At 45.9% G+C, this 72,089-nt stretch overlaps 2 protein-coding genes and 1 pseudogene across 2 annotated transcripts; all 3 read left to right on the top strand.

Moving 5' to 3' along the window:
* Positions 1-18,012: 18,012 nt before the first annotated feature.
* On the top strand, positions 18,013-22,544 carry LOC125528750 (auxin-responsive protein IAA19). Its single transcript, XM_048693193.2, has 5 exons — positions 18,013-18,496; positions 19,277-19,506; positions 20,126-20,267; positions 21,264-21,325; positions 22,187-22,544. Exons 1-5 carry the CDS (start codon positions 18,156-18,158, stop codon positions 22,195-22,197), a joined length of 786 nt encoding a protein of 261 aa, XP_048549150.1. The 5' UTR covers positions 18,013-18,155; the 3' UTR covers positions 22,198-22,544.
* A 138-nt stretch (positions 22,545-22,682) lies between these two features.
* LOC125514121 (uncharacterized) lies at positions 22,683-65,654 on the top strand. Its single transcript, XM_087539078.1, has 8 exons — positions 22,683-23,259; positions 23,612-23,708; positions 24,413-25,201; positions 40,325-41,389; positions 43,228-44,397; positions 56,729-59,218; positions 60,033-60,301; positions 65,171-65,654. The coding sequence occupies exons 4-8, from the start codon at positions 41,084-41,086 to the stop codon at positions 65,277-65,279; spliced, it is 4,344 nt and encodes a 1,447-aa protein (XP_087395204.1). The 5' UTR covers positions 22,683-23,259; positions 23,612-23,708; positions 24,413-25,201; positions 40,325-41,083; the 3' UTR covers positions 65,280-65,654.
* On the top strand, positions 34,446-40,316 carry LOC147992589 (uncharacterized; annotated as a pseudogene).
* Positions 65,655-72,089: the final 6,435 nt, after the last annotated feature.

Raw genomic sequence — 72,089 nt, 5'->3', positions numbered from 1 at the left:
ACAGCACGGGCCATTTATCTACAATCATAAACAAGCAAGATACTATCAGGTACTAAGTTCATGATAAATTTAGGTTCAATTAATCATATTACTTAAAGAACTCCCACTTAGATAGATATCCCTCTAATCCTCCAAGTGATTACGTGATCCAAATCAACTAAACCATGTCCGATCATCACGTGAGATGGAGTAGTTTCATTGGTGAACATCACTATGTTGATCATATCTACTATATGATTCATGCTCGACCTTTCGGTCTCCGTGTTCCGAGGCCATATCTGTATATGCTTGGCTCGTCAAGTATAACCTGAGTATTCCGCGTGTGCAACTGTTTTGCACCCGTTGTATTTGAACGTAGAGCCTATCACACCCGATCATCACGTGGTGTCTCAGCACGAAGAACTTTCGCAACGGTGCATACTCAGGGAGAACACTTCTTGATAATTTAGTGAGAGATCATCTTATAATGCTACCGTCAATCAAAGCAAGATAAGATGCATAAAAGATAAACATCACATGCAATCAATATAAGTGATATGATATGGCCATCATCATCTTGTGCTTGTGATCTCCATCTTCGAAGCACCGTCATGATCACTATCGTCACCGGCGCGACACTTTGATCTCCATCGTAGCATCGTTGTCGTCTCGCCAATCTTATGCTTCCACGACTATCGCTACCGCTTAGTGATAAAGTAAAGCATTACAGCGCGATTGCATTGCATACAATAAAGCGACAACCATATGGCTCCTGCCAGTTGCCGATAACTCGGTTACAAAACATGATCATCTCATACAATAAAATTTAGCATCATGTCTTGACCATATCACATCACAACATGCCCTGCAAAAACAAGTTAGACGTCCTCTACTTTGTTGTTGCATGTTTTACGTGGCTGCTACGGGCTTAAGCAAGAACCAATCTTACCTACGCATCAAAAACCACAACGATAGTTTGTCAAGTTGGTGCTGTTTTAACCTTCGCAAGGACCGGGCGTAGCCACACTCAGTTCAACTAAAGTTGGAGAAACTGTCACCCGCAAGCCACCTATGTGCAAAGCACGTCGGGAGAACCGGTCTCGCGTAAGCGTACGCGTAATGTCGGTCCGGGCCGCTTCGTCCAACAATACCGCCGAACCAAAGTATGACATGCTGGTAAGCAGTATGACTTATATCGCCCACAACTCACTTGTGTTCTACTCGTGCATATAACATCAACATATAAAACCTAGGCTCGGATGCCACTGATGGGTTTTGTAGTAATTTCAAAAAAATTCCTACGCTCACACAAGATCATAGTGATGCATAGCAACGAGAGGGGGAGAATGTGACCTACATACCCTGGTAGATCGACAACGGAAGCGTTTGGTTGATGTAGTCGTACGTCTCCATGGCCCGACCGATCAAGCACCGAAACTACGGCACCTCCGAGTTCTAGCACACGTTCAGCTCGATGACGATCCCCGGACTCCGATCCAGCAAAGTGTCGGGGAAGAGTTCCGTCAGCACGACGGCGTGGTGACGATCTTGATGTACTACTGCAGCAGGGCTTCGCCTAAGCACCGCTACAATATTATCGAGGACTATGGTGGAAGGGGGCACCGCACACGGCTAAGAATATGATCACGTGGATCAACTTGTGTTTCTCTGGGGTGCCCCTGCCTCCGTATATAAAGGCTCAAGGGGGGGTGCGGCCGGCCTAGGAGAGGCGCGCCAGGAGGAGTCCTACTCCCTCTGGGAGTAGGATTCCCCCCCCCCAATCCTAGTTGGAATAGGATTCGCGGAGGGGGGAAAAGAGAGGGGGGGGCCGGCCCCCTCTCTGAAGGAAATATGCCCTAGAGGCAATAATAAAGTTATTATTTATTTCCTTATATCATGATAAATGTTTATTATTCATGCTAGAATTGTATTAACCGGAAACATAATACTTGTGTGAATACATAGACAAACAAAGTGTCACTAGTATGCCTCTACTTGACTAGCTCGTTAATCGAAGATGGTTATGTTTCCTAACCATGAACAATGAGTTGTTATTTGATTAACGGGATCACATCATTAAGTGAATGATCTGATTGACATGACCCATTCCATTAGCTTAGCACCCGATCGTTTAGTATGTTGCTATTGCTTTCTTCATGACTTATACATGTTCCTATAACTATGAGATTATGCAACTCCCGTTTACCGGAGGAACACTTTGGGCGCTACCAAACATCACAACATAACTGGGTGATTATAAAGGAGTACTGCAGGTGTCTCCAAAGGTACATGTTGGGTTGGCGTATTTCGAGATTAGGTTTTGTCACTCCGATTGTCGGAGAGGTATCTCTGGGCCCTCTCGGTAATGCACATCACTTAAGCCTTGCAAGCATTGCAACTAATGAGTTAGTTGCGGGATGATGTATCACAAAACGAGTAAAGAGACTTGCCGGTAACGAGATTGAACTAGGTATTGGATACCGACGATCGAATCTCGGGCAAGTAACATACCGATGACAAAGGGAACAGCGTATGTTGTTATGTGGTCTGACCGATAAAGATCTTCGTAGAATATGTAGGAGCCAATATGGGCATCCAGGTCCCGCTATTGGTTATTGACCGAAGACGTGTCTCGGTCATGTCTACATTGTTCTCGAACCCGTAGGGTCCGCACGCTTAAGGTTTCGATGACAGTTATATTATCAGTTTATGAGTTTTTGATGTACCGAAGGAGTTTGGAGTACCGGATGAGATCGGGGACATGATGAGGAGTCTCGAAATGGTCGAGACGTAAAGATTGATATATTGGACGACTATATTCGGACATCGGAAAGGTTCCGAGTGATTCGGGTATTTTTCGGAGTACCGGGTAGTTACGGGAGAAGCAATGGGCCTTGATGGGCTTTAGTGGGAAGAGGAGAAAGGGCCAAGGGGCTGCTGCACCCCCCCTCCCCTCTAGCCCGAATTGGACTAGGGAAAAGGGGGCCGGCCACCTCTCCTTCTCCTCCACTTCCTTCTCCCTTCCTCCCCTCTTGGTGGACTCCTACTAGGACTTGGAGTCCTAGTAGGACTCCACATCCTGGCCGCACCAAGCCTTGGCCGGCCTCCTCCTTCTCCATCCTTTATATACTGAGGCAAGGGGCACCCCATAGACACAAGTTGATCCACGTGATCATATTCTTAGCCGTGTGCGGCGCCCCCTGCCACCATAGTCCTCGATAATATTGTAGCGGTGCTTAGGCGAAGCCCTGCGACATTAGTACATCAAGATTGTCACGATGCCGTCGTGCTGACGGAACTCTTCCCCGACACTTTGCTAGATCGGAGACTGGGGATCGTGATCGAGCTGAACGTGTGCTAAAACTCGGAGGTGCCGTAGTTTCGGTGCTTGATCGGTCGGGCCGTGAAGACGTACGACTACATCAACCAAACGCTTCCGTTGTCGATCTACTAGGTATGTAGATCATACTCTCCCCTCTCGTTGCTATGCATCACATGATCTAGCGTGTGCGTAGGAAATTTTTTGAAATTACTACGTTCCCCAACAGTGGCATCCGAGCCTAGGTTATATATGTTGATGTTATATGCACGAGTAGAACACAAGTGAGTTGTGGGCGATATAAGTCATACTGCTTACCAGCATGTCATACTTTGGTTCGGCGGTATTGTTGGATGAAGCGGCCCGGACCGACATTACGCGTACGCTTACGCGAGACCGGTTCTCCCGACGTGCTTTGCACATAGGTGGCTTGCGGGTGACAGTTTCTCCAACTTTAGTTGAACCGAGTGTGGCTACGCCCGGTCCTTGCGAAGGTTAAAACAGCACCAACTTGACAAACTATCGTTGTGGTTTTGATGCGTAGGTAAGATTGGTTCTTGCTTAAGCCCGTAGCAGCCACATAAAACTTGCAACAACAAAGTAGAGGACGTCTAACTTGTTTTTGCAGGGCATGTTGTGATGTGATATGGTCAAAACGTGATGAGATATAAGTTGTTGTATGAGATGATCATGTTCTGATAAAGTTATCGGCAACTGGCAAAAGCCTTATGGTTGTCTCTTTATTGCATAAGATGCAAGCGCCAAATAATTGCTTTACTTTATCGCTATGCGATAGCAATAGTTGCAAGAGCAATAGTTGGCGAGACGACCGCGTGACGACACATTGATATAGATCAAGATGATGGAGATCATGGTGTCATGCCGGTGACGATAGAGATCATAACAGTACTTTGGAGATGGAGATAAAAGGCGCAAGATGATGATGGCCATATCATGTCACATATTTTGATTGCATATGATGTTTATCTTTTATACATCTTATTTTGCTTAGTTTGACGGTAGCATTTTAAGATGATCTCTCACTAATTATCAAGAAGTGTTCTCCCTGAGTATGCACCGTTGTGAAAGTTCTTCGTGCTGAGACACCACGTGATGATCGGGTGTGATAGGCTCTACGTTCAAATACAACGGGTGCAAAACAGTTGCACACGCGGAATACTCAGGTTATACTTGACGAGCCAAGCATATACAGATATGGCCTCGGAACACGGAGACCGAAAGGTCGAGCGTGAATCATATAGTAGATATGATCAACATAGTGATGTTCACCAATGAAACTACTCCATCTCACGTGATGATCGGACATGGTTTAGTTGATTTGGATCACGTGATCACTTAGAGGATTAGAGGGATGTCTATCTAAGTGGGAGTTCTTAAGTAATATGATTAAATTGAACTTAAATTTATCATGAACTTAGTCCTGGTAGTATTTTGCAAATCATGTTGTAGATCAATAGCTCGCCTTGTTGCTTCCCTGTGTTTATTTTGATATGTTCCTAGAGAAAATTGTGTTGAAAGATGTTAGTAGCAAAGATGCAGATTGGATCCGTGATCTGAGGTTTATCCTCATTGCTGCACAGAAGAATTATGTCCTTGATGCACCGCTAGGTGACAGACCTATTGCAGGAGCAGATGCAGACGTTATGAACGTTTGGCTAGCTCAATATGATGACTACTTGATAGTTTAGTGCACCATGCTTAATGGATTAGAATCGGGACTTCAAAGACGTTTTGAACGTCATGGACCATATGAGATGTTCCAGGAGTTGAAGTTAATATTTCAAGCAAATACCCGAGTTGAGAGATATGAAGTCTCCAACAAGTTCTATAGCTAAAAGATGGAGGAGAATCGCTCAATTAGTGAGCATGTGCTCAGATTGTCTGAGTACTACAATCGCTTGAATCAAGTGGGAGTTAATCTTCCAGATAAGATAGTGATTGACAGAATTCTCTAGTCACCATCACCAAGTTAGTAGAACTTCGTGATGAACTATAATATGCAAGGGATGACAAAAATAATTCCCAAGCTCTTCGTGATGCTGAAATCGACGAAGGTAGAAATCAAGAAAAACATCAAGTGTTGATGGTTAACAAGACCACTAGTTTCAAGAAAAGGGCAAAGGGAAGAAGGGGAACTTCAAGAAGAACGGCAAGCAAGTTGCTGCTCAAGTGAAGAAGCCCAAGTTTGGTCCTAAGCTTGAGACTAAGTGTTTCTACTGCAAAGGGACTGGTCACTGGAAGCGGAACTACCCCAAGTGATTGGCAGATAAGAAGGATGGCAAAGTGAACATAAGTATATTTGATATACATGTTATTGATGTGTACTTTACTAGTGTTTATAGCAACCCCTCAGTATTTGATACTAGTTCAGTTGCTAAGATTAGTAACTCGAAACGGGAGTTGCAGAATAAACAGAGACTAGTTAAGGGTGAAGTGACGATGTGTGTTGGAAGTAGTTCCAAGATTGATATGATCATCATCGCACACTCCCCTATACTTTCGGGATTAGTGTTGAACCTGAATAAGTGTTATTTGGTGTTTGCGTTGAGCATGAATATGATTTGATCATGTTTATTGTAATACAGTTATTCATTTAAGTAAGAGAATAAATTGTGGTTCTGTTTACATGAATAAAACCTTATATGGTTACACACCCAATGAAAATAGTTCATTGGATCTCGATCGTAGTGATACACATAATCATAATATTGAAACCAAAAGATGCAAAGTTAATAATGATAGTGCAACTTATTTGTAGCACTGCCGTTTAGGTCATATTGGTGTAAAGCGCATGAAGAAACTCCATGCTGATGGGATTTTGGAATCACTTGATTATGAATCACTTGATGCTTGCGAACCATGCCTCATGGGCAAGATGACTAAGACTCCGTTCTCCGGAGCAAGCAACTGACTTATTGGAAATAATACATACTGATGTATGCGGTCCGATGAGTGTTAAGGCTCACGGCAAGTATCGTTATTTTCTGAACTTCACAGATGATTTGAGCAGATATGGGTATATCTACTTGATGAAACATAAGTATGAAACATTTGAAAAGTTCAAAGAATTTCAGAGTGAAGTGGAAAATCATCGTGACAAGAAAATAAAGTTTCTACGATCTGATCGCGGAGACAAATATTTGAGTTACGAGTTTGGTCTTCAATTAAAACAATGTGGAACAGTTTCACAAACTCATGCCACATGGAACACCATAGCATAATGGTGTGTCCGAACGTCATAACCGTACTTTATTGGATATAGTGCAATCTATGATGTCTCTTACCGATCTACCACTATCGTTTTGGGGTTATGCATTAGAGACAGCTGCATTCACGTTAAATAGGGCACCATCTAAGTCCGTTGAGATGACACAATCTGAACTTTGGTTTGGCAAGAAACCAAAGTTGTCGTTTCTTAAAGTTTGGGACTGCGATGCTTATGTGAAAAAGTTTCAACATGATAAGCTCGAACCCAAATCGGAGAAGTATGTCTTCATAGGATACCCAAAGGAGACTGTTGGGTACACCTTCTATCACAAATCCGAAGGCAAGACTTTTTGTTGCTAAATTCAGAGTTTTTCTAGAGAAGGAGTTTCTCTCGAAAGAAGTGAGTGGGAGGAAAGTAGAACTTGATGAGGTAACTGTACCTGCTCCCTTATTGGAAAGTAGTTCATTACAGAAATCTGTTCCTGTGACTACTACACCAATTAGTGAGGAAGCTAATGATGATGATCATGTAACTTCAGATCAAGTTACTACCGAATCTCGTAGGTAAACCAGAATGAGATCCGCACCAGAGTGGTACGGTAATCCTGTTCTGGAAGTCATGTTACTAGACCATGACGAACTTGCGAACTATGAGGAAGCGATGATGAGCCCAGATTCCGCAAAATGGCTTGAGGCCATGAAATCTGAGATGGGATCCATGTATGAGAACAAAGTATGGACTTTGGTTGACTTGCCCGATGATCGGCAAGCAATTGAGAATAAATGGATCTTCAAGAGGAAGATGGACGCTGATAGTAGTGTTACTATCTACAAAGCTAGAATTGTCGCAAAAGGTTTTCGACAAGTTCAAGGTGTTGACTACGATGAGATTTTTTTCACTCGTATATATGCTTAAGTCTGTCCGAATCATGTTAGCAATTGCCGCATTTTATGAAATCTGGCAAATGGATAAACAAAATTGCATTCCTTAATGGATTTCTTAAAGAAGAGTTGTATATGATGCAACCAGAAGGTTTTGTCAATCCTAAAGGTGTTAACAAAATATGCAAGCTCCAACGATCCATCTATGGACTGGTGCAAGCATCTCGGAGTTGGAATATACGCTTTGATAAGTTGATCAAAGCATATAGTTTTATACAGACTTACGGTGAAGCCTGTATTTACAAGAAAGTGAGTGGGAGCACTACAATAAATGGAGTCGTCGCAATGGCAACGGAGGCCATGGCAACCGACTCATCACCTTCATCATCGTCATCATCCTCATTGTACTCTTCTTGTACCACCAATGCCTTGGGAGGAGTCTTCTTGGTGAAGTTGCTCTTGTTGGGGAATGACTTGGCCTTGTCCTTTCGGATGAGCTTGCCACCATTGTCTTCCCTCTTCTCATACGGGCACTCCGCAACAAAATGACTCACGTTGCCACAATTGTAGCAAGTCCTTACACATTGCTTGCTCTTTGTGCCACTTGAGTTGTTCTTGTTAAAGTTTGGCCTCGAGTTTTTCTTGCTCCAAAATTGCCTTGAGGCTAGTGCCATGTGTTCATGATATGCATACTTTGTATCCTCGGGGTTGCTCTCCTCTTCTTCCTCTTCTTCTTCTTCAACGGATAGCTTGGCCTTCAATGCAAGGTTGGGCTTCTTTTCCCTTTGAGAACGAAGCACCGCATTATCGGCGGTCTTGTCCAAAATGTTCATGGCCACAAACTCATCCAACACTTCGCTTGAGGTCAAAGTGTGGAAGTCCAGTCTTTGACGAATGACGGAGGACATGGCCTTGTGGTAGGGCATCATTGCCTTGAGGAATTTATGCTTGATCCAATTGTCATCCGTGTCCTTGCTCCCGTGATCTCGGAGTGAGACCGCGAGTTTGGTTACTCTCCGATAAAGCTCACGAGGTTCTTCATCTTCTTTCATTGCAAACTCATCGGCCTCATCTTGCACCACTTCATAGTTGGAGCGTTGAATGCTTGCGCTTCCCCGATAGAGGGAGACAACACAAAGCCATGCATCTTTGGCCAAGGCGAAGGGCCGAAGATGAGGTAGGTCTTCGGGTGGGATTGCATATTGAATGATGAAGAGAGCATTCTCATTGAATTGATTATCCGCGGCTTCACGAGGAGTGAAGTTGCTTGGATCATGCGGATAGAAACCTTCTTCAATGATTCTCCAAATATTAGTGTTCACATGATTTAAATGACGTTTAAAGCAGTAAACCCAAGAATCAAAGTCCTCATTTTTCACAATCTTAGGGGGAGGACCGGCATGATTCAAATGAGTGGAAGGAACCGATCCACCATAAACAAGTGGTGGTTCCACATGAGCAAAGATGTCGGTGCCATTTTTACCACTAGAAGAAGGAGCCTTTTCACTACTAGCTTTCCCCTTGTCGGAGATAGCATCCGTCACCTTGTCGGTGGGATCACCCACTTTCAACGGTGCGGTGGATAGTTTAAGCCCCTCAAGGAATTTAGTAAACATGCTTTCAACCTCGGTCGTCATAGAGGTTTTCAATGTCTCCAAGGCCACATTGAACTCCTCACGAGAGACCGAGGTTCCCCCATCGCCCGTAGACGAGGTCGGATTCACACCGGAGTGTTCCTCCACACCGTCTACGGTATCAACCATACTCTTTGGACGATAAAGTCCTTAATAAAGAGACGATGCTCTGGTACCAATTGAAAGGATCGATATGGTTGACTAAAGGGGGGGTGAATAGGCAACTAACAATTTTTAGCTTTTCTTTAACAATTTAAACTTTGCATCAAAGTAGGTTGTCTAGATATGCAACTAGGTGAGCAACCTATATGATGCAACAAGGATAGGAACACAAGCAAGCAAGTGATATGATACAAATAAGCTTGCACAAGTAAAGGCACGAGATAACCAAGAGTGGAGACGGTGGAGACGAGGATGTGTTGCCGAAGTTCCTTCCCTTTGAGAGGAAGTACGTCTGCGTTGGAGCGGTGTGGAGGCACAATGCTCCCCAAGAAGCCACTAGGGCCACCGTATTCTCCTCACGCCCTCACATAATGCGAGATGCCGTGATTCCACTATTGGTGCCCTTGGAGGCGGCGACCAAACCTTTACAAACAAGGTTGGGGCAATCTCCACAACTCAATTGGAGGCTCTCAACGACACCACGAAGCTTCACCACAATGGACTATGGCTTCGCGGTGACCTCAACCATCTAGGATGCTCAAACACCCAAGAGTAACAAGATCCGCAAGGGATTAGTGGGGGGAATCAAATTTCTCTTGGTGGAAGTGTGGATCGAGGCCTTCTCAACCACTCCCGAGCAAATCAACAAGTTTGATTGGCTAGGGAGTGAGATCGGGCGAAAATGGAGCTTAAAGCAACAATGGAGCTTAGGGTTGGAAGAGATAAGTCAACGGGGAAGAAGGGGACCCCTTATATAGTGAGGGACAAAGATCCAACCGTTATCCACCTACCAGCCCGCGGCCAGCGGTACTACCGCTCCAGACCAGCAGTACTACCGCAGGGCCGCGCAGTACTACCGCTTGCTGCCAAGCGGTACTACCGCACGGTCATGCGGTACTACCGTACAGGCCCGCGGTACTGCCGCAACCCCAGCAACCGCAAGGTTAGAACTGAAACACAGGAGCTGAGGGCGGAACTTTCGCAAGCGCGGTACTACCGCGCCCCCATACGGTACTACCGCAAGGCAGGAATCCCCTAGCCAGGGGGAAGGAAACATCCGTGCCTACTTTCGCAAAGAAACGGAAGAAGCAAAAACCCGACACAGTAGTACTGCAGAGGTGCGGTACTACTGCCTGACAACATAGCACGGTACTACCGCGGAGCGAAAGCGGTACTACCGTGGTAGGCGCGGATGTAAAAAATTACATCCGCCCCTACTACCGCGAGGAAGCGGTACTAGCCCGGTGGCCAACGGTAGTGCAGTTCCAGAGGAGCGGTACTACCGTGGGCACCTGCGGTACTACCGCGCCGCAGCACGGTACTACCGCTGGTGCCAACGGTACTACCGCTCACTTGGGAGCGGTACTACCGCGAGCCAACGCAGCAGCCAGAAACAAAGCGGTGAGAAAGCGGAGGATGCTCCAAGGGAAAGGAGGGGACAAGAAGGAGACGTGTACGTGATGATTCCACCCAAACCTTTCCGACGCTGACCCCCTCTTAATAGTACGGCTTTCCTACGACTCAAATCCACCAAAAAGAAACGTAGAAAAGACGCCGTCTTCAACAGTCTTCGAGGGGCACCCAACCGTCTTGTGCCTAGCGATGAAATGTCTGGGATACTCAAGGCACACGATTAGTCCGCAAACGCGTTGTCATCAATCATCAAAACACCTTAGGGATAAATATGCCCCTAGAGAAACAAAAGGGGAAAATTCATTGATGATAAAAGAAAGAAATTGGCCAAATTAAAGACAAGAAACAATAAAAAAAATACATCCTTGTTCATAGACCATCTACCGACGAATACGAGTATTAGAGCAAGCCGAAGGAGCGCCACCATCATCGCCCCTCCCTCACCAGAGTCGGTCAAACCTAAGAAAACAAGAGGAGGGCTCTATGGAAACATGTTTAGCGTTATGTTTACCTTTTTTTAATTTCATTAGCGGTGAGAAAATCAAGATTGCTCTATAAGGACATATTTTGTCAAATTGTTAGATAGAGATAGTTTGCACAACTGAAAAATAGTGATTACCACTTCAAATCTGGTCAACAGATTGAATGGTGGTAACATTAGTCTCTTTTCTAAAACCAAGTATATTTAGTTGATTAATGTCTAATGTACTCCCTCGGATCCAAATTTTGACGCACACTTAATACAACTTTAGTACAGATTTGTACTAAGTATGCGTCAATTAATATGGATCGCAGGGAGTACATATATTAGCGATGAGGTAGCAAATTCAACATTCAGATATTGCTTTAGAAAGGTTAGGACCATCTAAAAGGAGTATATCTTAAAGATAAATGTCCTGAACTAAAAGATATGTGTAAATTAAGTTATTTTTATAGTGCTATATTTGGCTTAGCAAAGTTCGGGTATATTTCCGAATCTGATGTAGTGGCTATAGAATGGTAATATTTTTTGAAATAGTTTAACTATGTATGAGATTAATTAAAAAAAAGTAAGACAACAAAGTATATGATGTCCTCACATTTGCGAGGGCACTTTGCTGTAAATAAAGACTATGTGCACTGGTCGAACCAAAACGAGTCTGTATGTTTGGCGCGTAGCTTTCACGTACGCCTTGGACACTGGCAGGTACATTGACTTGAATCGGCCATGACGCATTAGGTCGAAATCACTGTTTTGACCCTCTTTTAAAAGTTTAGTACGATTTGACCTCATCATTTTTTTTGACAATCGATTTGACCTCATCTTCAAAGTGTCTCATTTCTTTCGAGACATTCTTGAAAGTGTCAACAATTCTGGCGTTTGCGTTGCTATGGTGTTTGCTCCTGGCCCAAACAATTTGGGCCACGGCGTTTTCCTGTGGCCCAAACACCGTGGCCCGCGGCGTTTTGTCCCATACATAGATGCAAGGCCCATGGAGAAACGCGGGACCAAACGTCACAGTCCGTGGCATTTCCCGTGTAACGTGAACGCCAGGGATGTTGGCATGACCACGAGAGGTCAGATCCGATTATTTTTTTCTTCTAGACGGGTTCAGACCATGATTATCTTCTCGTTTACGGTCAAAGCAACAGTGATTTTGGTCACCCACTTGGCACAAATATCACTGTGCACTGCGCGTCTCCGCAGCCAGACCCCGGCTGCCCGCACCGCACGCCGTTGCCACGCACGGAACCACGGCACGGCACGCGGCGACAGACAGTCGATAGCAGGAGAGCCGGGGCACGGCCCTGCCCTGCCGTCCCTCCAGTTTGTTCCTCTGTCCTCGCCGCAACGGACAGCGCGCGCCGATCCGTCGACCTCACTCCGCGATGCCTGCCGCCACCGCCAGTGGGTGGGCGCGCAGGCCAGGCCGGCCGGGGCCGGGGTGCGGGCGTTGGAAAGGAACATGGCGGGGCAGGGCAGGTGCAGGGGTGGATCGTCGTCATCATGGCTGCCGCTGCACGGGCCCCGTCCGGTCAGTCCTTCTCGGTTGCCGGCCGTCCGGCAGGCGCGCCGGGTCTCTGGCTCCTGGGGAACGGAGACACACCGACCCATCGATCGATCCACCGAGCTTTTCACCTGGAAACCCTCGCGCCTAATTACTCATGCGGCCAAAATCATCAGCACGGACGAGTGGAGCAGCGATACTCGATCGGCCAGCGTGCACGGTTCCGTTGACGGCCTTGTGTGATCGACGACCGTGCGCGGCGAGTTATCTATCCAAGTCACCTTAAAGTCTGAACATATAATGGGGAACAATCAAATTAAACCTTATAAAATAGAAAAACTAAAATTCTGAGATAAGTTTTATAAACCGGAAAGATGAGTAGAATGCACCCGCTAGCGAGGTATAGTACGTAGCGTACTACGTCGGCATAGGCTGCCGCGCTTGGTGGTGCACAATTATGCTGGCAGCCGGAGCGGCAGCGAGCAGTGGATGAACAGAGCAGGCGCAGTGGAGTGGAGGTAGCTGGAGCGGCGCGCCAGGGGGAGTTAATGCGGTGCTCTCGAGCGCGCCCGTCGCACGGCCATGATGCCCGGCGAAGCGACCGAGCGGGGCGGTGATGATGCGCGCGTGGACGGACGGCCTCGGGGTGACAGACACACAGCAGCAGAGTATTAACGCACGCACGCTGGCTAGCTAGCCTTGCCGCTTCTAGTGGCCGGCCGTCGTAGATCGAGCGGGAGGGTTGCAGGTGATGCTGCCGCCGGCCCGCCGCCCGCATGCGCTGTCGCCTGGCCACCGCGCGCTCCATCAATTCCGAGCAGAGCTACCGGTGTGTGTTCCACATCGAGAATATGCGATGCGATCGCATTACTTGACCTTCGTCCCGTGTTTGGTGGTAACAGACTGTGGTAGTGGTACCAAGTGGTGGTTCGGTTCATCGATCGGCCAAAAACGGAGCTGTTCATGCCTGCGTACGTGGAACTATGCCCTCGGTTGCACAGACAAGTTCGGTAGCCAGCCGCACTGTGCCAAGAATGCGAAATGCCCGTGGAAAACGTAGCCAGCGTGTGTATACCGGCCATCATTCTGGCTGGTGCACCCACCACCACAGTTGCAGCAATTGATGTACGGACGCGGTGCATCAGCAGCAGAAAATTCGTGACAATCGCCATGCAATCCGGGTCAATACCCGGCCAAAGCCGGCGGCCTCTCGCCTCGCCTCCGGCTAGACGGACGGAAACAAAGTCCAGAGCGGCATGGCAAGGCGACGCGCCGGTGGGAGCATGGCGCGAACACGGCATGCCCACACCAGACCGGATCGTGCACGGGGACGCGCGGCATGGGGCGGTGATCTCGTCCATACGCCCACTACTCCGCACAAGTGCGCGCGCTGCGAGTGACCGGCCAGCGACATACGTACATGGTGCACAAAAACTCGTGATAGTGAATACTATATTTGTTATGATTTAATTAATCTTGGCATTAGTTTTTTAAAAGTGATACTGCCTCCATCCTAATTTATTGGTCTTCTTTGTAATTTATGTCAAATTTTGATCACAAAATTAACAAACAAAATATTAGTACATGTTACTAAAATTTACATCGTTGTGTTCGTATTCAAACCTAGTTTCCAATAATATTTTTTAGACATGCATTAACATTTTATTAGTTAAAAAATAATATCAAAATTAGGCACAAAATACGAAAGGGGCCAATAAACCAGTACGGAGGTAGTACGTCGATCGTCCTGAAGCAATGAAGCACGTGTGCGGTTACCCTACTGAAGAGATGCGCCTCTGTCTCTGTCTTTGTCTCTGTCTCTTCATGTGACTTGTAACCATCGCGTTTGTGCCATGGGTCCTTCAGGGATATATATATGTACATCATCATTATCATTACCAACAAACATCAATTGTTACTGTTCATTTTTACAGTGTTTCTTTACACGTTATCACACCGGTATCTCTATCGAGAGCGCTAGGCCACGAAACTCGCTGGAGAAAGTTGGAACGAACATGGCTGCCATATCTAAAAAAGAGTTTGTTGAACTTGTCGTCGATGGTTCTAACTATTTGTCATGTGCAATCAAAATCAATTTGATGACCAAGGGACTCAATTCCACGATAACCACACTTGCCCCAAGAGACTTCATCTATATAGACATAAGAAGGTGTTCATCATTGCACTTCATTCAACATCATCTTCACCCTGACCTAAAGACAGTGTCTGATGGAAGAGTGCCATCTGACACTCTGAAAACTCTTTAAAGGAGAGATATGATCAACAAAGGGCGATCGTGTTGCCCGAAGCGCAACGGGAATGGGCACTAATCCGATTCCAAGACTTTAAGTCTATAGTTGCGTGCAATTCTATTGTTCATAAGATCAACTTTAAGTTGAGATCCTGCAATAGTGATATTTGGATTCAAAACTTAAAAAATATCGTCCTGTTTGAACTCTTGTGAAAGTGTGTGATTGTCAATGGTGAGAAGATCCGTTATATCTACGGAAATATCAACGCCCACATGTGTGGGCGTTTGCATCTCGCCCACACGCGTAGATACATGTCCGTTTGTGAGCGCATGAATCTTGGCATGTTTTAGTGCCACGTAGGACTGGCCTGATGTGTGGGCGTTCAGCCGGTCGCCCACCCGGCAGTTTCACCACATAGGAAGGGCTGGTGTGTGGGCGTTCAGCAGTTCGCCCACATGCCACTTTGCACGCACACACAAGGGCTAGTGTGTGGGCATTTGGCATCTTGCCCACACGCCCTTCTTCTCTCCCACACCCAAGCTGCTAGTTACCATGTGTTTTTGCACTGCACATGGCAACTGCCTCTAGTATGCTTTTATAAACAGGTGGCAACTCTCTTTTTTTATCCGAGTTTGCCATGTGTTTTGCAGGGTACACGGCAACTGCCTAGTGTGCACGTAAGCAGATGGCAACTCTCTTTTACCGAGTTGCCATATGTTTTTGCATGGTACATGGCAACTGCCCTAACGTGTACGTAAGCAGATGGCAACTCTTCCTTTTTACATGGCAACTGCCCTAGCATGCTTGTGAGCACATGGCAACTCTCTCAACTGCCTAGTGTTAGTATGTGGCAACTCATAAAGTTATGAAATCATGGCAACTACATTAGATCAGACCATACATGACAACTGCAGTTGAGCAACCATGCCAACTGCAGTTGTCCGACATGGCAACCGTTGTTCAGCGACATGGCAACTGCAATTAAACGAATATGGACGAGGGTCTGGATCATGGCAACTGCGGGCGCGGTGACCGTCACGCGTGGCGTGCGGGACCAGAAGGTACGAGGCCTAACATACGGGCGTGTGGGCGTTATCAACTTCGCCCACACGCACGCGTGTGAGAGGGATCGGGAGGGAAAAAAAGATACGTGTGAGCGCTAATTGTTTTGCCCACACGTAGGTGTGTGGGCTGTTCCTCTTATACACCACACAAAATGTGTGGGCAGACTCCCTAACACCCACACGTGTGACACTTATTGGCGTTCTATATCTATGCGTAATGAAGGATAAACCAGAGTGCATATGCATCAACAGGAAAGTACTCCTACTAGTTTGGTGGCAGCAAGCAGTAGACAATTTCCCTTGCGAATACCACCACTACCAACGGCTATTTCAATCCATTGATCGGCCAAAAAAGGGAAATTGGCTACGTAAGCGGGAGCATATTTTCGGCTGCACCTGCAACAGTGGAGTTTGTTTGTTGGAGCAAAGAAAAGAAGGCGAAATGCATGCCCGTGGAAAACGCAGCATACGCTACGGAGTACACGCTCGGTCGGCATTATTCCGGTGGGTGCACCAACCGCCACCGCAGCAGCGATCACTCAAGGCGCATGCACGGTCCCGGCGCACCCGCAGAAACTTCACGACGAACCGCCACGCGACCGACGCGGCGCACCCTCGTCCCTGCACGCGCGCGCGGGCCGCCCATGCGCTGAGCGGACGCGCATGGAGCGGGGTGGCATGGCGCCAGAGCGGGATCGCGCTCGGGAACGGGCGTCCACTACCGCCAGTCCATTATTGCGGGCGACGCCGGTGATGAGCGCTGACCGCGACGACGACGCGGCACGGGTGACTCGTCGTCGTCAGCGTGGGAGTGGTGGAGCACGGCACGGCGACGGGGGCACGGGAGGGTGGTGGTGGTGGGTCTGGGAAGACGGAGGAGAGCGACGCGTGCGCGGCGCTGTCGGGTGGACTCGCGGGCCGGGTGTCTGCCGGTCGGTCCGTCCTTTGCCGTGCCGTGCCCCTGCGCTCCGGCCGGCCAGCGCGCCGTACGTGGCCGCCACCCCCCGCCATTACTTTTATCCCTCCGTCCGCCCCGCTCCGTTTCCCACGACGCGAGACAAGTGCGGCGTACGCCCACCCACCGGGAGGGAACAAGGGCCAGCAGCCATGGCCATGGATGATGGATCGAGTCGAGTACAGTCGCAGGGAATAATTATGGCCGAGACCAGCATCGAGCCAGGGAGTAAAAGAAAGAAATGCTTCCGTTCGTACTACTACTACGTGCAGGTGGGACCAAGCTTTGCAGGGCCCAGTCGCTGCGCGGGGGTGAAGGTGAAGTGAGGTGAAGCAAGCGAGCGTGCGTACGAAGACGAAGAGTGGCTGGCGCAGCGGCAGGTGTAGTATACGGATGATGATTATAAAACGCAAAAGGGTAATCCTCCTCGAGATCCTGTCGCTGCAAAGGAAAACCGGCTTTACTAATCACATCCGTATACTACACGAGTGTACTGTAGTACTTTCCCCGTTCCGAATTACTTGTCATATGTATGAATGTATTTAGATGTATTTTAGTTTTAGATACATTTGTTTCTGCGACGAGTAATTTGGAACGGAGGAAGGAGTACTAATAACCGCAGGCCGGCGTGTGCTTTTGGTCAACAAGGGTCGAGGCTGTCAGTTTCAAATCCTCATGTTTCACCTCCGACGGCACGGCAGTACGCACTCTTCTTCCGCAAGCGTGCAGCGCAGTGCCTCCGGTGAAGCGCTCCACGGCCATAGAAAAGAAAATGTTACAAGTACGTCTAACTTTTTTTTTTCTTTTTGGCGAAACAAGTAGAGTACTACGTCTAATTCTATCCAATTTCTACTAGCAAATGAAGCACGTCTAACTAGAGTAGAGTTGCACCACTCAGCACACATTTTTATATACTCCTACTAGTAGATATTATACACTGAAGCAGACACCCACACACACACACGGTCGCCGCGGCCGCACAGCGGATGATGCACACGTTTTCCTACCCATGTCCCCACCGCGAGCGAGCGAGCAAGAGCGAATAGGCAGGCTACGCGCACCCCCCGACGGACCCAACCCAACCCGACCCGGCCCGAGGAAAGGGGAGCAGAATAAAGAGCCGCCGGCCCGGTCGGCCACCACCACCACTCCCACTCTGCTTCTTTATCACGCCCCACCTCCCCTTCCCTCTCCGAGGCCAGCAAACAAAAAGAGCTCCTTTCCTCCTCTCCTCCCCCTTCCCTTCCTCCTCGCCCTTCACCTGCCTCCTTCCCTCCCAATGCCGCCGCCCAATCTCCAAGCGCGCGACTACATCGGCCTCGGCCCCGCCGCGCCCTCCGCCTCCTCCTGCTCCTCCTCCGCCTCGGGCGACGCCGGCCCGCACCTCGCCCTCCGCCTCGGCCTGCCCGGCCGCGACCACCCGGAGGCCGCCGTCGACGCCGCGCTCACGCTAGGGCCGGCTCCAGCTACTGCTCCGGTCCCTCACAGGGGCGGCGCCAAGCGCGGGTTCGCCGACTCGCTCGACCGCTCCCCTGCCGCTGCTGCCGGGGCTGCCGGGGAGGAAGACAAGCACAAGGGCGAAGCCGCCGCCGCCGGAGCCGGAGCTCCTCCAGCCGCCAAGTAAGTTTTCTTTTACTATTTCGAGCTCCAGCTTGAGCTTGGCTCCTTTGTTGCTGCGGTTTTAGCTAGCTCGTTGGATATGTGCATCTGCTACATTTCATTTCGGCAGTTTGGTTTAATTTTGGATTGCTTCATAAGCAGCAGCAGCAGCAGCAGCAGTGTCCAATAATAGTGACACCTCGCTTGATTTGCTTGCCGAAATGTCAGTGCAAGATTTAAGCAACCAGCACGAGAGGATGTTCCCTGCTAAAACTGGCCACTCAACAGGTTTCTGTTATCCTGTGACCAGCCGGGTTTGTTGCTTATCTTAATTTGGTCCGATCTGGTCTGGCACTCAGTGTTATGCACTATGTATGTATGGCGCAAGTAATAGTGATGCTTCTCTTATTTTCGTGCTCAAGTGACCGGTTTTAAAAACCTACTACTCTGAATCTGAAAGTACCCGGGCTATTACATTCTAACCTAAGAAGACCGACCCTCGTTTTTGTTGCTCAGACATGCGCCTAAGGAGGAATTACCACCAAAGTGAGCCAAGTGACTTGTGAGTTAAACGCATAATAGCACGTCCCCTGCTAAAACTGTCACTTAACCGGGCTCTGTAAGCCTGTAACCACCCGGGCGTTGCTTATCTTAAAATAACTGAGTTGTACGTGTTTGATAAGGGGAAGGGGGGAGTGCCCAATGATCCGAATGTTGGTTGCATGTTTAAAAGTTAAACCATGTGTTTCGGTTGATGTTTTGTTTGATCTGGTCTAATACCAAGTGTTATGCACTCTGTAGGGCACAAGTTGTTGGATGGCCGCCTGTTCGGAGCTACCGTAAGAACACGCTAGCCGCCAATGCCACAAAGACCAAGGCCGAGAACGAAGGTAGAAGCGAGGCAGGGTGCTGCTATGTCAAGGTCAGCATGGATGGAGCCCCGTACCTAAGGAAAGTCGATCTTAAGACTTACTCCAGCTATGACAACCTTTCCCTGGAGCTGGAGAAGATGTTCAGCTGCTTCATCACTGGTGGGTGTTGCTCTTTTCATTTAATCCATCTCCTTTCTTGTTTCTTCTAGATGCAAGTTACTATTATTAAGTAGGTTAATCTCTAGCCTGAGCAAATAGGAGGGTAGGAATGACATTTCCAGATGGATTTTCTGGTTGCTGAAGATCTTGAGAAGATAAAAGATGCATGAATACTTGCGAATCCCACTAGCTGAACTATGGTTTCCAAGCCTAGTCAATGACCAGTAACTAGTTACTAACTAGGTTAACTTAACATCATTTTCAGAAGGGAGAATTTTTTTTTAGAGAAGTAGATTGCAAATTGAGTGCTATAGACTGGTCTTCCCTAAATGACAGGAACTAACACAAAAGCAAAGCAGTAGCATATGCCATTAACAACATTCCTTACGTATTAGGAGCAAAGGAAGCAAATTTTGGTAACCTGGGTTCAGTTAACTCTGAAGATATGCAATGTTCACAGTATTTTTCATTCTGCCTCAATAAGTATCATTTCTAGCCTTACTTCTGGAACTTTTCTTTTTGACTGTGAACTGTAGGGCAACTACAGGTGTTTTCTATTTCTCTAAATTAGATGTGTGTTTCAAGGAAGCATGTTTATATTTAAAATCGGGCATTGCAGGCAAAAGCAGTTCCTGCAAAACATCGACGAGAGACAGGCTCACTGATGGTTCTAGGGCTGATGCTCTTCAGGACCAAGAGTATGTACTTACCTATGAAGACAAGGATGCTGACTGGATGCTTGTTGGTGATCTTCCTTGGGAGTAAGTTCCTGAATTTTGTGGTTTGTGAGATCCATGCACTTTAACATGCTTTTATGATGGCTTATTGTTGTATTCTTCTCTTACATGCACCTCAACTTAGTATGCTTTTATGATGTCTTACTATGGTATTCTTCTCGCACATACAGTATTGCTTTTGCTGTTGTCTGTTTATGTAACTTTGATAGAACTTTGGAGATCTTGAGAAGTTGATAATAGAGTCATGAACTTGCTATTCTTTATGTAACTTTTGTAGAACTTTGGAGATCTTGATAAGTTGATAGTAGAGTCATGAACTTGCTATTCTTTATGTAACTTTTGTAGAACTTTGGAGATCTTGATAGTAGAGTCATGAACTTTATAGAATTTTCAACATGGTAGCCTAGACTTTTACCACGAGTGGTTTACCCTTTACACTGGCCTTTTGGAGATGATATCTGGAGGTAGCCAAAAATTTGCAGCACAAACTCTGCACTAGATGGAAGTTTGAGATGCCCCCATGGGTAAAATTTGCTATTTGGGTAATCAAGTCTTCCTATTTCTCCCAGAAGCTTTGCTTGCCCTCCTATATTGCCTCCGGCCTTTGCGTCATGGATGGACACTGCTCTTCTGTGAATCAGTGTTCTGTTTGGCTAACATGTGGATAGGTTAGGTATACTGTGAACAATTGATCATTTGAGGAAACTGTATGAATAGAGAATTACATGCATCCTAGTAGACAGGCTTATTTTCCTAGCATCCTAGTAGACATGCATCCTAGTACAGATTGATTTTGTGAAAAAACATCTTTTGGGAATTGAGGTATCCATTTATTAAGAGATGATGCACAATGCATATACACTGTTTTGGCCTTTTACTCCCTCACCTTTATCTGTGTATCTTTCTGTATGCTATTTATTTTTTTCCCTATGCACAACCTATGCCGTATAAATTGTTTGAATGACTGGTCATGCATTTTTAGCTATTTATGTATGCTTACTATCATTCAATCATTTGCAGCTTGTTTACCACTACTTGTCGGAAACTGAGAATCATGAGAGGCTCTGATGCTGCTGGAATGGGTATGTATGTTCACACACATACTATCATGTCTCTTACATTTCTCCATTTTTGCTTTTGAAGATTTTGTTAGAATTGTTTTTACTTCCATGTGAAATTTGTGGCTCCATTCTTTGTCATGGTTTTAGTATATCTTTAGTTTCATGGTGTGCTGGTATTCCTGATTACTAAACCAGTCCTTATCGTGGACTCGTGGTGATTTCACGTGAAAGAAAAGGCTCTAAAATACCATTTTGAACAGACTTACAATCTGACCATGATGTTGTTCTTAAAAAGATATATCCGGCAGAAAAAACACTGATCTTTAATCATATGTGAAATCCTATGAAATACTAGTTATAATTTGTATCTGGTAATTTATATTACACTTCTTGACCAACATAAAGTAGTACCTGTATGCAATGTTCATTTTAATAGATCACTTCACTTGTGATGGGCTGGAATCGGACCAGCCACATATCAGCCAGAAACTTAAAACAGAGTTAAGGCAAAAATCTGGATATACTGCAGAGGTTCATGGTTTAATTTGTCAAATCATGGATCAAGTCCCTTGATAAGTTAGATCTGGATAGCTTAAAAACTAAATTCGTTTGCCACTTCTGTTCTTTTCGAAGAGGAGGATTACCCCCGGCCTCTGCATCAATCGATGCACACTGCCATCGTTCGCCATTTCTGTGAACTGAAATAAAAGTGCCTTGAGGCATCATCCTCCATATCATACAATTAGAGGGTACCGATTAGGCGACTACTCTCTAGTTCTCTCTTTTAGCCGCCGTATCTTTTTGTTCCCGTCTGCATATCGTTCGACAGTTATCTGTTTTATTATCGATCTGATCTGAAGTGTATATACCATCTACTTGCAGCCCCAAGATAGCTGGAACCGACCGGCCAGAACAAACAGGAGGCGTCCGTCCGTCCTGGTCTCTCCTCCTCCTGAAGTCTTCTGTCTGAATCACGCAAGTGTGGAATTTTGAGTTAACGCTGCAAGGCGCCGCTGAAGGGTGCGAAGGTTGTCTCAACTTTCTGAAAGTGTCTGCGCTGCTGGTAGTTTTATCTGTCTACGTGTGTAGTGGAATATGTGCGTCCTACTGTAAAACAATCCGTTTTTGGCCTCGTCGTTGTAGATGTCCTTTTGGTTCATGAAAGATCGCCGCCTGTATGATGATGCTTTCGCCTATGCTCTTACATATATATTTGAAGTCAAGTCGTATTTTATGAAAATTGGCGCAAATGGATCCATCTTGTGCTGTGCACGGAAGCAAATCTAATTTAGTTACCGTGAGAAGTTACTATGATAATATTCCTCGAGCATTTTTGGCTCTAACTGGCTGCTAGAGCCAAACAGTATTAACCTCCAAAGCGTGTGGCAAAAGAATAGGTGTGCTTGGATACGAATTTGTTTGGTTGATTATCCTGTTCTTCTTCAGCAAGAGAAGGACCCAAAGCTGCGTTATAGTATATCTGTGTACTTGACGGGCTCACCAGAAAAGAAAGACGGAGACTAAAAAATCCTGGAAAAATCATTCATCAGAAGAAAAAGTACTAGAAAATGTTACAAAAGACAGAGACATCTAGCTATTGATTTGGTTGATCCCTCAATCAAACGACAAACAACCACCATCGGATCTTCTGTTGACCTAACAACCCCGACAAATCAAATCTTCTCAGCGCCACCTCCTTCCCTACCGTACGCCGCCCCGGTTCCTCTCCTAACCTAACCTAACCTAACACCAAGATATGGCCGCTGCGCCCTTGCGCCACTGCCTCCACAACGTCCCACCAGCCTCACGGCCTTGCTCCAATCTTGATATTCCATGGAGGCAACGGGAAGGGAGAGGCAATAATCTAGGCTCCAGCCTTCTCTGCTAGGCGGCTCCCAGGGCAGCGGTTGCAGCGACCGGCAGATGTTGGATTCCGTCGGATCCTCAAGTCGCCCGTAAGTATAGCACTGCAAGCGAATTTCTACCCCCTCCGTCGAAAACCCGTAATTTCCAACTGACATCAAATTAACGCCAAACTACGCAAATAACCAGTTTATGCACCGGCACAGATTTCCATGTTCTTTTGCCACATGGAAAGGCAAAAAAATGTGCCTGCAAGGAGAAAACACATGGACAACAAGGAAATGTCAATTTGTGGCTAGAGTATTGATGGACTTTCTTGGTCCTCAAATTTTGTTCACCGATGTTTATTTAGATTAAACTAGCCCCTTTTGTTCCATTGCAAATCGTATTGAATTGTTGTGCCTTATTGTACACTGATATGTTACCTTCTTGCCGTGTATACAGAGGCTGAGAGAATGAGTACGATATGGAGATGGGGTGAGGGACGGACGGGCAAGAGAACAGATCGAGAGGAGCCAGCCGCCAGAGGAGGCGGCTCAAGGTCTGTTTGGTGATGTTTCCGTAGAGGTGTAACTGACAGCATTTTCGGTGTTTCTGACACTGAACAATTCCATGTGTATTTCATCATTACTGCTCCAACAAACTGATTGACTTCCCATGTCTAATTACAGTACTACCAAATTGACCTGTTTTCTTCCTTAGGTTCTGCATATGCCAAAACAGGGGTAGGCAGCTTATTTTGCACAGGGTGGTTAAGGGCTCAAGGCAAAGTGTCTTTTAGTTGCTGGCACACTTTTATACAGATATTTTTCGATATTTTAGTACTGTATTCAACGAAGACTTGATCAAAATGATAATGAGACAACATACGCAGGCCTTTTGTCGCTTTGATGCTACGATCCTGCAGCTTCAGATAGGGCTGCTATTGCTGTTTAATTATATAGGTTGCACCAATGGTAGTGATTGTTTCAGAACAAGAAAGAATTCTAGGATGAGCACCTTTATACATTCCTTATTACTATGGCCAATACATTACATGTCTTTTGTGGTTTTACAAACTTGTACAGAATGATTTCTACATCATACATTGCGCCACTCCAAGAAAAGACTCCCTTGCTGTGCCGATTTAACGACTCAAGAGTTGTTTGACTAAACTGCATATACCATTTATGGAAATTGTTATGCCCAGTTCGATGCTCTGCCTCATTATTCTTTTACTTTCTAATTCTTTACATTTTGTTGCAGAATAACATATTGGATGACAAATTTCTTTAGCATCTCCATCTGACTTCAAGAAAGTGCTTATTGAAACCTGAAACATATAGAAGTAACCAACCGAGATTATGCCAACTTCTTTTAAGTGGAAGATCTGTATAGCTTCTATTGAGGGTGCGTGTCAGATAAATCATTGCACAAAGCATCAAGGTACAGATTAGACTACCTTCTGTACAAATATCAACCACTTTTCCATTTTATTTTTCAGGCTGACATTATGGCTGCAAGATTTATCTCCCTTGGAGTATTGAACTTAAAAACATGACAATGACATGTTCTTGTAACGTCACAATGATGACATGTTAGTGATAGAGTACTGCTTAAATGTCCCACGACATCTTCATGTCTCACTGATTAATATTTACAATTACATAATTTTATATTGATAGGATAACAAAGTAGAACTTCTTTCAAATCGTAGTATACATCAAAATATTTGGTGATGAAAAACAGAATATTCAGAGATAAGGAAGAGATACGTGTAGCTTTATATGTAATTTCTCGCTTCACCTACTTTTCAATCAAGCTGGTGCAACTACTACTCATAGCTGTCCTGACAATTGACTGAGTTTCTGTATGTGTGACGAGGGGTTGATATTGTGGCCTCTTGCGTTCTGATGATTACCAGGTTCAAAAAGAACAAAGGATATTGACACACTACTCGTGTTTGAGTTTGATATCGTGATCTCTTGCGGTATGAAAATTATTTGGTTTGAAGATATCATAAGATACACTCCTGGGAGGGTTTCATAAAGACGGGTATGTGTACTTCCAAATTTAGCTAGATCAATTTTCATTATCTTCTACTGTGCCCTGTGTTCTATGCTTGTAAGTTTCTTGCAGAATTTGATTTTAGGTTCATGTATTTTGAACGTACCATGATGAAGATAATCAAACAACACGCTTTTTTCAACTCAAATTATGGATTAACTTCGATATATGACAGAAAGTAGTATTTTGGTTCCCTTCCGAAATAATGAATTCAGAGGCGTTAAAATCTCAAAGTACTTACTCTACAATTGAGTCGATAAAAGGCTTCACTCTCAGGCCATTGTTAGAAATCATCCCAATTTACATTGATGAAGGTCAACCCTCTACTTTTAGTACATTGAAATCTATACCTACTAATAAAGCAAGGTGTGTTTCGCCAATTTTCATCCATTCACAGCCAAAAATATTTTTTTTCTGTCCGAGGTGGTACTAAATTATTATGCGTTCGTCTGCTAGAAAAAAAGTTTTTTCCAGAATTTCGTAGTGGGCCACAGTGCGAAGCCAACCCACTTATTTTTCTGCCCACACAACTGGGAAAATTCTATTTTCCGTACAAGGCGATAAATAGTCGGAGCTTCGCATAGGACAACCAATAATGGACTTGCCCATTTTTCTTTTTTTCTGTGTTTTACTTCTATTTTCATTCTCCTCCCCCTATCTCTTTTTTCCCGTCCAAGTTTATTTTTCTTATAGAATTTATTTCATAAATTCAAAAGTCTCAAAAAATATTCAGAATTTCAACAAAAATCAAGTTATAGAAAATATTCAGAATCTCAATAAAAAAATATCAAATTATAGAAAATGTTCAGAATTCCATTTTTTTTTGCTATTTCGAAAAATATTCGAAACTTGAAAAAGTTTCCCATTTTTTCAAAAACTTCTATTGTTTTTCAAAATTGTTCAAGATTTCAGAAAAGAAAATGGCATTTTAGAAAATGCTACAAATTCGAAAAATATTCTTGTTTTAGTGAAATTTTCATAATTCAAAATAATGTTGAAAGATACACATTTTCGAAAAATGTTATGAATTTTCAACACATGGTCTCATTCTAAAAAATGTTCATGTTTTTATAAAAAAAAGTTGGTGTTTTCAAAAAATGTTTGTGAATTTTAAAAGATGTTCCTGTTTCAATTTTTTTTTCTGAAAGTGTGCATAATTTTAAAAAAACTGTTCAGGATTTTAAAAATGGTTCATGTTTCCTATAATATTCAGAAACTTCATACCTTAACATTCCCTCGATCGAAAGGAAAAATAGATTGAATAATTCATGGGCTTTGTCTGGCGTACGAACGTAACAAAACTCTTAAATGCCCTCGATCCGTGAATGGAAAAATAGCGGATTGATTACTTCACACCCGGCGAAACTGAGGCTAAATGTTTTTTTTTCACGTGCACACACGGTTTTGCTTGCACATATAATTCTCACTAACTTTAAATGCACACTATTTTTTCTCCGTTGTAACGTACGAGCATATGTGCTAGTATTTCCAAATAAGGATTATATTCCTCACTTTATGGTGAAATAGTTGCATCGATAGTATGCCACTTATTTTTGTATAATTCATTCGTCCTATCTCAAGATCCCATTCTACACATTGATGTAAGCATCTGCCCTACGTTGCCATGTCATTCGCTTCTTGTCCTAATGTTTTGCCCTCTCTTCACCAAGCACGCCTGGCCCCTCATGGAGCCCGACTTCGTCCAACTGGCCGGTGATTTCTTTCATCACCATGCGGACCTCTTTGGATTCAACCGGTCCTTCATTGTGCTTCTCCCTTAGTCTGATTTCCCTACGTTGGCAAAGAACTTCAGACACATCTCTTCGAAACTAAGCCTTGACCTAGTGACTCCAAACTCCTCTTTGGTTCATCCAGAACATATGAGGTTTCTCAAAGGGAGGTGCATATCTGAAAATTTCATCTTTGCGGCTGAGTTGGTTCAATGCTGCTAGAAGTGCGCATGCCCGCCGCCGTGCTCAATCTTGATTTCCAGAGAGCTTTCTACTCCATCTCATAGTTGGCTTTTGACCGTGCTCGATGCAAAAGGTTTCCATCCCCAACGACATTGTTGGTGTTGAGTTTTCTTTTGAGGAATATCGCCGGTTATTGATCAAGTATAATCAAGAGAGAGTGCCTCCCAAATACAATCCGGGGTTACATGAAAAATAGAGTCGCTAGAGGGCTCACAAGATCTAACTAGAATATGTGCCGCGACATTCGACAAACGATTTACATGACTAAAGCAAACAAACGAGAAGAACTACGCCAACTCCTTGATATCAACAGTGATGAGCCCCATCGGCGAGTGATCAACCGTCGAAGCATTGGCGTGAACTTCATGCACTAGCAACGCAACCAAAAGTCCGAATTGATGAAAAGGGCTAGTCAATCCACATATACACTTCAACAATTGGATCTTAGACCACATCACATCTAGCCGCTCCGCCATCATCCTCAATGTCATCCCGGCGAGTGGATCTCATGCAAACATGTGGTTCAGTAGGGTGACCCCTTGTCACCATTCCTCTCTGTAGCGACCCGACCCGGTAAGGATTGAAGTCTCCGTGCTTACCGTGCTAGTCCCTGGATTGACTTGCTAGCACGCACAGTACTTTGTGAAATAACAGAAATAACACACATCTCTTTATTACATCGATAGTTCAGGGGCAATAAAATTTATTACGAGGATATAGCATAAGACCAAATAAACCAAATATTGCGGAAGCATAGAAGTAAATGAGTCCATCAACTCCATGGGCAAAAGCTGAGTGTAGAACATCGACCTAGAGCACCTTAATCCTCTTTGGATATATCTGCAACGTGATAAGTTACAACCTTATAGGTCGGTACATTGAATGTACTGGTAAGTCACGTCATAAGAGTATTATAATCCTACTTGTACATGCAATTTGGTTGGTGGAAAGCTCTAAGTTAAATTTTGCATAAAGCTAATTTTTTCCTAGTACAAAAGATATTATTCTACCACTACAAAATAGCAAAATAGCATATGATTGAGATGGTACCCCCATCACAATCTATTCCCAAAGCTTAATTAAACCCAAATGATTAAGTTAAGGGTGATGAGATATCCCGGCATTTCCACTACTAGACGCTCAAGATGTCCATAACCGGGGACACGACTAATCGATTAGGTTGACACTCTACAAAGGTTGCGCACTTTTCCCCACAAGACTCGACCACCTCCATGATCGAAAGATCGAGACATATTCTTTCGAAAGTATTCCCCCTTAACCCATGAATAGGTCAGTGCACATACATATTCTACATCAGCTAGCGTATCCCGGAAGGGGTCACACTATCTACTCAACTAAGCCAGAGCCTATAATGGCTTATGGCTGCACACGTAAATTTCTAGACATGAAAACACGTTTGATCCCTTTGATCCTGAGCGTATGGACCACTAGTGTGCACTCACATGGATTCCCCATGAATGCTCACACTGCACTTCGCCACCATTCAAACCAATTCCGCCCAGGTGGTTCATTAATTATCTTAGGTCCTGTTTACTACACTGTCACTCATACTTTATCATGAATCACTCCCCAATCCACGTCTACATTTCCGAAGAAATATGATGTACAACGGTGGCGACAATGTTGTAAGGTTCAGACCTACCTCAATGAAATATTGGGTGTAAAGCATAGCCATCCGACATCAATTTCTATCATGCAATCCTACTACAGAGGACTAAGTGCATATAAAAACATGATCAAGATGTAAACTTGCCTTGGTACTGCTGATTTAACTCTAGAGAATGATAGTACATGGCTTCGCACTTCAGACAATCTATTGTCAAAGTAAAAAAACATACATAAGCAATCGCATTAAAAAAACATACATAAGCAATCATTTCCGAGAATCAAAATAACATGCAAACATGCAAAGACTCGGAAAATCCAAATGAAAATTCAACACACTTAACTTGAATGAAAATTTCTAAGTGCAAAAACAACATGTGACATATGGTCCGGAATGTGATGTGAACTAAAGTGCATACAAGGCATATTAGTAAAACTATCATGGACACATCCTAATTGTGTAAAATAATTGTGACAATGGTCCAAGTTATAGGATTTGGCTACGGTGACAAGCAAAAAGAATTAATTCAAACGGGGCTAAGGTTTAGGAGATATGGCAGAACCCATCTTTACAAACTTTTGATGGGTTCTGCCATATCTCCTAAACCTTAGCCCCGTTTGAATTGATTCTTTTTGCATTTTGAAATTATCAAAAGTTTGTAAAGATGGGTTCTGCCATATCTCCTAAACCTTAGCCCCGTTTGAATTGATTCTTTTTGCATTTTGTCACCGTAGCCAAATCCTATAACTTGGACCATTGTCACAATTTTTTCACACAATTAGGATCTGTCCATGATAGTTTTACTACTATGCCTTGTGTGCACTTTAGTTCACATCACATTTCAAACCATATGTCACATGTTGCTTTTGCACTTAGAAATTTTCTTGCAAGTTAAGTGTGTTGGATTTTCATTTGGATTTTCCGAGTCTTTGCATGTTGCATGTTATTTTGATTCTCGAAAATGATTGCTTATGTATGTTTATTTACTTTGACAATAGATTGTCCGGAGTGCGAAGACGAGTACTATCATTCTCTAGAGTTGAACCAGTAGTACCAAGCAAGTTTACATCTTGATCATGTTTTCATTACCTATGTTTTTTGGGTTTTTATCACTTATGCCATCGGTTGTGTCCCACTACTCAGTTTTGCCACTAGGAATTTCAACTGCTCAAAAATGCCATCGCTTTGTTAGACACATGCTCAAAAATGCCACTGGGCATCATTATTGTGATCTCAAATCTCTTTTGCCATGTCATAATGACATAAATATCTATGGACCAACATGTCAGCTCTCCCTCTATCTCACTACAATAAAGTGTGGGGTCCACTTGATCCCAACGGCATTCTTATTTTCCTGTAAAATTATTCGCTTGGTTACTCCTGACAAGTGGGGCCACACTTATCATTGTGAGATAAAGAGAACTGACATGTGGGTCCAGGTTTATTTTTGTCATATAACATGGTCAACGGGTTTGACGTGAAAATAACAACGTCTAATGGCTTTTTGAGCAAACATCTAATGAAACAATGGCATTTTTGAGATATCTAATGGCATTTTTGAGCAAGCATCTCACGGTTCAATGGCATTTTTGAGTATGTGTAACTTCTAATGACAAAACTGAGTAGTGAGACACAACTAGTGGCATAAATGATTAAAAAACCCATGTTTTTATATGCACTTAGTCCTTTGCGGTAGGATTGCATGATAGGAATTTATACCGGATGGCTATGCTTTACACCCAGTAGTTCATTGAGGTAGGTCTAAACCTTACAACATTGTCGTCACCGTTGTATATCATATTGCTTTGGTAATGTAGATGTGGATTGGGGAGTTATTCATGATAAAGTATGAGTGACAGTGTAGTAAACATGACCTAAGATAATTAATGAACCACTTGGGTGGAATTGGTTTGAATGGTGGCAAAGTACGTGGGAGCATTCATGGGGAATCCATGGGAGTGCACACTAGTGGTCCGTCCGCTCAGGATCAAAGGGATCAAACGTGTTTTCATGTGTAGAAGCTTACGTGTGCAACCACAAGCCATTATGGGCTCTGGCTTAGTTGAGTAGATAGTGACCTCTTCCGGGATAGGCTAGCTGATGTAGAATATGTAGGTGTACCGGCCTATTCGTGGGTGAAGGGGGAATACTTTCGAAAGACTATGTCTCGATCTTTCAATCATGGAGGTGGTCGAGTCTTGCGGGGAAAAGTGTGCAACCTCTATAGAGTGTCAACGTAATTGATTAGCTGTGTCCCTGGTTATGGACATCTTGAGCATCTAGTAGTGCAAATGCCGGGAGATCTCATCATCCTTAACTTAATCATTTAGGTTTAATTAAACTTTTGGGAATAGATTGTGATGGGGGTACCATCTCAGTCATATGCAATTTTGTAGTGGTAGAATAATATCTTTTGTACTAGGAAAAAACTAGCTTTATGCAAAATTAAACTTAGAGTTTTCCACCAGCCAAATTGCATATACATATAGTTTCATTATACTCTTATGATGTAACTTACCAGTACATTAAATGTACTGACCTATATGGTTGCAACTTATCACGTTGCAAATAAATCCGACGAGGATTAATGTGCGATAGGTTGATGTTCTACACCCAGCTTTTGCTCGTGGAGTTGATGGACTCATTTACTTCTATGCTTATGCAGTATTTGGTTTATTTGGCCTTATGCCATATCCTTGTAATAAATTGTATTGCTCCTGGACTATCGATGTAATAAAAAGATGTGTGCATGTTATTTCTGTTATTTCATCGAGTACTGTGTGTGCTAGCAAGTCGATCCAGAGACTAGCACGGTAAGCACAGAGACTTCAATCCTTACCAGGTTGGGTCACTACACTCTTCATCCTGGTCGTTGACATTCTTCAGCGTCTTGTGATGGCCATTGGTGCCAACGAAAGGCTCCAACACCCCTCATGCCCATCCTTCCGTATCCCGTGCTCCAGTATGCTGATGACATGATGTCCCTTTTGCGGGATTACACACTCAAGTTATTAGGCTCAAGGCTTTGCTTTACTCCTTCGCTCAAAGCGTTAGCCTGGCACTGAACTTCGATAAATGTATGTTTCTGCATATAAATGTGCAACATCCCATCTGCCTTGATCGGCAAGAGATGGACCGGAACTCATATAGGTACCAGAGCAAGCATGCGCTGGGAGGGGTGGTGAAGAAAGCCTCGCATAGCTACCCAAAAACTGCCAGATCTAAGATTGACCTGGGGTCATGTTATGCATAACATCTCATACACATCCAAAATCGCAAACATGAAGCCAAAAATGGGGAAGCCAAGCCCGCAGAGGACGTGCTTGTTTGGAAACATAGTGGAAAACCAAAAAAATTCACACTACGAGTACCCAGGAACAATATGAAGATGCATATGGGTTTGGATCAACGATCGTTACCGACTCCAGGAGTCTAGCGAAAGTAGACGAGTCGGTGTAGATCGTACTTGGAGTCCCTCAAATATCGATGAAGATCCCATGAACCGCCCTCGAACGGAAGACCAAAAGCATGACCTCTCTACTTGGTTACAAGCGTACGGTCTTCATGATCCGGCAGCGCTTCGCCGTCCAGAGCTAATCATCGCCAGAGAATTAGAGGGAGGAGATTAAAACCACATGGGGCTTCTAATTATGAGGATTAGAGGTGGCTAGGGCTAACTCTAATTAGTCAACTAGGAACAATAAGAACTAGAACTAGATCAACTAGAGAAGGCTCCAAAACTTATGTTCACTATTGGGCACCAAACCACCACTATATATAGGTTAGAGGGGAGAAGGAGGGCTGCCACCCTCCTTGGGGCATCCAACCAATGGGAGGAGGAGTTGGACTCCTCCCCCACTCCTATTCGGCCTCCTTCCTTAGGGAAGGGGCGCCTCTCCCCACTTGGGCCCTTGTGGCCCAAGTTGCTTTCCACCTATTGGTCTTTTAAGGCCCGTTGATATTTAAATTAAATATAAAATGTTTACTTCTAGACTATTATATATATATGTATGTATATAATTTAACATCCCAAAAACATTTTCCACCTATATATAATTAATCGGTAATACCCGGTATTACCTGATATTCATCTAAACCCTTCCGGTGACCCTGAAACGCTTTCGGAACCTCTTGAAACTATTCTGGATATTAATGAAACAATTCCAAAAATATATTCTCATTACTCTCGTACCACTAACACTCAGTAGATCGTGATTACCTTAAGCTTGTGACCCCATAGGTTCGGTAAATCATAGACATGAACGAAACCCCTTCGTTTAATGACCGATAGCGGAACCGTGGGCATCCATATTGGTCCCTATGATTACACGAATGATATCCGAGTGAACTTTTGGTTTTCATATGATGTTCCCTTTACTTCGGGATACTTTACAAAATCCGGTGTGCATCGGTATCCCCCTGAGTCATCACCATGCTCACTATAACTCTCGTTATCGGTTTTGTTCTTCTTTCTCGTTAACGTGTTCCTGCATCCCCGTGACGTAGTCACCCGTGTCTGGCCAGTCGTTGATGGATGACATCACACCGAGAGGGCCCTAAGAATATCTCTCCATCACCAGAGGAGCAAATCCCACTCTCGAGCTATCTAATCACTTGTCAAACTTTGCAGTGAGCCTGAAAGTTGTCGTTATGATCACCTTGTTACAGATGACGTTTGAGCAACCTCAAAGCCCACCGTCTGGTAGGAAGTGACCGAGACACTCTCATGATCTGAGGAACTAAAACACATGCTAACGCTCCGTGTTATAATAGATGATTTCAAACGATATAATCACAAAGTATAACAGACATGTATTGGGTTGATTCAATATGACCGTTCTTCTAACGTCATACCCTCAATGTTGTTTTAGGACTATCGTTACACTTAACGATATCCTAAGATCCAGAAAACGTGATCACCAACAACACTTGAGCCAGTCTTAGAGGCGAGACTCGGAACCTATTGTTTACCGTTTATCATTTCACACGTGCATATGAGTTTTCCACTGAATCGCATATTTCAGGATCGTAGCAGTTATAACATGATATATAAACTCTTAATTATGAATAATAGAAATATATAATACAATATTATTGCCTATAGGGCATATTTCCAATAGTGCTTGACCAGAAATACCGTTTGATACTGGGATGAATGGGGAACCGTGAGCCCCTCCACCAAAAAGATAGGGTAATTTTGTGTAAGAATCTTAGAGCGAACAAGATTGTCTAGTCGTTCCTGCGAAACCAAAGATTCTGGCCATTGCAGTGCACCGGAGTTCCATATAAGCCCAAAATTGAGCGGCTAGCGGGTTCTTTCCCTTCCCGCTCTGACCTAGCGACCGTATTCTTCTTTGGGGCCATCCATAAAGTGCACCTACCTCACAAGAGCAATGTGGGAGGAGAAGGATGCCTAGAGGCTAAGAAAACAAAAGGGACATATACTGCCTTCACCACAGTTAGAAGAGAAACTTCATAGGCAAGACGAGACCATCTGGGGAGACGAAAAGGATCGACCATTAAAGGATCCGAAGGGGCATCATGGCCCGTAATTCATTGGAGGAAACATAATGTTTAGGAGGAGGGTCATTAAGCGACTTAACTACAAATAGTGATGGAGGGGGGGGGGGGACTTGTCGGCGACGAGCCGATTTTGGGCCCCACCTTGTAGTCTCGAGGCCCAATCGAGTCAAGGAGACTTTTTTCTGGTTTCACCAGTGGTCCTAGGCCCAAAAGATAGGTGACTAAACTAACAGCCTCCAGGGATCATCAGAAAATGAAAAAACCAAGACATGTCGAGTCGGGAGATCATGGAAGAGGCAGGTGAGGCCACAAGCCATAAACATTGAATTTATTCATACCAATCTTAATCTCAATTGTAGGCTCAATAATATCTTCTTGTTTAGCAGGTAGCTTACCGAATAGCTTCTTTCTTTCATCGTCCAACTCATGTACCATAGCGGCAACATGATCAACAATGACATTATATGCTTCATCATTTGATACTTCAGGTAGTGGGTGTTCCATTACTATCATCTTTACGAAGTCTGCAACTGTATATGTATACTCTAGCACATGGCTCTTATCAAGCTCTTCTACATTTTCTTCGCTACTTCTCATCATCTTGACATCCTCAAACGGGTTAGGCTAGAATCAAAGTTTGACTCTGCAATTTTAGCAACGAGTGCCTCCATGCCATTTGTTCTTCCATCTAAAGCCTGCACATCGTTAGTGAGTCCAACAATTTTACCGGTCAATTGACCAAGTAAGCTATCATGATTCTTTAGGCTATATTTAAGGAATTTCTATTTTCATGCCCCTCGTTGCTTAATTCTGCTCAGTTTTTCCCCACCCAACAAACATCTCTCACTTTCCCCTCCTCTACTCGGCCCACACTCAACAATGCCCGAAACGGAGCCTTGTCATCGGGTCAAACTAGTTGATTGTTACCTGGCTCAGATACTGACGTGTGGGATCCCCAGGGCCCACCTGTCCGTGTCTGGTTTATTGGGAAAAAGTGTAGCATCTACTGCCGCCGGTGGGAGTCGAACTCGAGAACCACCGTTGAATATGCATCATACGAGCCATCTAAGCTGTGTGCGTGTGTGCTTGGCAGAGCCTCGGCCTTTTGATCTGGCATTGTCTACGTGACAGAAGGGCCCATGATTTAGCGACCCAGGAAAGATAGATTGTGGTGGTGTCAAATAAAGAGATTAAGAGATTCAGAGATAGCACATTCAGATAAACTTAACAAAACATTCATAGATTTGTTCCCTTTGTTCAACGCTAACAGAGTGAACTGACATTACATTATCCCTTGGTACTAATAGGGGCTACATAAGATGGACGGCCGGCGCCGATAGCGACAATAGATGGATGACTACTTGTCTTCACCATCCGAAAGGATGATGGTACCGTCGTCGGTGTGGTCTTTATCATCAGAGGAGGATACGGCGACATTGTTCGGTCCATCCTCTTCCACCTCGATGGCGGTCGCTGCATGCAGAGTGGCCGCCCTCCTTTGCTCTTGAGCTGCGACCTCTTCTTCAGCCGCCCTATGAGCGACAGCCTCTGTCTGAGCCGTAGATAGAGACTTAGCTAGCATCGCCTCGTCGAGATGCTACTACGCCACGCGCAGGGCCTTCTCGGCCTAGGCACTGAGCACGGCAGCATCGTACGCTGGAGCCGGTATCTGTCCCTCGGCCTCCTCCTCCTTGGTGTTGACGTCGAGGTGCATCGCCTCGAAGACCACGTCTGCCTCAGTGTCCTCCTCATTCTCCCTGTGGTTATGGGACAACTCAGACGGCGTGGGCTCGAGCTCGGAGTAGTTGGTGTGGTCGGAAGTGCCGGATGAACAGCGGCCTGAGGCGGCCAACAAAGCGCCTACTTGGAGCCTGTGCCGGAGTTGAAGCCCGCTCCCACACCGGTGCCGGGCACCAGCGCCCTCGGGCAACGACTTCCTATAGGGATCCAGGTGGTGAAAAGCGTCCTCACCATGGCTACTGAACTGGATTTCACAGTGCGTGGAAGAAATGGAGTGGAGTGGAGCGGCAGTGGAACGACGCCCAACGACGGTATTTAAGCAGTGCCGGGAGTGGGATACAGTCATACATGTGGTCATGGGAGAGATTGTTCTGGTGGTAGATCGATTTGGCGGGAATGCACGGTGGCAGGAAGGAGCGGTGGACGCGGTGGTGGTGGCAATGGGGCACCGCCGCGTGACTCATCCGTACGCGCGGCGGCGAATCAGAGAAAACGGTGATTTTTGCAAAACACCCCCTGGTTGACCGAACATATAGAACCAGAGCCTAAAGAGACCGTTTACTTTTGCAAAAGACCCCCAGGTTGACAGAAATCACTTTTTTGTGAAGGAAGTATGTGAATTAAGTTCTAAAATTGGGTCTTTGTATTTTTCATGCAAATTAGACCACATTGGATGCCCACTGCACTTAGACATTTCACTTCGAGTCAAACTTTTTGATCGGGAGATTTCATTTCCCAGCAGCTCATCTCAAATGCCGCAGATGCTATATCGGGCAATAGCGGCACTAAGCCATTTAGCGGGGATTACTACATGTGCATTTTCAGTTGGAAAACAGAGGATTTTCGGTACATATTCAGACATAAATTGAGGGCAGGCCTAGCGCAATGGTGAAGTCCTCCCCGCTTATGTCAAGAGGTCCTGAGTTTGAACCGGCCTCTCTGCATTGCACTTCGCAAGGAGACTAGGTTCCTATAATCCCTTCTCAGACTCTACCTTGTGTGGGAGCTTCTGTGCATTAGGTATGTCTTTATTCATACATAAATTCAAAAGAGTATCACTTGTCACCTAAAACAACTGAGGCTGCGCCAGGGACACCAATAGAGGTCTCAAGTTCGCAAAAGGAAATCAAACAAGTTACAAGGCTTCACTAGGGATGAGCTCCCGCGTCGGGTGAGCGCCCCCGGCGGCGGCGCCTCGGTCTCCCATCTCCGGCTAGCTGTGCAGCTACCCAGGCCAGATCCGGAGTCCCCTGCTCGCCCTCTCTCTTCTGCCAGGCTCGGCTCGGCTCGGGGTCATGCGTTAGGAAGGGATGGCACTCTCGCGTCCGCGCAAGTGGCGGCTGGGCGCGCGCCGCCGTCGCCCGGATCTCCGGCCTCCGTCCTCCGTTGCGGCCGCCGTGACCGGATCCGGGTGCCCCGCGGAGATCTCTCCCACGGCTGTCTCGGCGGCGTCCCGTCTCTCGGTTCGCTCGGCAATGCTGCTCGCCCGGGCCTCCGCGGCGGCCACCACTCCATCGGCGTCTCCGGCTGCTGCACCCGTCATCCTTCTGCCGTCTGCATCGTGCGCTCAGGCTGCAGGCACTACCCCGTCCGCAGGTGTTCTCCCTCGACCGCGGCCTCTGCCCCCAGCTTCCAGGTTCAGGAGGGAGGACGGGGGTGTGAAGGCTGCGTGCACGCCCTGTTCGGTGCCTGTGTCGACAACTGCTTCGGCCCCGACGCCTGGCTCCCCTGTTCTTGCCGGTGCCGCCTCGGATGTGTTGCTGCCGGCCCCAGTTGCCTCGGCCAATGGGGACGACGTGGGCTGTGAAGAGGAAATGGCCATGACGCTGCCACCACCGGCGATGTTGTGGGCCTCTGCTGCTGACGACGATGACGATGAAGTTGACGAAGAGGAGTTGGCTCCCCAGACACCGCCGGCTGCCACCAATGCCCTCGACTCTGGAGGGATGTGCGTGGGGCATGATGCAGACACAAATGTGGGTTGGCAGGAGGTGCTGCCGCGGCGTGGCCCACGTCGTACGAATTCGTCGCCTTCCTCGACAATGGCTCCTCGTCCCATCCCCGCTTGGCTTCGCGGTAGATGTTACAGATGCTACGCTCATGGTCATCGCGCGGCTGTTTGCAAAGAGCCATTGCGGTGCTCCCGTTGTTTGGAGAACGGTCATCGTGCGCGTGGATGTTGCAACCGATGGCGTCCTCTAAGCTCTCTGCCAGGGAACTGATGTGCCGCTCTTGTCGCAGCTCGATGTCGTGCATCGTCCTGCTCTTGCTTCATCTGAGGGTCCGATGACATCCGCACTCCCATCGAAGACTGCGTTGCTGCAAGGTTGTCTGGCACGTGTTGAGAGCTTTTTAGAACGAGCGGAGGCTGCTCTGAGTAGACTCTCCCTTGCGCCGGCTATGTTGCAGACCTCTCTGACGTTGCACTCTCCTTGTGCGGCCGGTGTTTGCTCCGTAGCAGATAGGGGGGTGGAGTTATATGGCTCCTTCTCCCCTCGTGTTGGAGACAATTCATCCTTGATGCCTACCTCCCATCCTATGTTGTCTTCCACTGAGAGCGAGTCCATTGCCGTGCTTGTGGCTCCAGTGCTGCAGGTCATGCCCGAGCTTAGGGAGCTATGTCTGAATTTGTCAGTGGAACATATGAAGGTGGACACACCAACGACCTCAGGCGAGGGACAAGATCCACCTTTGTCAAGTGAACAGCTGAAGGTTCCTACGGTTGATGATGCGAAAGGGAAGGCGTCTGTGATGTCATGATGGATTGTGCTCAGTTCTCGTGCTATCGACATGGCCTTGGTATTTTGAGTCATCATTGTCGTTTCTTGCTCGGGGTTCCGTTGCATTGTAGAAGTGTTGAGGGTTGTGCTTGTTGAGTGTTGGGAGTACTTGGCGGCCGTCTACGTGGTCGTGGTGTTTCGTGTTGAGTGAGTTTGTTTGTATCGGTTTTCGCCCGGTTTTCCGTAAATTAATTAGGCAATTCTCTTCTTCTTAATTAATCGATGAGGCAATTTTTTTGCCTCCGTTTCGAAAAAAAAAGCATGGCGGCATGGTGAAGATCGACATGGCGATGTACTTGCCAGTGCTTTTTTTGAAGTTATGTACTTGCTAGTGCTACTGAAGCAAACTGATAGAAAGGGGCTTGCCCTGTACATGCTAGCAATGTACCGGGAGTTAGAGACGACATCGTGGACTCGTCGCCTTGCCGCCTCACCCAGTCACCCTTCATTACCTCCGGCTTGCCGCTTGGATCCCTAGTCGCTGCCTCGGCCGTCACCATCTCCAGCTTGCGACGAAGAAGCCGCCGGCCCGCCGAGCACACGTGTGAATAACCGCCAAGCTACCGCAACATTTTCAAATGGGAGGGAGAGAAGGAAATGGGGATAGAGGGATGCTAGGTTTCTTGGACGAGCTGCCCTATCAGGGCAATTTGTGCTGAGATCTGTTTGGGTCCGCTGAAGCCATTCCGATGAAATCCGAGCGACCGCAAAGGAATTTAGCGCAGTTTTGCGTTACGATCCCGGCCTTCAGGGCAGATCGCGTAAATTCAGCCATAGCATCATGGGGCCTGCTTTCAGTTTGGGGAAGTCCGCACAACAAAGTGGGAGCAACTAGTCAGAGGGTTTTCATACTTTATAGGTTTTTTTTTACATTTTTTTAGCATGCACTGTAGCTCCAAGTGCACTAGTTAAAGGGAAGCACATGTGCACTTGGTAAGGGAAAACCTGATCACAATTCAGACTCTAAGGTTCAAGATATATTTTATTTTGAAAAAACCGGATCTAGAAAAGAGAAGCACACATTTAGCCCTAGTGGCACACATGCGTTGGGCCACTCGTGATCACCACAAATGTTGATGGAGTATGACCCTGCATTCTTCTCGGATCGCTCTAGTACAATGGATCGAATGAGTACTGACCGGCCGCCATATAGGAAATTCAAGACTGTAGAAGAGTTCGGTCCGCCCAGTAAGATCCTCAAATTCACCACGGCCATGCGTAGTAGATTTGAATGTGCATTGCTAAATCTGTTGCTTAAATATATACTGATTTTTCTAAATGAGACTGAATTCCATCGGTACCAGTGGTACTGGACAAGCTCTTAGGGAATAATCCCAAGTTTATGAGGTACCCCTCCTGCATCACACAACATAAAAAACCGGCAAGGAATCGCTATCTCTACTCCCTCTCCAAACCATACCTATTCTTAATTGTTGTGTATGAAACTGACCCGCTACCTAACATGCAGGCATCTTTCGAAGGGAGTTTGATCTTGAACGGAACCGGAGAATATGAAATTGGCTATGGACCCATGCACTCCTTGCTTTGTTTATCTGTCCTATCATATAGAATAAGGTTTCCTAGCTTAGCCCATCTCGGTGTCTGCTACCGAAAGAGAGAATCGCTCTAAGGGCACCCACTGTTTTGACAACATCCATTCATTTGCACACCCTGCACTGGTTGATAGATACTCCCTCCGTTTCAAAATAGATGACTCAACTTTGTACTAACTTAAAGTTCTGCACTGGTTTGGAAAATCCATTCATTTGCGCACCTGCACTGGCTTCATCAGCTGCCTGTTGTTTCTGCCATGCCTATTCTCAGCTTGATTGTGCCATATCTTGGTGATGTCGAACAGTCCCAGCAGGAATGGATTGATGCGCCAGCCTCCAGAGGAAAACACGAACTTTACTGGTTTCCCCAAGCTGCTCCACTGCTTCTGGTCGGTCGTCGAGGAGGGGAGGAGCTAGACTGCCGGCCTTCCAGGCAGTCCTCCCGCACCTTCCTCGTAGTCGTCAATAATAAAAGAAGAAAGACGAGAGGAAAAAGAAAACAAGAGTGGGTGGCTTGTGAGCCCCTCCCAGTCCCAGCGTCCTGACGCGCCAACAGCCGCGTCTCCTGCGCGTGGTCGCGTGCCCTCAAGGACACAACACGCTCTTCCTTACTTATCTCTCTGTGTTTCCACGCAGTTAACGACATTGTTGTGGGAGAGAGGGACATAGCTGGCATGAGCGGGTTCGGGGAGATAATCGCGAGCGCCGTGGGGAAACAAGTCGCGGGCATGCTCGGTGAACTCGCCACGGAGGAGGCCACCCTGCAGTGGAAGTTCAAAGACGATGTTGATGTCATGGCGGACAAGATGCAAGATCTGGAGGCCGTTTTGCATGATGCGGATGATAGGCTGCGTCGACGAGGAAGAGATGGGGAAGCTGTTGGGCGGTGGCTCACCAAATTCAAGTCCGTCGCCTACGACGTCGAGGACGTGCTGGACGATCTGGACGCCACCGAGCTCTTAAAGAAGAGCCAACCAAAGGTACTCACTTATTGAGCTCTCCAGGTCAAAAGATCTGGTCTACAAGCAAGTGATTTTTGTGGATTTTTTACTTTCCAGAGTCTCGCATCTTATAGGATTATTAATGGATGATGCTCAAAGCAAAAGAGGCGCTTTGAATCTCAACAGCTGTTCATAATTTGTGTTTATATCAATTTTCTTATTTCTCCGAGTGAATTGCAAGAAACCACCACATTTGGGGCTTATCTTGCAGAAAACCACCTGGTCGCTAATCATTTGCAAAAATCACCGCACATTCAGTAAACATTTTGTAAAAAACACTGAACAGGTGATTTAGCCCGTTTAACCATTTTCTGACTAGTGGGGCCGGACTGTAAGGAGCTGATTTGGCAACAAATTGACATATACCTCCCTGGATCTTATAAAAGAAAAGCAATCAAGCCCCCCCCCCCCCCCTCCCCGGAGGGTATCTCCTTCCTCTCGCCGGGAAGAAGCAGGACGGCGGCAGCTGGGCGGAGCTGCAGGCGAGGAACGGCAGCGCGGCGGCGGGATCCGGCCAGGAAGGGCCCACAGGCAGCGGAACTGGAGGCGGCGCGACGAACTGAGAGGGGGCGACGGCCTCGGCTCCTGCAGCAAAACGACGGCGAGGCGGAGAAGTTAGCAGCGGCGCGACACGAGGATAAGAAAGGGACCGGAGGCGGCACAAGGAGCTCACCAGTGGGCGGTGAGGACGACGCAGAGGTCCAAGAGCGGGCGAGGCAGGGACGACGCGGTCCTCTGCTCGCTCGACATGAAGCAGCGGCGGCGCGGGACTGCAGGGACGTGGAGTTTGGCGGCGGGGACGACCGGATCGAGGCGCGGGTGCAGGTGACGAAGCTCCAGGCGGAGAAGGGGGCCGGCAGATAGCAAATCCGGCGAACTAGGTGGCGGCGCGACGAACTGAAGGAGGCGGCGGCGCACATCCTCTGTTCAAAAGACAGAGAGCTTCAGAGACGGGACGAGAGACAGACAGAAAAAGGGGAGACCGCGAGGGGTCTTCATGGAGCAGGAGGCCATGGCGCTCTGCCGGGGATGCGTCGGCCTGCTCACCGTCGCCGTCGGCCACCGCGACGCGCACGCCGCGCTCGCCGGCTCACTCCTATCCATCTCCTCCTCGCTCCACCTCCTTCTGGCGGCGGGGGCATGGTCCAGGGGGCTGATTGATTTTTTTAAAATCTACTAGGGGTCTGTGTGTGATTATTTTGGGCCTTACCTGTCGGAAACGCCCTCAACCGTGCCAAATTACATGTTCAGTGCAATCTGCAACACTTTTACTGAATACGCGGTGGCTTTTGCAAATGATTAGCGACCAGGTTGTTTTCTGCTAGATAAGCCCCAAATGTGGTGGTTTCTTGCAATTCACTCTATTTCTCCATTTGCTCGAAATTTTGCATTTCTCATCCACCAAATTGCAGAGTATTTTCCGACGTCCTTAAAGCTTCAGAGTGACTATTAAGTTCAATTTATCTTTGCCAAGTTCTTTTGCCTTAATGCTTCGTAGGGATTCACTAAACTGGAATTGTTTATGCCATGAGGTGAGGGAGTAAAGTGATTGAAGACATTAAATCTTCGTCAAGTGTTGGGATAAGTTATCAAATTGTAGCAAATTTCAGTTACGTCAGAAATAACCAATCCCTATTTGTATACACCATCCCCCGTTCAATAATACTAGTATATAGCTTGGAACTTCCATCTTTAACTTCACAGAGATGAATTCAGTGGAACTTCTTTAGTTGAGAAATGTATGAAACTGTGATTCTTTATATGGAGTCATAAAGAGATGTGTCTAGCAAATGATATTGACTTCAGTTTATTTACAGTTGAAGCTGTTCTTTTCCTGGAACAATCAAATTCTCCGGCGGATTACCATGCCTCACAAGCTGAAGAACCTGAGGGGGGAAATAGAAAAAGTAGGAAAGGAGGGCCAGGCTCTCAATCTTGTGAGAAATCAAGAACGGGCAGAAGGGAGCAGAAACAATGAAACTTTTGTAGGCATCTGTGATGAAGGCTTGAAATCTGGAGTGGTGGGGAGGGATATGGAGAAGGACAAAATATTCAGGCTGCTGCTAAACTATGATGATAACGCTAGAGAAGATATATCTATCGTCTCGATTGTCGGGCTTGGTGGCCTAGGGAAGTCAACATTGGCTGAATCAGTCTTTGTCCTAGACAAAATGGCCAACAATTTTGAAGTCCGAGCCTGGGTCCATGTGTCTAAGGAGTTCGATCTGGGCAAAATTGGGAGTGCCATCCTCAAAAGCATAAATAGCAGTATCAACCTTGACAACTGTAGTTTGCAGTTTTTACAAGAAAATCTCAAAAAGGAACTTGCTGGTAGAAAGTACTTGATTGTTTTGGATGATCTTTGGGAAGAGGATGCGGATAAGCTGGAAAGGCTGAAGCAGATGTTACAACATGGCTGCAAGGGTAGCAGAGTTATTGTAACTACGCGGAACCAAAGGGTAGTGAATAAAATGAGCACCGGTGTTCTTGCAAACCAAAGGAAAATTTGTCCCGTGCCCAACTCTGATCAAATCAACTTGTGTGTATTATCAACTGATGACTGTTGGGAAGTAATGAAGCAAACAGCATTTGGGCCTGATGATGACAAAAGTGACTTGGAAGAAATTGGAAGGAAAATTGCAGAGAAGTGTGGGGGTGTACCACTCGTGGCAATTGCCCTTGGGCAAGTAATGTCCGAGTTAAGGACTGTCGAGGCATGGAAAAAAATAAGAGATACGAACATCGATTTAGGTCACAGAGATCACAAGGACACATTGGAGCGCCTCATGCTAAGCTATTACTACATGAAGCTGGAATTCAAAATGTGCTTCACATATTTGGCGGCCTTTCCCAAGGGCTTTGTTATAGACAGTGATCGTCTAATTCAGCAATGGAAGGCTCTTGGATACATTCATGGGGATGACGGTAAAAGGTGCATTAACTACCTTATGGGGATGTCATTTCTTCAAATTTCAAGGTCCTCCGCGGTAAGTGTTGAACACTATTTCTCATGTTCTTGTTTGTCCATGTGTGTGTCGAAGACTTCCTAGGTTTGCTTTCCAAGTAAATAAAATCGATGACATTTTCAATTATATGTGACTGTTGCACACTCATCTTCAACAAATATGGATATATGCCCTCTTTCAGTTCATGATTACGTCTTTTCCTTTATCCTTTTCACTTTAAGATTCTTAACTAAATGCCTCCAATTTCCATATCCACACTTTTAAAATTTCAAACATGTTTATAATTCAACTTTTACATTGAAATGCATTTATTCTCATTAGGCTGTGTTTGAACTTTGAATTGCCTTACATTACATTTTGGCTTCAGGTTCTTTGTTATTCTTTGATTTAAAAATTACATAAATAATAATTGTTGAAGAACTTTCTTAGTTTGAATTTATTAATTCAGAATATATCATACTAAATTCCATAGGATTCTTTGGTATCTTTACATTAGATAAATATAGTGGGATCAACAAATCATTGCCGTAGACGTTTTCCAATTTATGAAAACTGTTGTAGAGATTACATGATCATTTAGACAGTAGGAGCCTAATGGTGAAATGTACCCCCTCTTCCAAAATGTAGAAGAACTACCACTATGTTAATAGAGTTATGAACATAGAAGAGTTACTAATATTGAGAACGTCGAACTGATACTGCTAAATCATCAAATATACTTTTATAGTAGTAACGTATAATTTTGTTTAAATGATGGTCAAAGCATTATGTTGGATACAGTATCAAGATCCCAAAAGACCAATATTTTGGGATGGAGAGAGTACTACTTCTATGCTGCACACCAGCATAGATCAAGTTTAAACTCCTTAACTACTATTTTTTGGAAGATAATTATAGATTTACACATGACATTTAGTGTAGCGACCAGACCTCAAACAGTCTGATCTTTGTGCTCTGCTGTCATCCCTGGATCAGTAATGCTGACACCACACAGTACTCGGAGGATTTATAGTAGAGTAGCAATCACACACTTATTACATCGAGTGTCTCAAAAGAGAACTTATTACAATAAATATGGCTTAAGGCCATCTAATAACGATAACAGCGGAAGGCTTGGAAGATAAGTGAGTCCATCAACTCCAACGACATCACTGAGTATAGAACCACGACCTAAAAACTCCTTAATCTTCGTCTGAAAAGTCTGCAACATTAACGTTACAGCCCGAAACGGATCAGCACATGGAATATGCTGGCAAGGTAACACATAGAGAGTAATGAAATGAAACAGCTATACTATATGCATATTTGGCTGGTGGAAAACTCTATGGTTACAGTTTTGCGAAAAGCCAATTTTTCCCTACTTCAAAGGAATAAAATTTAATTACTATCATGGTGGTTGTTAAACATTGAGAATGGTTGACAGCATTCTCAATCCCAATTAAGCATCATCATTAAACAAAACCCAACAAAATTAATTTTAGACTAACATGTTGAGATTCACATGAAAATCCAGGTACTAGATACTCAAGATGTCCATAACCGGGGACACGGCTAACCATGATTAGTTTATTACACTCTGCAGAGGTTTGCGCACTTTTCCCCACAAGACTCGATCGCCTCCGTTTGGTTTCTCGCACTACAGGGTGTTTGAGAAGACGGATGACCGAGACATAGTCTTTCAGAAGCGCTAGTACCTTACGATCGGGTAGACCGTACCACCTACATCCCCTACATCTGCTAGTCTACCACTGTAAGAGTTCGCACAACTTAGTCAACTATGCTAGAGCCCATAATAGCTTGTGACTGCACACGGAAATTTCTAGTATGAATTGTCTCATGATCCCTTTGAGCCTGGGTGGCGGTCCAAAAGAAAACAAGCAAGTCCTGGAATACCCAGGTGCCTCAATCCACCCAGATGTGTGTTTAAGTTGCCACCTTAGATAAACCATTAATTAACAATCTCACATCTGTCATTGATATCACTCACCCAATCCACGTCTACTAGTATAGCATGGCATAATAAGCAAATGTAGAAGTAACTCCCAAAGGTTTGATAATAACAGGTAATAGGTACTACCTCATCTACTTCCCATCCCACAATTTAATTAGATCCTAATCATGCAATGTAACGCCCTCGATGCGGCTATATCTCCCACGTGTCGAGGCACGACTTAGAGGCACAACCGCATTGAAAGCAATGTCGCAAGTTAGGCAATCTTCACAACATCCCATGTAATATAGATAATAAAAGGGGAGATACATAGATGGCTTACACTCGCCACGTCAATCAAGGTACATAAATAACATTACATCATCCAAACACTCATGGCCCGACTGCGGCGCCAAAATAAAAGATAACCCAACATGCGACACGGTCCCGATCACCCCCAACTGGGCACCACTACTGATCGTCAGGGAAAGACACGTAGTAACGTTGAGAGTTCTCGTCGAACTCCCACTTGAGCTCAAGCGCGTCACCTGGAGCGGAATCATCAGGCCCTGCATCTGGTTTAATAGTAATCTATGAGCCATAGGGACTCAGCAATCTCGCACCCTCGCGATCAAGACTATTTAAGCTTAATAGGAAAGGCAAGGTAAATAGGTGGAGCTGCAGCAAGCGACTAGCATATATGGTGGCTATCCTGTTCGCAAAAGAGAGCGAGAAGAGGAGGCAAAGCGCGATCGAGAAACTAGAGAACAACCTGCGCAAGCATTACTCCAACACCGTGTTCACTTCCCGGACTCTGCCGAGAAGAGACCATCATGGTAACTCACACTGTTGATTCATTTTAATTAAATTATGGTTCAAGTTATCTACAACCGGACATTAACAAATTCCCATCTGCCCATAACCGCGGGCACGGCTTTCGAAAGTTCAAATCCCCGCAGGGGAGTCCCAACTTAGCCCATGACAAGCTCTCACGGTCAACGAAGGAATAGACCTCCTCCCGAGACATTCCGATCAGACTCGGTACCTCGGTTCTTCAAGACACTTCGACAGGTTAAAACAAATCTAGCAACACCGCCCGAATGTGCCAACAAATCCCGATAGGAGCTGCACATATCTCGTTCTCAGGGCACAATCGGATAAGCAATCCGTACAACTAAAACCAGCCCTCGAGTTTCCCCGAGGTGGCGCTGCAAGGGGCTCTAGGTTGGACCAACACTCAGAGGAGCACTGGCCCGGGGGGGTTTAAATAAGATGACCCTCGGGCTCCGGAAACCCAAGGGGAAAAGAGGCTAGGTGGCAAATGGTAAAACCAAGGTTGGGCATTGCTGGAAAAGCTTTAATCAAGGCGAACTATCAAGGGGTTCCCATTATAACCCAACCGCGTAAGGAACGCAAAAATCCGGGAACATAACACCGATAAGACGGAAACTAGGGCGGCAAGAGTGGAGCAAAACACTAGGCGAGAGGCCGAGCCTTCCACCCTTTACCAAGTATATAGATGCATTAAGATAACATGGCAATATAATGATATCCCAACAAGTAAATAATGTTCCAACAAGGAACGGTCTCCAATCTTCACCTGCAACTAGCAACGCTATAAGAGGGGCTGGGCAAAGCGGTAACATAGCCAATCAACGGTTTGCTAGGACATGGTGGGTTAGAGGTTTGACATGGCAATTTGGGAGGCATGATAAGCAAGTGGTAGGCATCGTAGCATAGGCATAGCAAAAAAGCGAGCATCTAGCAAAACAAAGATAGTAGTGATTTCGAGGGTATGATCATCTTGCCTGCAAAGTTGTCAGAGTTGACTGGATCCTCGAAAGCAAACTCAACGGGCTCCTCATTAGCGAACTCGTCTCCCGGCTCTACCCAAACAAGACAAACAAGCAAACGGAACACAATCAACCACGTGCAAGGCTCGAACAATATGATGCAAGGATGATATGCTATGCGGGATGTGATGCGGGATGCATATGCAAGATTTGACAAGGAATGCATGAACCTGGCCTCAACTTGGAAATCCAAGTGTGCCACTGGAAAGATGAGATGAAATCGCTTGAAAACGATATAAAGAACGCCGGAATCGGAGTTACGGTTTGGAAATGGCAAGCGATTCAAATATGACCACGTTCTGCGATTTGCAGCAAGTAGCCATATAAATGCAACAAGATGAACATGCTACAGCACCCGAACATGGCATCAAAATACAAGGCAGGGATGCATTCATGATGCTTAACAAAAGTCTAGCGCTAAGCTACGGGCAATTCATCCATTAACAGGTTCAAACAAGCATGGCAAAAATGCATATGGTAAACAGATCTCAGACTTAGTGAAATTAACACTTGTCTGGAATTTCAGATCAGATAGCACTCTTCGAAGCATGAAAACTACATGCTACAGGACCTGAACATGGCAAAGTAAAGCATGGCATGGAGCTACTCAAAGAGCTTTACAAAAGTACCTTAGTGACCTTGAGCCAAAAGGGATCAGAAAATACATTTGCAAGCATGTGAACATGGCAAAAACATAATCAGTTCTCAGACTTAGTGAAAACTGGAGCATGCTGAAACAGATATCAAGTAGGCATGTTTACGAGCTCGATGCACTCACCACAGAGCAAGTCATGACAATCTAAGCATACACCTATCAAGAATACACAAAATGCAAGCTAGACATGCCAAGAACAACAACATAGCATGCACGGATCAACTACAACATCATCGGCAAAATCGCTAACAAGTAGACAATCTGCCCAGATTCACGAAATGACAAAAGTAGAGCTCGATTGACTCAAGCTAGGGTGCTCCATAATTGCAAACAAAGACATGGATGGATAGAGCACTACAAGATTAACAAAACATCCTTACTGATCATCCTCAAAAGAGGCACGGATCACTAGGAAACAACATGAACATATGGCCATATGAGATAAACAGCTCAAGGACTTAGTGGAAATGCTAAGTCCCTGAAATCAGCATTACCAAGTGCCTCACTTTGCAAGCTTGTGCTAGTCACCACACACATCACAAAAATACATGGGTTGCACCTCTGGAAAGATGTCAAAACCCTTAACAAAACATATGTAGAGCTCATGGGCATATCATGCACACAATAATCATGGCAAAAATGACAAATATCTAAATGGAGCAGCAGATCTGACAATTATCTCAAGTAGCACTCTTCTAACAGCATTTCGGGCATCAAGATGAACTCAAATGAAAATGATGCAATGGAATGAAATGATGTACTCTCTGAGATGAACATTTTGATATGCTATATGCCCAAAACGGAGCTACGGATGCGGAGTTATAGCACGATGAACATTGCAAATAAAAATACTGGAGAAGGGAAAAGTCAACCCTAGTGGATCAAGGGTTTGGCACTGTAACGGCGGATCTGGCGGTTACTGTTCACCCACGGCGTCGAGGTCGCCGGACGTGGGCGAGGTCGCCGGAGAAGAAGAGTCCGGCCGGGGCGGCACTAGCCGGCGACGAGGGGCGGCGAGGAAGCGGCGCCGGCGGGCACAGACGCCGAGGTGGCCGCGGGCGGCGTCTGCCGGTGCGAGGAGGCGACGAGGCGGCGTCTTGGCGGCGGCGGCCGGCGAGCTGGCGGGCAGCGGAGGCGGTCGGCGAACGGGGCGAAGACGGCGACGCGGCGAGGACCGGGCGGCAGGGAAGAGGCGCGGGGCGGCGAAGCAGATCTGGGCCGCGGGGGCCGGTTGCGGGCTCCCGCGGGCCGCGGCGGAGGAGGCCGGCCGGGGACACGTGGCAGACCCTGGTTGGCGGCGGCGATTTGTTCCGGCGCGGGCAGACGTGTCCGGCCGCACGGAGATGATTTTTTTAGGGTTTCGGACGAGGGAGATCCGGATTTTCGGAGGAGGGGCTATATATAGGCATAGGAGGAGCTAGGAGAGTCCAAATGAGGTGCGGATTTCGGCCACGCGATCGTGATCGAACGCTCTGGGTGATGGAGAAGGTTTAGGTGGGTTTTGGGCCAAATTGGAGGGGTGTTGGGCTGCAACACACATGAGGCCTTTTCGGTCCCTCGGTTAACCGTTGGAGCATCAAACGAAGTCCAAATGATACGAAACTTGACAGGCGGTCTACCGGTAGTAAACCAAGGCCGCTTGGCAAGTCTCGGTCCAATCCGAAAATGTTTAAGCCCCACACACGAAAGAAAGGTAGAATTGACCACCGGAGGAGAACGAAGCGCCGGAATGCAAAACGGACAACGGGGAAAATGCTCGAATGCATGAGATGAACACGTATGCAAATGCAATGCACATGATGACATGATATGAGATGCATGACAACGACAACAACACACGGAGACAAAAACCCGAACCCGAGAAAATAAAATAACTTAAGGCTGGAAACGGCAAGAGTTGGAGTACATATTGGGTAAGTTACACCCGGGGTGTTACATGCAATGTGTGAGGATTTGATCTAATGCAATAAAAGTGGGTAGTAGAAAAGGTATGATCAAAGTGTTACTTGCCTTGCTGATGATCCGGGAAACCTAACGATTCGAAGTAACAGGCGGCGCACTCCGGGTACTCTATCGCAAGCAAACAAACAAGAATACAATAAGTACTCATCTAATGCACAGGTAAAATGTAACACCCTCGATGCGACTATAGCTCCCACGTGTCGACGCACGACTTAGAGACATAATCGCATTGAAGGCATATGTCGCAAGTAAGGTAATCTTTACAACATCCCATGTAATATAATAATAAAGGGGAGATAACATAGTTGGCTTACACTCGCCACGTCAATCAAGGTACATAAATAACATTACATCATCCAAACACTCATGGCCCGACTACGGCGCCAAAATAAAAGATAACCCAACATGCGACACGGTCCCGATCACCCCCAACTGGGCATCACTACTGATCATCAGGAAAGGAAACATAATAACGTTGAGAGTCCTCGTCGAACTCCCACTTGAGCTCGAGCGCGTCACCTGGAGCGGAATCATCAGGCCCTGCATCTGGTGTAATAGTAATCTGTGAGCCACAGGGACTCAGCAATCTCGCACCCTCGCGATCAAGACTATTTAAGCTTATAGGTAAGGCAAGATAAATATAAGTGGAGCTGCAGCAAGCGACTAGCATATATGGTGGCTATCCTGTTCGCAAAAGAGAGCGAGAAGAGGAGGCAAAGCGCGAGCGAGAAACTAGAGAACAACCTGCGCAAGCATTACTCCAACACCGTGTCCACTTCCCGGACTCCGCCGAGAAGAGGCCATCACGGTAACACACTCAGTTGATTCATTTTAATTAAGTTAAGGTTCAAGTTATCTACAACCGGACATTAACAAATTCCCATCTGCCCATAACCGCGGGCACGACTTTCGAAAGTTCAAATCCCTGCAGGGGAGTCCCAACTTAGCCCATGACAAGCTCTCACGGTCAACGAAGGAATAGACCTCCTCCCGAGACGTTCCGATCAGGCTCGGTACCTCGGTTCTTCAAGACACTTCGACAGGTTAAAACAAGACTAGCAACACCGCCCGAATGTGCCGACAAATCCCGATAGAAGCTGCACATATCTCGTTCTCAGGGCACACTCAGATGAGACATCCTACGAGTAAAACCAACCCTCAAGTTGCCCTGAGGTGGCCCCGCAGTCTATTCGGTTCGGACCAACACTCAGAGGAGCACTGGCCCGGGGGGGGGGGGTTAAATAAGATGACCCTCGGGCTCCGGAAACCCAAGGGAAAAAGAGGCTAGGTGGCAAATGGTAAAACCAAGGTTGGGCATTGCTGGAAAAGCTTTAATCAAGGCGAACTATCAAGGGGTTCCCATTATAACCCAACCACGTAAGGAATGCAAAATCCGGGAACATAACACCGATATGACGGAAACTAGGGCGGCAAGAGTGGAACAAAACATTAGGCGAGAGGCCGAGCCTTCCACCCTTTACCAAGTATATAGATGCATTAAGATAATATAATGATATCCCAACAAGTAAATAAATGTTCCAACAAGGAACGGCCTCCAATCTTCACCTGCAACTAGCAACGCTATAAGAGGGGCTGAGCAAAGCGGTAACATAGCCAATCAACGGTTTGCTAGGACAAGGTGGGTTAGAGGTTTGACATGGCAATTTGGGAGACTTGAAAGCAAGTGGTAGGCATCGTAGCAATGTCATAGCAAAAGAGCAAGCAATCTAGCATAGCAAAGATAGTAGTGATTTCGAGGGTATGATCATCTTGCCTGCAAAGTTGTCAGAGTTGACTGGATCCTCGAAAGCAAATTCAATGGGCTCCTCGTTAGCGAACTCGTCTCCCAGCTCTATCCAAACAAGACAAACAAGCAACAAGGACACCATCAACCACGTGCAAGGATCAAACAATATGATGCAAGGATGGTATGCTATGCGGGATGCGATGCGGGATGCATATGCAAGATGTGACAAGGAATGCATGAACCTGGCCTCAACTTGGGAATCCAAGTGTGCCACTGGAAAGATGAGTTGAAATCGCTTGAAAACAATATAAAGAATGTCGGAATCGGAGTTACGGTTTGGAAATGGCAAGCAAAACAAATATGACACCGGCCTGCGATTTACAACAAGTAGCCATCTAAATGCAATGAGATGAACATGCTACAGCACTCAAACATGACAACAAAATACATGGCAGGGATGCATACAAGATGCTTAACAAAAGTCTAGCACTGAGCTATGGCCAAATCATACATTAACAGGTTCAAACAAGCATGGCAAAAATACATATGGCAAACAGATCTCAGACTTAGTGAAATTAACACTTGTCTGGAATTTCAGATCAGGTAGCACTCTTTGGAGCAACAAAACTACATGCTACAGGACCTGAACATGGCAAAGTAAAGCATGGCATGGAGCTACTCAAGGAGCTTAACAAAAGTCCCTTAGTGACCTTGGGCCAAAAGGGATCACAAAATACATTTGCAAGCATGTGAACATGGCAAAAACATAATCAGATCACAGACTTGTGAAAACTGGAGCATGCTGAAAACAGATATCAAGTAGGCATGTTTACGAGCTCGATGCACTCACTACGGAGCAAGTCATGACAAACTAAGCATACATCCATCAAGAATACACAAAATTTAAGCTAGACATGGCAAGAACAATAACATAGCATGCATGGATCAACCATAACATCATCGGCAAAATTGCAAACAAGTTGACAATCTACCCAGATTCACAAAGTAGCAAAAGTAGAGCTCGATTGACTCAAGTTAGGGTGCTCCAAAATTGCGAACAAAGACATGGATGGATAGAGCACTACAAGATTAACAAAACATCCTTACTGACCATCCTCAAAAGAGGCACGGATCACTAGGAAACAACATGAACATATGGCATCATGAACTAATCAGCTCAAGGACTTAGTGGAAATGCTAAGTCCCTGAAAACAGAATTACCAAGTGCCTCACTTTGCAAGCTTGTACTAGTCACCACACACATCACAAAAATACATGGGTTGCACCTCTGGAAAGATGACGAAACCCTTAACAAAACATATGTAGAGCTCATGGGCATATCATGCACACAATAATCATGGTAAAAATGACAAATATGCAAATGGAGTAGCAGATCTGACAATTATCTCAAGTGGCCCTCTTCTAACAGCATTTCGGGCATTACGATGAACTCAAATGAAAATGATGCAATGGAATGAAATGATGTACTCTCTGAGATGAACATTATGATATGCTATATGCCAAAAAATGGAGCTACGGATGAGGAGTTACGATGCCATGAACAGGAGCACATGGATCTGAGATTCGGGGACTTAGTGCAAAAACAATCTCGAGATAAAAGTCAACGGTTGCACGGAAGCCGAGGCGGTGGCGGATCTCGCCGGAGAAGACGAAGATGGCGGCCGGCGAGGTCGGGGTCTCCGGATCCGTTCGCTCCTCGACCGGATCTGGCCGGGGGAGGGAGGCGCCGGCGGGGGCGGCGCGCTGCGGCGGTTTGCGCGGCGGCGGCGGCGGGGACCCGCGGTGGCGCGGCGGCCGGTGGACGCCGGGCGGCGGCGGCTCGTGTGCCGGCGTGGCAAAGGAGGCGGCGGGCGGTGCGCTCGGGCGGCGGGGAGGCGCCCTGGCGCGACGGCGGCGGCGGATGGGCCTCGGGGGCCCGGGGTGGGCTTCCCGGGCCGGCGGCGGAGGGAGTGGCGGCTGAGGCGCGGGGCCAATGATGGCGTGCCACATGGCGGCGGAGGGAGTGGGCGGACACGTCCGCCGGTGGCGAATTTTGTCCGGCGCGCGCGAGGTGGCGGATCTAGGGTTTCGGGGGGAAGAAAAAGAAGAAAACGGAGGGGTCTTTATATAGGCATAGAGGGAGCTAGGAGAGTCCAAATGAGGTGCGGTTTTCGGCCACGCGATCGTGATCGAATGTTCTAGATGATGGAGTAGGTTTAGGTGGGTTTTGGGCCAAATTGGAGGGGTGTTGGGCTGCAACACACACGAGGCCTTTTCGGTCCCTCGGTTAACCGTTGGAGTATCAAACGAAGTCCAAATGATACGAAACTTGACAGGCGGTCTACCGGTAGTAAACCAAGGCCGCTTGGCAAGTTTCGGTCCAATCCGGAAATGTTTAATCCCCACACACAAAAGAAAGCTAGAAATGACCACCGGAGGAGAACGAAGCGCCGGAATGCAAAACGGACAACAGGGAAAATGCTCGGTTGCATGAGATGAACACGTATGCAAATGCAATGCACATGATGACATGATATGAGATGCATGACAACGACAACAACACACGGAGACAAAAATCCGAACCCGAGAAAATAAAATAACTTAACACCGGAAACGGCAAGAGTTGAAGTACAAATTGGGAAAGTAATATCCGGGGTGTTACATAAAACTCAAGTAAGAGATCTAACCAGAAGGTTCAACTTAAGAACTCCGGTTGGCAAAAAGAATCAAATCGAACGAAGCAACGAAAATCAAACGGCGAAAGAAAACAACTTCGTTCTAGTAATCTGGATCTAGGGCAAATTTTACAGTAGCAAAAACTTGTTTAAGTTGGTTAAACGGATAGAGGATTTCGAGACGAATCCCTAGGCGCTTGAATCGCCCTATTCCGATAAATGAGCGAAAAGTTAAACTAAAACGAAAATCGGATCAGGAATCGCGATCAGAAAAATCGCGGATTTAATCCGAGAAAAAAAAACGACGAACGCCGAATTTTTTCTCTCTTTTTTTCGGCACGGAAAACGAGGCGTGACGAACCTCGGCGGCGAGATCCGGCGGCGGCTTCTTAGGGCGGCGGCGGCTTAGGGCGCTTTAGGGTTTCCCCCGGGGCCGGGCCTCGGCTTATAAAGGCCTCCCGGGTCGGTGTCCAGGTCATAAGTCGGTTCGTTTTTTTAATTATTCCGCTCGGAAGAAAAATAAAATGAAATACTAAACGGACTTCAAAAATTCTGAAATAAATTTTCACGGGCTTCTAAAATCAAGACGCACAAGGTGAACATTTATTTGGGCCCTAAATGCAATTTTTAAAAACGCACTTTTTTCCTAAATTCAAATTAAATAACGAAAAACTCCGAAATAAAATCTTATTTGATTTTATTATTAAATCCTCAATATTTCTTTATTTTGGGCAAGTCATTTTATTCCCTCTCTCATATTTTTGTAATATAAATAATTGATGATAAAATAAATAAAATCAAATGATCCTATTCTCAAAATTTGAGAAAACTCAAATATGAAAATAACGAAATCCCCAACTCTCTCCGTGGGTCATTGAGTTGCATAGAATTTCTAGGATCAACCAAAATGCAAAATAAAATATGATATGCATGATGCTCTAATGTATAAAATATGATCAACCAAATTTGGGATGTTACATTTAGTGTTCCTATGTTATCACGCCCACCAGCCAACAGATAAACATACTTCAAATATCCAGATTCACCTTGACTAGTCAACCATTAGGGCGAGTTGGATGGGGAGGAAGGTATTAGAAGTCTAATTGACCATTAGAAGAATTAATTATCAATTATGGGTGTTAGATGAGCCTCATAGATTTTGTGCATTCCGTTAGTCACTATCTTTTTTTGCGGGGGCGTTTAGTTACTATCTACGGCCACTAATTTATAAGTTATTAATGTTAATCATAGAAAGATTCTTCACTTGGTAACTAAGCATAACCATGTTGGGTTTACATTTTGGGTCTGTCTAGGACACATCTAGATGTGACATAGTTATGTCACATCTAAGCTGATATTCACTTTGTTTGTGGTCTATTTTTTTTGTCTTTGTTTTTTTTGTTTCTTGTTGCTGCATTATGTATTTGTGGGAGCTTAGATGTGACATCCTTAAAAAACATCTAGATGTGAATTAGTCAAACTGTTACAGTTTATTCTACAAGACTAATTTGATTTTACTTCCCTCTGCAGATTAGGTCAAGTCCAATGCATGCCAATGCTCCTCGAGAGCTCACAATGCATGATTTGGTGCACGATCTTGCAATGATAATTTTGGGTCATGAATCTATTGTTCTAAATGCTACTGATCCGAGGACTAGGAAGAAAGCAAAACGTCGTTATTGCCGACATGCACAGTTGATCAACTACCAGAATCAGTATAAGGTTTTCAATTATCTGCCAGGCAACATCAGATCCTTCCATGTAAGACATTCAGAGAAACAGCAGCTTCCCCAAAAGGCATTTTCCAGAACCAAGTACATACGGGTCTTGGACATAAGTGGATGTTTAGTTGTGGGGCAATCTACTCCAAGCAACATACTTTTGCCATGTTCCGTGCTTCAGTTGAAGCTACTTAGGTACCTTGATGCCTCTAGCCTGCCAATCACATCACTTCCTGAGTCTTTCCATTCACTTCAAAATATGGAAACTCTAATTCTGTCCAATTGCTCACTTGCAACCTTGCCTGACAGTATCTGTAGCCTCAACAAACTCTGCTATTTGGACCTAGCTGGCAATGCGAGCCTCAGTAAGCTCCCTGACAATTTTCATCTTCTTAACAAACTCATGTTCCTAAACATGTCTAGTTGTTCCAAGCTAACCGAACTTCCTGACAATTTTAGCCTGGAGTGTTTAGAACATTTAAACCTATTAGGTTGTCATGAGATAAAAAATCTACCACAAGATTTCGGCAATCTTGAAAATCTTAGGTTCTTGAACCTTTCTGATTGCTACAAGATTTCAGTTCTACCAGAATCATTTTGCCAACTGAAGCATTTGAAAGACCTAAACCTTTCAGATTGCCGTGCCCTTATAGTACTCCCTGAGTGTTTTGGCGACCTTTCAGAACTTGAATCTTTGAACGTAACAAGTTGTCCCAGGCTAGCACGGTTGCCTGAGTCAGTCTGCAAGATGACTAATCTGAAGTGTCTCAATTTGTCATATTGCTTAGGGATGCTAGAGCTCCCCTTGTCACTAGGTGATCTTAATCTCCAAATATTGGACATTTCTGCTGGTGCTCTCGGTCACTTGCCAGATAGCATCAGTAAAATGGCTAGTCTCACCCAATTTGTGGTCACGTCAGGACATCCTAGGGTATTTGGAGAAGCCCAGGAAATTAAGAAGAGTCTAAATTTACCAGGCCGCACAGTACACAGAGTACGCAACACAGGAAGATACAACAGTATTGTTGAGCTTGGACATGTGAATTGCCCTGAGCTGTTAATTCGATCGCTTCAGCGTGTCAAGAGACCGGAAGATGCAGAGACAATCAAGCTGCGTGATAAATCATGTCTTAGACAGCTAGCTCTCCATTGGAATCAGAAGAATATGAATGCTGATGCATCCTCGGCTGAATCTATTTTGGAGAGGCTCATACCAGCTCGAAATCTTGAACAGTTTATGATACAAGGGTATATGAGCAAGGGTTTCCCTAACTGGATGTCGCACATATCCTTCCACCTCCCTTCTGTTACCTATCTGAGTCTTTTTGATTTAGGTGCATGTGATAATCTTCCTCCATTTGGGCAGCTACCAAATTTAAGAAGTCTATATCTGCAGAAAATTCCCAACGTCACGAAAATTGGCAAGGAATTCTATGGAGAGGGTGGAACTTGTACGAAATTAAGATTGCTACAGTTGAAGTCGATGGACAATTTGGTGGAATGGTGGACAACACAGACAGGCGAAGAAGATGGAGAATTTTTAATCCCTAATTTGCATAATCTAGAGTTGAAGGACTGCCCAAAGTTGAAGTTCCTACCATATCCCCCCAGAAGTATGTTTTGGATCTTGGACAATAGCAACGAGGCTTTGGCAGGACCAAGACTTGGATTTTGGGAACTCTCGTCTTCCACTCTTCCTTGTCGCATGGGTATAAAAAATTGCATCTTTCGTTCTTCCGAGTGGTGCATACTACAGCAATTCCCCGCTCTCGAAGAATTCTCATTGACCTCCTGCCGCGGCTTGAGGGCCTTGCCAGAGGCCATTAGCTGCTTCACCTCTCTCAAAAAACTAAGTTTGATGTCGTTGGAGGACCTTGAGATGCTGCCGGATTGGTTGGGATATCTCCCTTCTCTACAAGTCTTGGGCATAAAAGATTGTCGCAATTTAAGAATATTGCCTGCAAGTATGGGAAATCTCACTGCTCTGAGAGTACTAATGCTTCTCGAGTGCGAAGGACTATGTAGATTGCCGGAATGGCTAGGACAGTTCAGTTCCCTGCGAGAACTTCACATCAGAGACTGTTCCAACATCACATTTTTGCCTGAAAGCATAAGAAACCTTACTGCCCTGGAGGAATTGTACATTTCTGGATGTTCAAGTCTGGTCCATAGGTCCCGAAGGGAGGATGCATGTAAGGTTTCTCACATCCGTAAAGTAATATTAGAGCCAGAGGAAGAACCAAATGAAGAAGGACAAGAAGAATTATTAGCGCAAGAAGACGGACAAGAAGAATTAGAGGTACACAACTACAAAAAGCCCTTCTATTACATCTTTGTAATTACAGATTCTTGCTACTAATCTAAAAATGTTAGTGAATTATTTGTGAAAAAATGTCCACAGATTTGTTAAAATGTTCGTGAAACAAAAAAAATCATGAATTTGAATAATGTTCACAAAATCCAAAAATGTTCACGAATTCTAAAGATCTTCATGATTTTGAAAAAATTTAAAAAATGTTCATGAAATCAATAAATAATCCCTAATTCAAAAGATGTTCATGAATTTGAAATATGTTCATGGATTTGAAAAAATATCAAGAAATTCATAAAATGTTCATGAATTCAAAAAATCATGAACATATTTTGAATATTGAAAAATAAAAAATAAAAGAAAATAAGAAAGAGAAGAAAAATTAAACAAAAAGAAAGAACCAAAGGAAAAACAAAATGAACGAAGCCGAAAAGAAAGAACAGAAAAGCATGGCCCATGACCAGCACTGCCCGCATAAGGGGCGCTCAAGCGATCCATGCACAACTTCTGCCTGATTGGAGATCGGCGTTGTTCTATTGGCAAGTCATTTTTCTGTTTTCCCCTCCCTCCCACGAGCTCCCGGGAACCCTTAGTCCGCCGCCACACCCCCTCCCTCAGCCATCCCCTCTGGGCCACCCAGAGTCGCTGCCGGGCGAAGCCCGGCTGGCAGGGGCGGCGGCGGGGCTTTCCCTTCCCCTCCGCTCGTGTCCCACGGCTGGCGCGGGGCGGCCGGTCGAGTGGGGGCGCTAGGCTATGGCGGGGTCCAGCGGCACATCTTCACGGCGGCGACAAGAGTGCCTAGTGGTGTCGCGTTGGCTTCCTGGGAGGCGTTGGTGGTGCAGCGACTGCCGAAGACTCAGATCGGGCGGTGGCGTGCTCAGGCATCTTCTGCCAGATCCCTTCAGGTTTGGCCTCGGGTGGTTGCGGGCGATGTAGGGTGGTGGCAGTGGTCCAGCAGGGAAGCTGCATACGTGGTGGTGGTTTGCAGTGGCGTGGCTGCAGCCATGGTGGCCGGCCTGAGTCTGGTTGCGGCGGCGGGACGTGTTCCGACGTCGGTTCGTCTGCGGCCGGGTAGGGTGGGCGCTCTCCCTCCTCTTTTTTTAAAAAAAAAGCAACTTGGCTTTATTACTTAACTGTTGTTGGGCAAATCACCCAAAACACGGTCACCCACATGGGTGCGTATATCGGACTCCCACTGCATGCATACAGTGGTTTTGATCATACATGCGGCCAAGGTTGGCCAATTCATGAGCTACTGTATTTGCACTTCTCCTACAAACCGAAATGGAGAACTCAGGGAACCAAATTTTCAGTTGATATTTCATGTCCTCGATCACCGCAGCGTACGCCGAGGAATCCACCTTCCCCGGGTCAAGAGCATCCGCCAGGAGCTGTGAATCCGTTTCAAACTCCACTCGGGTCATACCCATATCTGCAGCAGTGTTGATCGCTTGTGACATCGCCATGGCTTCTGCCGAGAAAGCATCGCTGATATTCTCGCCTCGACTTGCCCGTGCACCTCCCATCCTGCATGTTGCTGGCCAGGAACAAACAACCCGTCCACGTTAACTTTGTATACCGAATCTTTGTGGGGGGGGGGGGGGGGGGGGGCATTTGTCCGGCGATGGTTTGGCTTCTGGCTTCCCGAAAATCTGCATGAACTCAAGGACGCTGCTTCTTGATCGTCGAGCCACTTCTTCGGCCGAGGTAGGCATGTCCCCTTCTCTCATTCTGTTTCTGTTCGACCACCACATCCACCAAAAGGTTAGCACTAGTAGTCGCTTTTTTTCATCAAGACCCCACAGAAAATCAAGCATGAATCTCTTGCGCTCCGCACGAACCTGGCCCGGCGAGGCATCCCCATTGAGGACACCAAATGTCTGTTCTGTGGCAAGGCCGATGAGGATGGAGCGCACCTATTCATCAAGTGCAAAAACGCTAAGGAGGTCTGGAGGGAACTTGCTATGGAGAAAGAGAGGGCTGCCCTAGAGCGCATCACATCCGTGCTGGCGCTCTCCCTCCTCTGCTGATATAGGTACGGGCCTCGGCAGGCAGGGGCAGTTTCTTGGTGCAGATTTTGGGGCTTTGCTCATGTCGAGTAGGGGATGGCCGGAGAAGGAAGGGGGTCTTCGTGGAGAGAGGCAGGGCTGTCCCTTGTCCGCAATGGCGCCGTGCGGTGTGTCCGACGGCTACAACTTGGGCTGCCGGAGCTCCCCTCACATAGATCTAGCCGGCGCGGCCACCTGTCTTGCCAAGATGTTCACTTTGGGGTGGAGGGGGGGGGGGTCTTCTGCCCTTTTCTGGTCGGGCGCGTCTGTATGGTGTATCAATGGCCGAGAGGTCTCGTATGCCGGGGCGGCGGTCCTAGTGGTAGGAGCTGGCGTGCTCATGGACGGAGCACGCGACTCAAGCGTTTTTCGGTGACCATGGCCATGCAGGGGGTATGACGTTCCGTGGTGGTGGTGAGGTAAACCGTACCACATTTTATTGATGATGAGTATAGACGGGGTGAAAACCCATTCTGACTTGTCTAGCCGTCGGCGGCGGCATTCTGGCGCCGTCCCCTTCTTGAAGGTGTTGTCGCGGTTACTCATTGTTCGTCGTGGTGCTAAAGGAAACCCTGATCTTTGGATTGGGCGGTGGCGGCATTCTGGTGTACTTCCCTTTTTGAAGGCGCCGCCTTGGAGCCCATGGTTTGTCATGCTCAGACTCTCTCATTGCGGTGGCTTGTCCACAGTTAAGGGCCTCGGCGACTTCATAGTGATGCTTCTTGTGCAGCTGATGTTTGCTTGGAGTTGTTTGGGGTGGTGTTGCTGTTTCAATGTCTTTGTATCCAACCTTGGGTGTGTGCTGTGTTGTGGTGGCGTGAGCTTGTATTGGATTGCTCGGTGATGGTTGCTTTATATATAAAGTGGAGGAAACCTTTTTTCGTCTCGTTCTAGTAGCAAGTGTTGTATTGAGTTTTGCATGCATGGTCTATACCAGTGCTATACCGGTGTTAGGGCAACTCCAACGCTTACCCCAAACGGACGTTCGTTTTGTCCAAATTTCGTCCGTTTGGGGGTGGCAATGTGGCCGTGTCTGCCCAGATTTGTGTTTGCGTCGGCCGGGCACCGAACGCGCGGCCACATCTTCTGCCCCATCTCGTCCATCGGAGGCCAAGTACAATAAAATCAAGCATAGAAAAAATTGATTAAATCAAACATATAACAACATGTTCAAAATAGTCTTTTATTACAATCCAATTAAAATATTAAAAATATCAAATAGTCTTACAAAACCACTCAAATTTTGTGCACACGAAAAGAGATTAAACCGATAGATCTACTGATTGCCAATGTGATCCCACATGTGCTCAACCAAGTCATCTTGCAGCTGCGTATGAGTGTTTCGATCACGCATCTCACGATGAAATTGGACAAATTGTTCAAAGGTTGCAGGAGGTGGGTTCTCAGGCTCAACATTCTCACCCTGGAAATCAAATCCTTGGTTGTAGATGCTGCCATCATATTCATCCTCGATGATCATGTTGTGCATGATCACACAAACAGTCATCACCTCTCAAAGCTTCTGAGTGCTCCATGTCAATGCAAGGTTTCGAACAATACCCTATCGAGACTGAAGCACACCAAATGCATGCTCCACATCTTTCCTAACACTCTCCTGCATTTGGGCAAACCTTTGTCTCTTCTCTCCTTGCGGATTGGGTATGGTCTTCACAAGAGTGGACCACAGGGGATAGATACCATTAGCTAGGTAATATCCATTATTGTAATGGTGGCCATTGATCTCAAAGTTGACCTCCGGGTAGTTGCCTTCTGCAAGTCTTGCAAACACTGGAGAATGCTGAAGAACGCTAATATCATTGTGATAACTAGCCATGCCGAAGAAAGAATGTCATATCCACAGATCTTGTGAACCACAGCTTCAAGTATGACAGTGGCACCTTTTACATGTCCCTTGTACTGCCCCTGCAAAGCAAATGGACAGTTCTTCCACTTCCAGTGCATACAATCGATACTACCAAGCATGCCCGGAAAGCCCCTCTCAGCATTAATCGTCAACAACCTCTCTGTATCAACGACATTTGGTTATCTTAGGTATTCAGGACCAAACAGAGCCACCGCGGCCTTGCAGAAACTGTACATTGATTAGAGACAGCGTGGACTCACTCATATGAACATACTCATCCACAAGGTCACCAGGAATTCCATATGCAAGCATGCGAATAGCCGCAATACATTTCTGGTAAGAAGAGAAGCCAAGCTTGCCAAGGGCATTCTCTTTGCATTCAAAGTATGGGTCATATGCAACCACTTCTTCTCGAATACGATTGAACACATGCCTCCTCATTCAGAAGCGGCGACGAAATTGATGCGGTTTGTAGAGTGCGATTCTCTCAAAGTAATCGGAATAGAGGAGGTCGTGCCCTTTCTCCCTATTGTGGTTCAAGGCCGGAGCATGGTCGGGGATTGATCCCCTAAACCGAGGCCGCGTCGTACTGATGTGGTCATGGACGACCAATGCTGCCACCACTATGTCCTCATCGTCCGAGGACGAATCATCCGATGAACAAATGAAGTTGTGAAAGTACTCATCTCAGCTTTCCATGGTACCTTGCGAGCAAAGCATCGAACACCTTGCGGTCGTGGTGGAGATGCGGCCGGAAAGGGCACGTCGAGCCCGTTGGTAGGTAGCAAGGTGGACGATCGTGGGCGGAGGGCAGAGCGATGACAGGGGAGGAAGAAAAGGGGTTGTTCCACCGACGGGCAAAGCAAGGTGGACGACAGGCGTGGCGGCGGTAATGACGAGGGGCCGAGGGAGGAGCGAGGAAAGGGGAGGAAGAAAAGGGGCTGTGTCACCGACGGGCAGGCCATGGGCAGACAAGGGCACGCATCGCGCCTGTCCGCGTGTGTCCGTTTGGCCGCGAACACGGCCCATACTTGGGCCGGAAATGGGTCGAAAGCGGACCGAAAACGGACATTTGTTTGTTTGCTCCCACGCGTTGGGCCGTGGTTTGTGTCTGTTTACCCCCAAACGGACGCGAGCGGATGATTTGGGGTCGTGCCTTGGAGTTGCCCTTAGCACGCGTCATGTCCGTTGAACTTGTCCCTGGCAACGGTCTGTTTGCTTATCTTTTGGTGTTCTTACTTTTACCATGATTACCGGTGATTTAGATTTTGCTCGTGGAATGTACCGGACCTTGAATAGACAATGCAAAATGTTCCTGATGTTCACCCTTTCACCTCACCTTGTCCTAATCCAGGAAACCAAAACAACTCTGCTATCTCGGCCCCTAAACTCAAATCCTTCATGCCTCGATCCCTCGACGAATTTATCTAGAATTTTATGTCAGTATCCAAGTTTGCTAATCTACTCTATATATACTTCCTGATCTTCATATTGACATGTGGCTTGACCTTCAAAAACAGGCCACAACATGGCCCCACTTGGCAATTGGCACCCCCCTCCATCTACCTCAATTGCGAGCCTCCTCTAATGCGCCCAACATTTCTCAGCTAGGTCCCATGTTGTCTATGGCCCATGCATGGAATTGTGGCAAGTTTAGCCAAGTCCTAGCTCCAATTTTGCAGACGTAAGGCAGCTTAGCTAAAAAAACACAGGCATACTTCGGCATTCGGCATTCTTAACCTTCAATCAAACATGTCCCAACTCCCTTACTTTTCATCTCAAAAGCAATATAAGGAATAGACTGATTAGGTATACAATTTCTGGCATAATCAAGCTATGCAATTATTAGAACTTTGTGTTGAGACATGGTGTTAGTATTACTTGCTTTCGATAGCTTAAACTTTTGGATGCACTAATTACTGATGCAATGAAATTTAGTAGTATTCTGTAATATGAGCCATATAGTTTTTTATACCTATTTCATCATACCATGAATAACTGAAAATACTATTCTCACTGAACTCACAGATGTCGGACTCAGACTCTGAACTTTGGGCAAGAAGATTCAGAAAATGAGGATGACGAGCAAGAATATTGGGCAAACGAGGATGACAAGCAAGAAGATTGGTACCTATAAGATCTCAGTAGTTTGCTATCAACATATGCCGAATAGTGAGTTGCTGTGGAGACCTCTGTAATTTGCAATCACAATCTTATAGGTACTCAACTACAAAGTTACTCCCTCTGATCCAAAATAAGTGTCGTGGTTTTAGTTGATCGGAGGGAGTACCAAGTACCAATTTTCTTTTTCAAGAAATATAGTACAAAGCAGAGCTTACATACACGCATGTACAATCTGACCATGATGTTATCCGTAAAAAAAATACCGCGTTAAAAACACTGGTCTTTAATCATAGGTCAAATCGCATCAAATAGTCGTCACAATGTGTATCTGGTTATTTGGAGGAGTACAATTCTTGACCAATGCAAAGTATGGAAGCACTGTTGTATCTGTGTGCAATGTTCGTTTTGGTAGATCACTTGTTATGGGCTGAAATCGAACCAGCCACATATCGCTGGAAACATAAAACAGAGTTAAGGCAGGAAAACTGGATATGCTGCAACAGGTTCATGGTTTCGTTTTATCAAATCATGGATCAAAATCCTCTTGTGGAAAATAAAGTTAAAAGCCGACATCCTAAAAACTAATTTCGTTGGCCATTTTTGTGAACTAAAATGGAAGTGCCTTGAGGCACACCATTCTCCATGGCATACAATTAGGGAGTACTGACTGCTTATGTTTATTGATATGATTTTAAGTACCCTGTATATCCTATGTACTTCCTCCTCCTGAAGTCTGAATCACGCAACTGTGGAATTTTGAGTGCCGCTGAAGGGTTCAATGATTGTCTGAACTCTGAAGTGTCTGTGCTGCTAGTTTATCAATCTACTTGTGTAGACGAATATGTGTCCTAGTGTAAAACATCTGTTTTGTGCCGGTGACTACAGATGGTCAGTTTTATCTATGGAAGATCAACGCTGGCAGCCTACTACGGCTTCCTGCATGTTCATACCTCTAGTGATTCTCTTACATTCATATTCTGAAGTGAAGTCGTATTGTGTGGACCCATCTTGCGTTGTGCCGGGAAGCAAAGCTAATTAGTGCGTGGGCGATCCACTGATGAATAACATGTAAATTACGGATCGCTGGATTCCCATCCGAAGAAAACAGAAACGGGATGGGTGGATTAGATCCAGAAGCAAGAGTAAAAAAAAAAGGAGTGCAAGAGGCACGATCTTGGACCTTCGCAAACCTACGCCGTCGTTTGGGGGACATCTCGTGCCGAGCAGCTCGCGGATCGGTTTTGGCAGGGAGGTATTCTCCTCGTCAGACCTCCGTTGGCGGCGGTGCGCCCGTCGCACGGCCAGGATCAACAGCCTGTCCAACTATATTTGTGAAACAACTTCTTCAGTTAACATTCAGTCTTCAATTACGGTGCAAGGTAGAAGCGGTGTGTCGGCGAATCCTGAGCGTCCATCAGCCATCCAAAGGAGTATATTATATTTCTCCGGTAGTCACTGTCGCTGCCTGAAGCTTTACCTTCTCCTTTCTTTACCTTTTTTTTTGCTTTATGCTATATAATTGATTGCCTTGAATATGTACACTTCATGGCAAGTAAGTCATTGCTTGAATCTGGACGGTACATCAAATCTGCAACAAAAGCCTCTCGACCACAACTCGCAGCCAGGCAAGTTTTGTAGTTGGCTTGAATGAATATATACCCAGAATCATCTGCAGTGTCATAAGCCCAGAGACATACATGAAGCAATGTGGATGGCAAGAAGGCTTGAGCAATCTTGTACTGTATCCTATAAAGAGACAGATGCCACCACCTGTTGAACTTGTTTAATCTGCAGTTACAACTCAGCTGAATAACAAACAGTTTTAGAATGCCAAACTAAAAAGCATGTGTGAACAAGTCAGCGAATTCAAAAATCATATCCATGCATTAGTCATTGGAGAAGATGAAAATGGCATCCCTGAAGTTGTGCTTGTACTGTACTGATAGACAGTTTGAGCAATATCAGGAAAATGCGATGCAGAGAAGCAACTACAGTTACACTTATATGCATGCTGCAGAAGGACTCAATATGGCCAAGCACAGTTTTACCTCGAGAGTCCAATTGGGAAACCTCAAAGTCACCACACTAGTAGATACTAGCAGCCGTGACACATTCCTGTATTCTGAGTCTGCTTTTTGAGCAACCTGTCGGTTAACTAGTAACTGCAAACTAGTCAAAGTCAGAGTAGCAAAATGGCAACATGCTTTGGCGCAACGGCAACTGTCTGAACTGCAAGTATGTCGTTCCAGCCTTCAAAGCACTGCCTTTACAACGCACTTCTAGGATACTTCCTTCGATTATTAGGAGCAGACTGGCTGTATCAATGTAGTGAGGTTCAAATGGAATTCAGAAAAAAGACTATCTGATATCACAATGCCTTCTGGAGAAATAATCCAATTCTCTAACGAGACGCTGCCTAATTCTCAATGCCTCCAAAACCTCAAGCAATTTCCTAAATTGATGACCAAAGGAGTTAGTGGGCCTGTCAGTATGGACAACCGATCACTAAAAATCTGATACTATCCCTCTCCCACTACTCTTTTTTTTAGACAATCCTCTCCAACTACTTTGCAAGAGTAAACTGCAACCAGTTTCTGCAAGAATGTCCCTCTTGTTAATTTTGGCGCACGGGCCTGTAAGTGGCCTTGGCTTATCTAAACCTAGGGTTCCCCGATAATGCGTTTCGAGGACGGACGGGCACACATTCCCCTTTTTTTGTAAAAAAAGAAATCAAACACTTCCTTTTAGACACCTCCCCAAAATTCCGAAATAAAAATGTGCACTTGTATTAATAAGAATTCCTAGTATTATTTTTTTATAAATTTCCAGTAATTTGTATGTGAGTACATTTTCGTACAGTGGTGTACAAAAAGAATGAAAAATATGTGTATAAAAACGGGCCTGCCTTTTTATTGTTTGTGTGCCAGAACTTTGTCTGTTTTGCATAGCCTACAAATCATCATGTTATTTTACGAAATTTTATAGATATGTAAAGAATCTCTACATGCATCCGTCCAGGAAAAATTTGAATCTTTTCAGAAAAATTAACAGCATTTTCTGTTTCCCAAAACAGCAAGCTTCATGGGCGTCCGGTAGCCAAAACTTTGCGCTCATCCCCCTCCCCCTCTTACACTTAGATATGACTAGAGGTTAACATGCGCTTCACCGCATTGTTCTTCATTTGTGGGATTAATTTTTTATATCTATTAGATTATTTGTGATCGATTTTTTTTTGTTTTGATTTTATCCGAATTGGCTTCTGTTTTAGTTACGCTCTGGCGGTGTTTTTTTCATTCATATATCGTGTCGGGTTGGTGTGGAAGACAATATTTGTTTCAGCAGGAGAGTGAAGTTGTTTGGTGCGAGCAGCTTGCCTGCAGTCCAGTTCAATCCCCTCCCCTGGCAACGTGAACAGGTGCAAATATTGCTCCCCATAAACGGAGCAATACCGTGCCACAGATTCTACGGCCTCCAATAAAATCGTGACGAGGCAGCTGCATAACTCGTGACCAAGACCCAAAGCATACACTGTGTCGTCTGCACGGGATGAGCATTGGCAGCGTGAGGCACGGCGGTCGGACCCTGCGCGAGCGCCCACGATGGTTACGTGACGCACTAAATTCGAGCAGACCGGACGGACGAGCAGTTCGCCCCTCGCTCCCTCCGTCCTGCCCGATCGATCACGATACCGACGTGCTCGGGAGGGACGATGGATTATTGATGAGGCGGGTCCCGTCCCGACGACGGGCGGAGGAGCTAGGCTAAGGCTAGGCCGGCACGCAGGCGACCGGATCGGCAGAGCGGAGGGCCCGATCCGTCGCCGGCGGGACCGTATATCCCCACTGCCCGGCCACCACGGAGCAGAGGCAGAGGACCACGGCGAGCTGAGCTGAGCTTGACAACACCTCGCCTACTCCAGCCCAGGGCCCCGCCGGCCGCGCCGGAGACCGGACGGACCACCCATGCCATTGCCATGCATCGATCGAAACGACTTCGGATCTCGATAACCCAACTCGCCTCGACCCGTCATCATCCATGGACGGCCTCCGCGCGGCGTGCGCGCGCGCCGGCGTACGGGCAACTGTTCCAAAGTCCGTATGGGTGTGGACGAGCGAGCCGGGCACGTCCGTCGCGTCAGGAGCAGTCGCCCCATAACGACGACGGGCGGGCAGGTCACGTGGCCTCGGGTCCCTCCCCCAACAACTCGGTGCGATGCATGGGCTATGGCTGGGTTGTTGGCTCCTCGTTTGTACCCTTGGTGAAGTGACACGACGGCGGCCGGGGATGGATGCGGCAGCGGAGTTATGGAAGTCACGCGCATCTACATGTGGGAGGATGGCATATGGCATGACTCCAATTCAATGAGCATCCCCCATCCAGGACGTGCTGCTACTACGACTTCTAAATGAAGATGAACAACTCGCCGGACATGCACCTACTGCTCACGTTTATTCACGCTCGCCCTCATCCACGTTCCTGATTATTAGAGTTAACTAGCAAAGGAGCCCGTGCGTTGCAACGGGAATAAAGTAAATTTCAAAATTCATGTAATATTGAGGAGTTTATCTGTCGTGGTGAAATATTGAGCTATATCTCTCAGTCCGTTAAATTCTTCATTGTCTTAATATGAATTCATATTTTATACTTGCCCACTTCAAAGATAAGATGGCCGGTTAGAAAATAAAGAGTTTACAATGATTGATGCTCTTTTGTTAACATTGTCGTCAACAGTAGGAGCAAACCGACTGCATCAACGCAGCCATGCTTCCCTTGACACCAACATCACAGCCTCAAGGAGGACCAGTATTGAAGCATGCAAAGCCGGGGGAGAGATGGTACGACAGAGGGGAGTAGCCACATGAACGTGGGGTATGGAATGACTAAGGACATGGTCACATGCTTCTCTCTCCCTCTCTCTCCATAGCCGACGTGTGAAGCGAACAATACGTGGCCCCTCCTTCACCCAGTTTAAGCAAGATGCACCGTCGTCGTACTCTTTCAACTCTCCATCCCTCCATCCCTCCTCTGTATTTCACACCAACGGCACTGGTAACATATAGAGTGGAAGAATATATCGACGGGAGAAACAAATCCTCATATGCGCTTAGCAACTTATTCTATTATGTTACCATTTCTCCTCCGTGTCACCATCGCTAATGATGCTTATATTGTCCATCCGTTCACGACTAACATGATCAATCTAAAGTGATGTGCTTGTGATCATACTATGGCATAACGCTCGTGCGTCGCTATAAAGTAAACACTGAACGATGGGTCCTCTTCCTCGTGCGATGGTGAAGGGTGCCACCGTGCCAGCAGGTCTAGCATGGCCGACTTCTGCTAGGCGGCACATGCTTTGTCGAGCACCTTAAAATCGTGAAGCCCTCCTCGTTGATTTGGCGTATATAGTAAAGCATGTCATTGATGCAACTGGGGCACCACCGATCCACCGGTCACCTCGGCAAAGGAAACATATTGTTGACTTGGAGCAAATAATAATAAGAAACATATAAATCAAAATAGCTACCTTTTTTACGCGATGAGAATTTTACTTACCTTTTTTGCGAAAAGTGAATTTTTCTTACCTTTGCTTTTCTAGGCAGGTCTATCAATTAATGCATGGCCGTTGTACGTTTTACATGAGTCGGTAGTATTGGATTTTTTTTCTTGAATTTGCATGCAGGTTTACCAACTATGCACGGCTGTTGTGCATGTTTGACAGTCCCTAGACGCAGGCAGTATGATCTCGCGGAGCTCATCAGCAGCAGCCGCCGCCGCCCCCTGTTGCCTGCCTTGCGTCGCCGGAGCTACAGCGGCACCATGGCCACGGCCACGCAGCTGGCCGACCTGGAACGCAATTCATGTATAGCCGACTGTCCGTTTCTCGCCTCACTGGTCCTTCAGATGTTAATTTCCATCTCCTTCCTTGTGTGACAACATTCTAAGATTTTTGTTTCCATGTCTCTCCCATTGGCCCATATTATATTTTCATATCCTTCCTTCCTTTTTCCTCATATATGAGAATTTATGCCCTCTTTATAACTTTCCTTCCTGGACCATATCGAAATTGATTCCCTCTTTTACAACATTCTAAGATTTTTGTTTCCATGTCTCTCCCATTGGCCCATATTATATTTTCATATCCTTCCTTCCTTTTTCCTCATATATGAGAATTTATGCCCTCTTTATAACTTTCCTTCCTGGACCATATCGAAATTGATTCCCTCTTTTATGACTTTTCTTTCTGTCCGTTGATTCTTCAGGAGGCTAATTGACATCAAATTATAAGCGTATATAAGTTGTTCTGATGCAGTATAAGCAAGCGAGGTGGGACTATTTAATAAGTTAAGAAATAGTCTTTTCTATAAACAACAATGATGTAACTCAGATGGATTTGGGCTTTGTGTTAGTACCTCAGGTGGGGAGTTTGATCCACCACGCCAGCTCCTATTTTTGCCTCCTCAGATCGGACGGGTCTGATGGTCCGCGGCCCAGGCGCGCCGAGACCCAATGCAGCGACCAAGTGTAAGTTCGTAAATAGATTTTTGGACCATTAGAAATTTAGTACCACCTCGAATAAGTTTTAAAATTCAATGTAAAAGTGTAAAATCACCGGAAGAAAGCGCATTGTGACGGTGAACCCACAGAGTCAATCTGTGCTTTATTATCAGGGAGAGATTGTAGAAAACCGACACAATGTGGGCTAGATTTGTAGGAAACATGAGTTTGCAGTTTTGATACAAAACCCACATATTCTCGGTGTAATTTTTTGCAAATAATAATAATAATACTAGTCGATGGCTTTGGCCCTTTTCATGATGAT

The sequence above is a fragment of the Triticum urartu genome, chromosome 1A (assembly GCF_056163025.1).
Source record: "Triticum urartu cultivar PI428250 chromosome 1A, HENAU_Tu73, whole genome shotgun sequence".
Classification (NCBI taxonomy): Eukaryota; Viridiplantae; Streptophyta; class Magnoliopsida; order Poales; family Poaceae; genus Triticum; species Triticum urartu.
This window is presented reverse-complemented; position numbering and strand designations above follow the sequence as displayed.

What these genes read in the sequence shown, in the direction of transcription:
- LOC125514121 (XM_087539078.1), top strand. Translation starts at nt 41,084, where the DNA reads ATGAGCGGGTTCGGGGAGATAATCGCGAGCGCCGTGGGGAAACAAGTC. An exon ending in TAAAGAAGAGCCAACCAAAG is followed by an intron (nt 41,390 to 43,227) that starts GTACTCACTTAT and finishes GTTTATTTACAG; the next exon opens with TTGAAGCTGTTCTTTTCCTG. An exon ending in ACGGACAAGAAGAATTAGAG is followed by an intron (nt 59,219 to 60,032) that starts GTACACAACTAC and finishes AAGAGTGCCTAG; the next exon opens with TGGTGTCGCGTTGGCTTCCT.
- LOC125528750 (XM_048693193.2), top strand. Translation starts at nt 18,156, where the DNA reads ATGCCGCCGCCCAATCTCCAAGCGCGCGACTACATCGGCCTCGGCCCC. An exon ending in GTTCAGCTGCTTCATCACTG is followed by an intron (nt 19,507 to 20,125) that starts GTGGGTGTTGCT and finishes CGGGCATTGCAG; the next exon opens with GCAAAAGCAGTTCCTGCAAA. An exon ending in GTTGGTGATCTTCCTTGGGA is followed by an intron (nt 20,268 to 21,263) that starts GTAAGTTCCTGA and finishes AATCATTTGCAG; the next exon opens with CTTGTTTACCACTACTTGTC.